Source organism: Lytechinus pictus, chromosome 5 (assembly GCF_037042905.1).
Source record: "Lytechinus pictus isolate F3 Inbred chromosome 5, Lp3.0, whole genome shotgun sequence".
Classification (NCBI taxonomy): Eukaryota; Metazoa; Echinodermata; class Echinoidea; order Temnopleuroida; family Toxopneustidae; genus Lytechinus; species Lytechinus pictus.
The window spans coordinates 47,710,501-47,782,589 of NC_087249.1; the positions used below are offsets into that span (position 1 = coordinate 47,710,501).

Below are 72,089 nucleotides of genomic sequence, written 5' to 3' on the forward strand. Positions count from 1 at the left end.
TTAGTTCAGCCTTTTAACTCATTTTCAATCCATCACAATGCACATTGATTCAAACAGATGGGTAGCCAGAATGCCCCCCCCCCCCCCATGACCAAAACATAAGAGAAAGCTTGAGAGCTAATGGGGTTTAGGTGAGAAAAAGAGTAAAACTTTTATTTGCTTTGATTCATACATAGCAAGAGGAAATGGGGGAGAATTAGAGTATCAAGAAGAAATAATAATTTGCTCTCTGAATTAGATGAAACATCAGGGGGTTATCCATAAAGACCAAATTCTCCTACACTGTAAAACTGTTGTTTAACATTTTAAAAACATTGTTTAAACATGTCGCTCTAATAAACTATTGTTTAAACTATTTATTTATAAACAACTTGTTTAAATGTTTAAAAGTTTAAACAAATTGTTTAAGATTTTAAAGAATAGTTGTTAGAGCACAGTTTAACATGCTTACAATTTTAAACAGCGTTCTTACAGTGAATTGAAAGTGCTCCAACTATGAAAACCCACTGACTTCTAGAACAAGGTGGATCATGTTCAATGCCTTTGGGTACCAGGTACATATACAGGCATGATAATCAAAGCCAAAGCCGTGTGTTTCACTCAAACAAAGCATGTTTTCACCACCAATCCTTAAAGGAGAATGAAACTCTTGGAGCAAGTTAGCTTTTGTGAAAGCAGAAAAATCCAAGAATAAGATCAACAAAAGTTTGAGTAAAATAGGACTAGCATTAGAAGAGTTATGAGCATTTGAATGTCGAGATCACTAATGCTATGTAGATCCTCCCATTGGCAATGCGACCAAGATCTATGATGTCACAGATGAACAACTCTCCCCTTTTGGACACTGAAAATATACCCCAAAACATCTCTTTTTGCTCATTCTAATCATATGACAAACGATTCATCAATGATACATTGTTCTGAAACCTCTGTACTTGTCCTCTCATAAAGAGAACACCTCACCTTGTGATAGACTCTATAAAAATGAGAATATAAGTGAAATAAGTACTAAAGTAATGAGGGAGTTGTACGTGTGTGACATCACAGATCTTGGTCGCATTGCCAATGGGAGGATCAACATGGCATTAGTGATCTCAATATTCAAATGCTCATAACTTTCTTATTATTCATTCAATCTTCCTCAAACTTTCAACAAGATGTTTCTTTGATTTTTCTCTTTGATATGGATTCAGCTGGTTTCAAGGGTTTCATTCTCCTTTAATATATAGATATATTGGAAATGTGGTATTAGCCACTTTGAAAGAATTATGGCACTTTTATCTCATAGCAGGATTCCTATTAACTTGTGTTGAACTGAATTTTGTTACGATCCTTGTTTTTTTTTTTTAAGTTCACCATACAAAACATGGCTATCTTTGAATCCAACTTGATAAATCATCAATATATTTTATAATTTTAAGGGATTGGTATGTGGGATGTAGTGGGGGTATGGCCCTCAGGCTACCCTGAGTATAGTGAGCACTTATGTTGGGCTGCCGTGGAATAATAATGATGCAATTTAAAACATACTTCACATTTTGTTTCTGTGTGTACCGTATTCAGACAATTTTGAAATACTATGAAATTGCTCATGCACTAAAGTATTTTTTATACATTCATTGTATCTGTTTTGATATTTATCAATTGTACACTTGCTGTGTTACATGTACATGTAGGTCTTCAGACTCTTTCTTGAATGTTTTAATAAAACCCGATTGAATTTCAATATTCTAACTGATGAATGCTGCACCTTTCAATATATCCTCCAGAAGAGAACAAACAGCAGTCAAGCCATCAATCCAAGCTCATGATAGAGCCCTTTAAAGAGAAAGTCCACCCCATATAGTGGATGTGTCGTGGTGTAGTGGTTCAGTTACTTGACTATTAAAGCAAGGGTCGAGGGTTCGAATCCCATCTGGCACTAATGTCCTTTGGCAAGCCACTTATCCACATTTGTCACTCTCCACCCATGTGTTGAATGGGTACTGGGTAGGATGTGAAAGTCAATGTGATTAAATTGGCATGTGTGAACCGATAAATGGTTGCCTGGCCGGGATACTTCCCAGGGAGTGGAGATGGTGCACTTTATGTGTGGAATAGTGATGGATCCTATGACTGGGGTGATACACACAAATTATTACAATGTAAAGCGCTAATAGAAACCAATGTATAAAGTGCTATATATTTCATTATTATTAGTAGTAGTATTAAAAAGTTGTTATGTGTATTAATAAATAGAGAAAATGAAACAAGCATTACATTCAAAATCTCATCAGTGTTTGATGTAAAATAAGAACGTTATGACATATTAAAGGTGCGCTATAATTTCACAAAACAATAATATATATGCACACCCTTTTCAGTTTGATAATGAGGGACTGATGACATCTCCCACTTACAATTTCTTTTGTATTTCATTACAATATACTCTTGTCTGCATATCACTTTGATATCCATAATTGTGTGCGAAAACACCACAGAATTCTAAGATATCACCATTTTTTTTATTTTACATCTGATTTCGATGAAATTTTCCAGAATTATGCTAATTTCATTATTTTTCTTTTTATTCAAAGCAACTTTTTGTAGAGTGGACTTGCCTTTAAAAAAAACGTAAAGCACAATTCATTCGTCCGTCAGGGAGATCGAGATTATCAAATCAAGTTGAAAAAGAGATGCTTGTCACAACATTAGCGTGGCACGTAGGAATGCACACAACCTTGAATTTTGGACTTAAATGAAGATCACTTTCTTGTTTGCATGTCAATTTCACCAAAAAGGAGCACCCAAGGTTTAATCATGGGGGCATCAGGGACATACCCCCCCCCCCCCCCCCCCGGAGAAAGTAATGATAGCCCCCAAAACATCCATGAGTATTACATTACAGCCAAAGCACAACCAGGATAAACGGGGAAAGGTACTTCAAAAGGCTAGGGGTCTGGGATAATCATTCCAAATTATATTTTCCAAGAAACTATGCAGGTAGGCAACAATTTTTTCCAGGGTATGTTGTAACTTTGCAATATGACAACTTCTATGGTGACATGTCTCAAGAGCCAATGACAATGCATGATTCCATAAGAGTTGTCATAATGGCAAAATGGTTTAAAAAAAAACTCTTTTTAAAATAGCCCTCCATGTGCCAAGAGACAGAGAATCAGGCCAGCTACATATCGCATCTTGAAGGAGGATTCTTTCCAAACTGAACTTTCAATTGAAAACATACAGTAGGCCTACATGTATATACATGTACATGTATGGGGGCTTTTATACAATTAGCAGTTTTTAAAACAAATTGGGGGCAATGCCCTTGTCCTCTGTTGCTTAAAAAACAACCCCCCACACCCTTTCCCTTCCTTTTCCCCACTCAATCCCTTCCTTTTCTCCCCCTCTACCCTCAAATGCAATCTTCAGGGTTATGTCTAGTGATATCCAAGAATACACAAATAAAAAAGTACAACAAGGACACGACACAAATTTTTCACTAACAATGCACAACCTGCAAGAATCCTTGCTATCAGTTAGTGTTTAACCTCTGAAAGCAAATTTAATTTCTGGGGGTGTTTCACAAAGACTTAAATATGACTTTAATAAATCGCACTTAATTGCCGACGCCCAACATGTATCTGAAATGCAACGCGAAATCTAATTGATCAATACGCAGTAGTGCGTGTCCTCTTTGCATGATCTGACCAATGCAGTAATACCTTTTATACCCAACGCAACTACAGCATTAATTGTGACTCTAAGTCGTACTTTAATCTTTGTGGAAACACTCCCGTAATCTACTATCCCAGGCACCTCCTCACCTCGTGTCTGAAAGTTGCCTTAAAGACAAACTAAACTAAACTTACAGAATTACATTATTTTTTTTATTATTTTTTTGTTTGGTCTGAGCTCATGAAGTGGCCTGATTTTGCCATATTTTGCCTGATTTTGCAATCAAATCAAGATGGCCTTTGACCACACATTCTCATGAATTACCCAAGGATCATTTATACCAAGGGTAAACACAATTGATGCAGAAATAAAGAAATGAAAGCAGTTAAAAAAAAAACCTTTATAACCCTAGATGACCTTTGTCCCCATGATCCTCAACAAAACACATGTGGCATTTTCCAAGGATCATTTGAAGCAAGTGAGATCAACATTAATACAGAAATGAAGAAATGAGAATGAGTTGCGCACAAAAAAAATAAAAAAAGGATGGACATGACCTCATATAATTTGATCTGTTGACCCCTACATGACCTTTGACCACATCATTCAAGTTAGGCCACATGGGGTATTACCCAAGGATCATATACCAAGTATGAACAACATTGGTGCAGAAATAAAGAAATGTGATTAAGGTTGAACAAAAACTTCAAAAAAGGATGAACATGACCTCATATCATTTGACCTTTTAACCCTTTAATAGTTGACCTTTTACCCCATCATTCTCAAGGGGTCACATGGGGTATTACCCAATGATCTGTACTTAGTATGAATATAATTGCTGAAAAAATAAAGAAATGAGAGCAAGTTGAACAAAAACTTTAACATTTTGGAACAGACTAACAGACCAACGGACTATTCAGGAAAGTGATTATGTAGGTTTCTGCCGAACTTTGTTCAGGCGAGACAAAATAAAACAAAAGGGAGTACTGAATTGAAAGAAAAGAAAGGGCAAGGATTTGTTACGGACCTGGGAGAAGTCATGTTGAGAAAAATCTAAAGCTGTCATAAATCATGGCCACCGTAAGTAACATGGTGGAATTAAAAAAAAATCGTTAAAAAAAGCATGAAAATTCACAGCTTTAATAATTCATGATCACATGCATATACATGTATACATGCCTTGAGAACAAAAGGAATTTGTTATAGTTCCATTCAATCCAATTCCAAATTTGTAGAGCACTAAAATACTAGTTGCCTACACAACTGAAGACAACTTTACTGAAAAAAAATCACTATTATATGTCTATTATTCTAACAAAGAAAGACTGTATTAAAAGCATGTCTGCAGTTCTTTAATGTTATTATGCTGCATGTGTTCTCATATTATGCATGCATGTTTTTTCTGGAATTTTTAGTTCAAGAATAACAGAACAGCCTTGTCCTTCCTGATACGAGTGGGTTTTCATCGTCCCTGTTTCATAAAGACTTATTTTAAAAATGCACAATTTTGTAACAAGTTTACTATCAGCCAATGAAAACAAATGACTTCATTAGTTTTATGAAACCAGCCTCAGAACTTCTTTAAAAAATCACGAGAAAATTTTGAGAGGGGACCCAAATGCATTAGAAAAAGATTAGATAATAAGACAGGATTTAAAGAACAAAGCAGCATTTTAATCAGTCCAAATACATGAAAGAATTGGTGGCCCATGAATAATAATGGTAATTTACCCAGGGTAGCCACTTCAGTTCCGAAAACTGGTCTCCCAGCGGGCCCTGCTATTATTACCCAGGCTTAGCTCTGCTACCTACAAATGTATGTACTTGAGCATTCAAGGAATTCCTACCGGATACCCATTCACCTCACCTTCATGAAATACTCCCCATCTACTACTTAAAATCTTAAGCTGATGAGAACAGGCTTCCATGAATGGGTAGCACAAATTTGGTGGGCAAACATAAGAGGGTCCCCACGGAAGTTGAAATACATGTACCATCAGGGCAGCCATAATTAGAAGTGCATTCATAGATCTGAAGAATGTTTAATGATTGTGAATTTCAAAGTCATTATTCTGCGGTGTGATTGCGGGTGGATTGAAGATGCTCCAAATCAGAAGAGGGTGTTATCAATACACTTCAGATTAAACTTATGAATTTCAAAATCTTAACAAGAATTGTGAAAGTGTTGGGGTGTTTTTTCTTCAAAATGTGAGCAGCCAATCAAAACCATCAATATGTCACCAGGGAAGATTCTCTGTAAATAGCAAAAAAATAGTAATTCTATAGTCTTCCAAAAAAAAAATCTGGAACTGACAAATCTGAAAGAGTAATTCTTCTGCTTACATGTAGTGTCAAAATTTGAATCAGTTAAGTTGAATAAATGAAAAGATACAAGAGTTGTTTTTTTTAGACACAAGTGTTTCAGGGACTGCTTGGAAGTTTCATTGAGATTGCACATGTTGTTCATCTCATGCTCGAGTGAACCCCAACTAAAGCCTTATTCTATGAAGCTCTTTCAGAGTTTCTTCTCAAAAGTACTTATGTGGGTTATCGTTGGTCAATTTTAACAAGTTACATATCATTTTAAACCTTAGGATTTGCTTTTCCTATTACACAATAAAAATCTCAAAATTCATTTTGAGTGACTTATTGTTGTGGGGTGGATGGTCACAAATAGTGTCATTAAAAGCGTGCCTAGAATACATGTACATGTAGGTGTGGCTTGTGCTTAAGTTTTGATTTATTGATTGTGGTTCTAGAATTAAAAACTGACTATTAAAACAGATCCCAGAAGGATTACTTGATTATTTACCTTTCTTGCCAATGGAATGGAGAGTTCTGTACACATGCTGTTGAGACTTTTCAAGATCCGTTTCTCCCAGGTAGACTGTAGGAAAGACAAAATGGAGATAATGATAATAGTAATACTACTACTACTACTACTACTACTAATAATAATAATAATAATAATGTAATAATACCAATAGTAATAAAAAGAAGAAGTACAAGGAGGAGAAGGGCGAGGAGGAGGAGGAAAAGAAAAAGAAGAAGTACAAGGAGGAGAAGGGCGAAGATGAGAAAAAGAAGAAGAAGAAGAAGGAGGAGGTGGAGGAGGAGGAGAAGATCATGTTGAGTGAAAAAAGTCGCTATAGGCACTTTCAAAGGGACTTTGCATACCGTTGCTTGCATTGCCTGGTGAGCCTTGTACAGTGCACAAGCTTTTTAAGGAATAAATTCCTGGTACATGTACATTAACCCTTTCACCTACATGTAATCTGGGTTGAGTGCAGCACAATGTGGATCAATTTCTTGCTGAATGAAATTAAGCCATGGCTGGGATTTGAACCCACGACCCTCTGTTTGGAAGTCAGAAAACTAATCCACTGGGCCACAACACTCAGAATAGTGACAATTGATAAACAAGCCTTTCAAACAATACAATGTAAATTCAAAGGAGAAGAAAACAGAGAGAGAGAAAGAATGAGAGGCAAGAGACAAAGACAAAAACAGATAAGTTTGAAAAGAGGAAGACAGATTCATGATTTTAATAGTACACTACATTTTCTTGCACGTGGTTAGAGTTCAATTTGCCTCGTGCACCGAAGAACTAAAAACCATGTTGAATAATAAATGGTGTAACCCCATACCTCACTCAAACTCATCCTAACCTGAAAAACCAGCAAAGGTTAATATTTTCAATCATACTGTACTTGGATGAGTTAGCTCCTATTTTATCACTTTGAATGAATTGATTATGTGGGAATGCCTAAATTAAATTGAACTTTGCCTGGGAGACTGGGAGTAAAACTCAAACCATTGATGCTTTCGATCATTTTACCAACAATAGACAACCGAATACTACTTTATACACTAATCAAATGTTTGCCAAATGAGTAAACTGATTTGAGACATTTGATTATCACAAGTACATGGCTATAATATTTGAAAACAAACTGCAAGATAACAAATGACATTTATGCTAGAATTAAATGATTAAATTTTAATAATTCAATTTCATTTCAAAATACAACAATGCGGCCGTGCCAGTGGTTGTGCATCATTTGGCTGTGTTGATGTGACGCTCGACTGAGTTTAAAGCTCGCTCATTATGTGAGACCACTTGTAGGTCATGTGTAAATAGGGAACTTTTTATAATTTCTAATAACCCAGGAATCTTGATTGTTTGAACTATCCAGTTTCTTTTGCCCTGGCGAACAATCAAAGGGCAAAAATAGATACTCGTCTTAAGCCTACATGTACAGAGTTGAAGATACAAAATCAAATGGTCCATTTTCCACACTGTCGATTTCACATTTACGAGTACAGTGTACCTCTACTCACCTGGGTCGAGAACAGGACAATGTAGGTTAATTTCTTGCTAAAGGAAAAAAGCCATGGTTGGGGCTCAAACCCATGACCCTATGATTGAATGTCTTGAGTCGAAACCACAAGACCATGATGCAGTCATTTTGTTTTTAAGCAGGGCTATTTTTCAAAAGCTAATAACTGTCTAAAATCTGCAACGTTGATAAGCTTTAAACGTTGTAGCGAATGGGAAGTTTGGGGGCTCTTTTGAGCATTACTGAGGCAAAATCACCCCCAAATAATCTTGTTCCTTGCTGTGACGTGTCCATGTATGTAGATTGATTGTGTTTGACCAGTCTCAAACCAAACTGAACAGACTGCTGGCTACCCATCTAACTATTGCAGAATTTCCACTGAAATTGCCTCGTAGCACTTCGCTTTCGCTTCCAGAGCCTGGCAAATGGTGTACGGTTTCCATCGACACATAATTGAGCTTAATTTGAATTCATTAGCACCTGAGAACCAAGTGGGCTCTGGGCAAACTTGTAAAGGGTACCTACAGAGTGGAGGAAGGGTTGTTGTGGTTTTGACCACTTGGCAGAAATTTCGCTGATTCACCGATTCTCATTAGCCCACTTGAGTAATGTTGAATGTTCATTGTCCTACATGAGATCACGTTACTATTCACAGCCAACTGACTCAGACCTATAGTCTTTCAGACAAGTGTTTTAACTTCTCTATAATAGGCAACCCCATTTATGTCTTAAATAAACTATTGAGAAGCCCCTAGTTGGTGCCATAGCTGTGGCTCTTTACTAGAAAGTTTTCTTCATGTGTTTATTTGGGAATGTACTTTTCAAAGCCACTTGACAAAGACAATAGTATCAATCTATATCAATCAATCTAAATACAGTGGGTTGCCCAATCAGTAATGGTTCCATACCTGTGCTCTTCGAATGTACGCCAAAGATTCCTTCATTTGTTCTTGGGGTGTGTCTGGGTGAGGCATGGGTTTGTAGTGTCTAAGGTGTCTGTAAACTGCATTGTGAAGTTTCTGTTCCCATCCTACAAAAAAAGCAACCAAAAAAAAAATGAAAAGTATGGAAAAGTAATCAATATTTTTGCAATACTGAGGTGCCGTGGCTTAGTGATTTTTTAAAGCCACCTGAGACACATGAAAGTCCAGGGTTCAATGCCTGACCTCAATACTTACAATACATGCCTGTGAGTAAGGCAATCAACAGTAGGCCTACTCTTTTATATTTGGCACAAATATTCACTGCTGAATGATATGCACCGTATAAAGCTTAACAACAACATTATCTCCATTCAAATTTATGGAAATGATATAGGAACTCTTTAGTGCTTTATAAATAATTTTGCATAGGGACAAAGCTACTGAAAAAGTGAAATATTTCCCAAATATTTTACAGATAATGGAACAATTACCAAAAGCATCTCTATTATTGAAGTTTGTCATGAGTTAATTGAAAACTGCTATTATGGTACTGTATACTGCTGTCATTGGCCCAAATTCACAAAGTTGGTTTTCAAAGCCATTAATTAGCTGAACCCATGGTTTATGCAGATTTCCTGATAGTACTTAACCATGGCAAGAGGCGTCAATTTAGGGCACTTTGACAAAAGCGTGCATCAGCATTGGACATTTTTTAATATACGCGGTAAATAAGCATAATTTATACAGGAAATATGCATAAACTATGGGATCAACCAATGGTTTTAATAACCACCTTTGTGAATTTGGGCCATAAAGTTCATTTACATACTATTAAACTCCAATCAGAAATAAAAACATTACCGATCCTTTAGACTTTGATATAAAATTTAAGATAAAGTTTCTACTCAGGTTTTACATGGAGGTAAATATACCTAAGTTGAATATCTTGAGGTTAAATAAATCTATTCAACATCTAGGCTCAATTCAACTTAGCTGTAGAAGAAAATTACTTTTAAATATGCTTTGTAAAATGTGGTCTAGGTAATTGACATGGCTTTTTTTTTTTGGGGGGGGAGCAATTCTTTTACTTATTAAAAAGAGGAGGTAATACTGTACCTGTAGGACTGTATATATATTTTTTTTCATTGTAATATTTTCTATAACTTCATGCAAATCACATACATATACTATCCACAAACTAATCTCATTCATGCCGATAAAAAACATCAACCGCTAAATACATGTATATGCTTTCTGAGTTAAAAATTCATGGAATAAAAATCCCTTGTCTTATCCCACTAGGTTTATCCATTTCAGAGCTGTACATGTACATGTAGGCATTGAAAGTTCTACAAAAGATAGGATGCACTACTACTTAGAAGTTTACAAAGAAGACATTTTGCTTTTCTTGAATGAGAAATAAAAAAAATACGGATTCAAATATCATCAAATTTGCAAAGTACATGATCAGGATTACTAATAAAGGTATTATCAAGATCACAGGATGAAAATGACTTTTCTTTGCATTGTTTGATGCCAATGTAAGGAATTATCAATTGTAATTCTTCATGAGATATCTGAATAAAACAGGAGTTGCTATGAAAAATTGTATTCAACATATGATACATGTACATGTAGGTGCTGGAGCTTGTTCATTACTTCTGTTGAAATCCCCTTTTCATTATATCATTTTCTGTTCACTTTTATTTTATTTTACTCTACATTTTAGCTGGTGGAAAGAATTTAGAGCTTGTCTTTATTAATTCGGCACCATGTTTACATTACTAGAAACTGAGCCTACATGTATGTAAATGCTGTTTTCTAGCGTCTGTAAACAACTTGTTCTTTCTTAGTTTATAATATACCAAATTTCAATTTTGTTCGCACTTTCCCTTTTATGCATATTTATCTGAGTTGTCTTCTTTCTATGGAATAATTTTGAATTTTGGATTATTCCATTTTAATATGACTTCAAAACACTATCATAATTATTCATCTTGTTTCTTTTACAATGGTTTTCATTTGAGTTGTATTGTCAGTGTATGTACAGGGTATGTATAGTCAAGCAATAAACATTATATTTTTTTTTGGGGGGGGGGGATGTATAAGTTTAAGGAAAAAATTGACATGTCACAAAATGAAAAACACGGTTTTATCTATTAATATTCGTTGGATTTTAAACTTATATTCCTGCTCGAAAAAATCTTGACTTCAGGATGAACTTATCCTTTAACAGGTAAACAAAAATCTCCAGGGTGAGCATGAAAATTATTTTCCAATCATTTACAAGTTAGATTTCGGTCATGAAGACAACAATAGTTGAAAGGTGTTTGTTTCACCCGTCTGCCTAAAGCATTATATGGCAGAGTACTGACACAGCTATTAACAAAAAAATTGAATTACACTAAGTAATTGCATTTCAAATTTCTAAAGAGCGTGTTTTACAAAATACGAATGGGAACTTACATAAATACACTGTTACAATATTCCAAATCGCTCAAAGCCAATTCAAGGAATTTGTTACATGTCAAAAGTTCAACTTCATGTGTTCTTTTTTTAATAAAAGAAATAGAACATCTTGTGTCTTCAGGCCCAGGGACAAACATGTAGCTCAATATTTTGAACTCAAAACTTTTAATACTGTATTTACTTTGGAGAGTCAAAAGTACGGTATACATGTACATGTATTACATAAATTATTTGAGAAGACTCTACACTTTCTTAAGTTTTAACGGAAATGGCAAACACATCAAGATTTTTATAGCAGAGTACACAGTATGGTGTTATCATCATACAAAGCAAATCAGGGAAAAGTTACCAATATGGTAACGTTGCCATTCATGTATCAGTAACTTGTATGGAATCCTGGATTTTGATTGGCTGTTAATCAGCATTACAAGGGTAGTCACCCTATGATGATAGAGTTACCATTAATAGAAAAATTTATGCATCAAGGCCACAACGCCTTCAATTAGGAGCGGACTATATTAAAGGGCAATTCCATCACAATGAAAAATTCTAATAAATAAAAAGAGAAAAATCCAACGAGCATAACACTGAAAACTTCATCAAAATCGGATGTAAAATAGAAAGTTATGACATTTTAAACTTTCGCTTAATTTCACAAAAAAGTTATATGCACATCCTGGTCAGTATGCAAATGAGAAGACTGATGACGTCATCTACTCACTATTTCTTTTGTATTTTATTATATGAAATATGAATATATTGTAATACATGTAATACTGTATAGTTCAGTCAAGTAGGCCCTTATTATAAAATCTATAAAAAATGAAATATTGTATAATTCAAACAATTGAAAACAAAAGAAAAAGTGAGTGATCAACATCATCGACTGTCATATTTTTGCATGTCACTGAGTTGTGCATACACATGTAACTGTTTCGTGAAAAATAAGCAAAACTTTAAAATGTCATAACTTTCTTATTTTACAACCAATTTTGGTCAAGATTTCAGCATTATGCTTGTTAGATTTTTCTCTATTTATTCAAATCAACATTTTTCTGGGGTGGACTTGACCTTTAAGGGTTGATTTTTTTTATTTTGCTTTATAATTTATACACATGCTTTGTGCAGACAGTGCCATGGTGATCATATGGATATTGAACTAAAATAACAATAAGAAAAAAAATCTCACACTGATACTTTCAATTTATTAAGTTGGACAATGCAAGATTGTGTTTTTACTTTCATGCCAATTATCCTACATGTACATGTATCACTAATGAAATTTATGCTGCAGTTACATTTCCCTTATGGGTCGTATACAGCAGTTTTATGGATTTCTGTACGAACCACATGTAAACCTTGTACAAAAATTATAAAAACGCCTGTTTTCGACTCACCGTACAGTCATCGTAGGCAAAATGTGAATCTGCCATAACCTTTGCAAATAAATATACATCCGAGAAGATCACACACATGGAAAATCTGATGAAAACAAAATTTCCTTTTTTGTTTTTTGGAATTACATGTAAGCTCTTCAATTACGTATGTGAGCAGATTAGCACCCACACGTGCAAAGACAAGTAATCCTAATGCATATTTCATGAAATTAATTACCATTTCTTTATGTTTGCCATCCATGATGATACAGTACTTAGCATTTTTAAGCACTGTGGCCTTTCCATATTACCAGAGCCCTTGTGATAGCAAACTACAGTACATAAGTATATTTCTTTATGAAAATACTTGGCTAGATGTATTAAAGCCAAGTAGGGATCAGATCTTTGTTTATTTTAACAGTCCTCAGGAAATCCAGCTAAGCACACGCCTCTTGCAGGCTTATGGTCTAGCTCAGCATCTCAGCTGATTTGCAATTTCGGAAAATGCATAGATCTTTTTTTTCTCTCGAAATGTAATATAAGGAGAGTGTTTTTTTTCCGAAACTACTTTCTATATGACCTCAATTTCCGATTGGAATCATTTCGCAATGCAGTGTTGAAGTTGTTTCTTTTTTTCTTTTATTCCTCTCTATCTGTTGATTCTACTCTTGCAACTTGAAATTCCAATCACACTCCTGACCCCTCTGCTAGTGCAGATATCTCAAACTCTTATTTATTGGAGCAAGACAACTTACATTCCATCTATACCCCAATCGTATTACAGGCAGCAATCGAGTCGCTTCCTTCCTGCCTGTACCTTGTCTGAGCAATTTCCCCGTGGAATCAAGCAGGGATATACTACCGTACTTCAAATGTTTCTATCTTCGGCAACTAGAACAGTTTTACTTTTTTTTTTGCTCAATGTTATTTTCCAAATATTGGATTTTTGTATATCGTTGATTTATAACAAGAGGATTTAGGTCAAATAAATACCTTTAAAATTCAAAATGGGAATAACAAATAGAAATCTGAATGATTTTCAGAACTCATCATTTCCTTTTGCCCTTATTTTTATTCATCCCTGGTGTCAATGAGTACTAGAAGGCTTTTGAGCCAACCGAATCATCCAAATTGTGCACGAGTACAAACTGCTCAACACATGCACAAATATGTGAGGAGAATATGATAATCAACATGATGTGATCATTTCAATTTGTTTTGGCTGTTATGTGTCAGTAATCACAACCAAATTTCAGATTTGAAAGTGTTCCAAATAATCCAAAATACATACAGGTACATTCTACATATTACATGTAATTGCAGCTTTAACAGAGAGTTTGATGTCTTGTACAACTAAAGTTCTGAATAAGTCTCATAACAAAAGTTTTCTTCACACTGTCTGTACCTAAGAAAGTATTCCGCTGCCACTGAACTACATTTCTTGTATGATGTATAGAGCCACTCACAGACAGTTGTGACAGACATCTTTGAAATATGACGATGATGATGGGTTCGTATAGAGCGCTGGTATCCGCTTCTGCTGGGTGCTCATATAACATGATGAATGTAGAAATTATCTCATCTTCTTGTGTGTAAAAGGAAAGCTGTCACATTTGTTAATAATCGTACATATAATGGAATTGAATCAATTGCTCATTCTGGATGCAGATGCTATTTCTTTAGTTATTGATGGACCAAATCCAATGCATTCAATTTTTAAGGGGCTGTCACGCTGGATGATTTATCCAATGTAGGACATGCATGTATGGCAAGCCATTTTATCATTTATCATGTGGAGCATTGTGGCCCAGTGGATTAGTCTCCGGACTTTGAAACAGAGGGTTGTGGGTTCAAATCCCAGCCATGGCGTAGTTTCCTTCAGCAAGAAATTAATCCACATTGTGCTACACTCAACCCAGGTGAGGTAAATGGGTACCTGGCAGGAATTTATTCCTTGAAATGCTGAGCGCTGGAAAGCTGCTTGAGCTACAGCCAGGGTAATAATATCCAAGTCCTTTGGAAGCACATACATGTAGAGACGTTACCGGTATTCATAATGTGTTATGCGGTATACAAGAACTTACTATTCTTATTATTATTTTTTTTTTATTATATGAAGAATTGCCATTTCTTAACATGACAAAACAAAATACTGTTATCGAGAAATTAATTGTACACATCAAGAATACTACTTCATTAAGACAAAAGCAAGGAAGGAATACCAAGAAATAAATGATGGAGCATTGTGGCCCAGTGGAGTAATTGCCAGCCTTTAAAAACACAAGAGCCTTTTGTTCGAATCAACACCATAGCATAGTTTCCTTCAGCAAGAAATTGATCCACATTGTGCTGCACTCAACCCAAGTGAAGGTACATGGACAGACCTGTGTAAATGGGTACCTGGCAGGAATTCATACCTTGAAACGCTTGAGCGTTTAACAGTAGCTCAGCTAAAGCCAGGGTAATGCTGCATTTTACATTGTAGAGCACTTTAGAGACTTCTGATAGAGAGGTATTGCGCAGCGCTACAAAAGCAAGTATAATTCTTGTTTTGCTCTAGCGTTTTTAGTCATTCATGCGATTTTACTCCGATGAGTGCATGTTAAAAAGCTTCAGTATGTCCGTTTTTAAGGCTATTTTCAAATTCAAAATACATGTAGCTTGCCATAGAGTGTATATACAGAGCTTGCCACAGCCATACTTTTATCAACATTGTAAAACCATGGCTGAATTATCCGGGTGTGGCAGATCCCTTTGATGTACTATTCCCAGTAATTAATCAATGTCTATGCAATCATTCCCCTATCTTCATACTGTGGACAAGTTGTTATGTGGGCATGAGCCATGGGGAATATAGGAATACCAGACTAGTAGACTTGCTACTTGTTTTTATTTTGCAAAATACTTTTAAAAACTCATTAAGTTGACATTTAAATGTACAATGCAGTCCCGAATATTGACCCTGGCCCAAGAAAAAACGTGTGCAAACCATATTAAAGTGCACATCTATTAATTTTTTTTTTATATCAAGAAATATAAAAAATATTTTTGAAAATGTATTAAATTATTAACCAGGAGCATAATATCTGAACAGTAATGCACCTTGAAAACCCCCAAAAGATATTGCTCATAATATACAATACTCAGATCTTTGCAGTAGGCCTATCTTTAACATTAGCAATACACAAAAAAGAATATTGATTTCTGAATTATCTTTAATATAGAGTACCTAACAAGGCGATGAAATTACAAATTCTTGCTTGCATTTCTGTGTTTTCTCTTGCTATCTTGTTTCTCGGCGAAGCATGCTGAATAACATCAACAGCCGATATTTGGTGGGGATTGGTCAATGGGGGTAAAGCTGTGACTGTACAAATACCTATTTTATATTAGCCCAACTGAAATAAAGTGGATATTTGCCGAGTTCCACAAAGTTATGAATCAGACTTTTGGATCAATTGTGTACTCATTTGGCCCTGGACCACCATCGTCCAATTCATGTAAAATTTGGTGTTAGTATAGACATTTGTAGGAACTTCTCAAATCATCGTGCTTGAACTTGAATCCGGGGGGGGGGGGCAGTCAAATTTATTGCTGTTCATATGCGTGACCAACAAATTATTTCCAAACACCCCCTCAACAAGTTTCTTTCTCTGTGTGCAAAATAACTCCCTAAACAAGTTTCGCTGGCTTTATTTACACAATTTGGCCCTAAATAAGTTGTTGCCAGAATATGACCTCAGGGAAAAAGCTTAGGGAAAAAACATAACCTAAACACGTTTGGCTAGTCTTTAAAAAAAAAGCTTTGGAAATAAAAAATCAAAATATGTTTGACCGTGCGACTGACCATTGACCAGTCTTTCAAAACCACCCTTTTCTTGAAAACCGTTGTTTTTTATACCCTTAACGAGTGCACGCGCGGCCCGCGTCCAAAACTGAAAAACACCCCTTTAAACGTGTTGTTTGGTCACGCATGTGTACAGCAATATATATGACGCCACGCCCCCCCCCCCCCCCCCCGGGACTTGAATTAGGATTCTCTGTATAAACACACACAGGAAATAGCTCATACTTGCTGACTAGATAGGTTCCTATATATGCTCATAGGCCTGTTACATATATACGTCGGGTTCAAAGCCGGCCCCGACACCAGCTTTGGAGCCACCTTCACGCCAGCAATTTTGAATCGCCTCATAGTCATTATACCCCTGTTACACTTGGTCGAGGGCCTGCAGTTGTATGTCTACACTTGGGCTGGCTGGCAATATATCACCTACTAACGTGACAGACGTCACCTCAAGGATATTAAATGTAAACATTGTGAATTGTTTTTTTATGTTTATACGTAGCAATAAATTTCGGTCGCTATTTTGTCACTTCCGCCTTTAAGCCGGCCCGAGTCCACTTTGGTGAATTACATAATTGTGGGACTGAGGCCGGACTCATGCCGGCTTCAAAGCACATCCAGAGGTGGACTCAGTCTGAGCCGGCGTCAGTCCAGGACGTTACACCTACATGTACAGTGAGCCACCTCAGGGGAAGTCCTCAGTCCACTTTTGAAGCATGCGTTACAGAGGCCATCTAGATAATATGACCCATTAATACGTATTACAACCTGGGCCCTGTCTTACAAAGAGTTGCAATTGATCCAATCAATCCAAACTATGGAAAACCAGCAAAGTCAACATATAAAATGCGTGTTTGTTTAAAACCTTTTCTAGATATGAATATATATCCATAAATTCATTGATTTCTTGACAATTTGGTGTGTTTTCCTTTGTTTACAAAGGACAGTTAGCAAATTTCCTGTAGAAAAAATTATGACACTAAAGGATTTCCATAGTTAAGATTGATTGGAACAATCGTAACTCTTTGTAAGATGGGGCCCTGATGTGTGCCTCCTTTCTCACATCAATGGCTGTTAATGAAAGTAATAACCTGTTGAATTATGAATTCTCTAATTGGACTTTAGTTACTTGGCCAGGGCACATGGCTAATCTGAAATTAAATAAATCTCATAAAAATAGGCAGTCGTACAAATGCAAGGTTTCAAGCGATTCGCTATACCAGGAGATTTTTACTCTTTCCAATGACTGTATCACAGAATAGTGATAACTACTTTGGATGTGTGTGCATAAGACTTGCATGCGTAAGTAATGGAAATGGCCTCCTGTTTGGAACACGGGCACTTATTCTGAAATACAATGAACATAGCATTCTTCTAATATTTGAGTGAACAAACATGTATCAAACAAAAATAATACATAATTTGGATTTGTTTTTGCTTACCTGTATCTGTAAGTTTTTCAGGCACTGTGAATTCTAAGTCAGAAATATTTATATCGGGCATTGCAGCAATCACCTGAAAAAACAACAAAAAACATACACATTCCATACTGATAGTGATACATGTACATGAAAAATATGGCACCCAAATGTCAACTGTATTATACAAAGATATAAAATGTGTGATTTCTAACCATAGAAATAGGATATTTCAGCAAAATTGGCATGATAAAGCCAAAACTAACTTTGAAACAAAATATTTTCTTAAAAACATGTAATAGGTTGTTTGATTCATATCCCATGGCATTTTATCTTTATCAATTAGCGACGTATACATGTATGCCCCTAGAGAAAAGCGGTCAAAGATCAACAAAGTCTTAAACTATAAAACCTCTCTGCATATTACCTGTGCTGCCTGTTTGAGTTGCGAATGCAAAGTTGTTTTCTGGAGTTCCCTGACGATCTGAGGGAGGATCGCACCTACATCCCCAGCAGAATAATTGATGTCTGCCATCTCAATACAGTATCTGCCAAATCTGCATTATCAGTAGAAATAGAGAAAAAGAAAAGGCATATTCACTTTATAGAAATGATAAGTCTATTATTTTGTGGTGTCTCAGCTACAGCGTAATAATATCATATCAATAATCATATGCAATAGCCGTATTGTGAAGTCCGATTAACGTAGACCAGTCTAAATCTGTGCTAAAATTATGGGAAGCAAAAAAAATCTTTATCTGTTAATAATGTGTATTTCTTATGTTTCTACGTATTTTGTTTCCCCTTGCTTTCATGAAAAGAAAAAAATATTTCAATTATCACCCACAGACAGTCATGAATGCTCTAAGTGTCAAATGAGTTGATAATTGAACATTTACTAACAGAGATTTGTGCCACAATCGGTAAGCCATAATTAGACCACAACTTTAAACCAGAATGTAAATTAAATCTGAGTTCTATACTAGCTATTACTTATAAGGATGTGGAAAAAGATCAAAATGAACAATAACAATTTCTCATGCATGGATCACAGCCTATCCTCATGCTACACAATGCCTGTGATCAAATGCGAAGTCACAGTATAGCATACTAACCTCGTACCTGTGTGAGTCACTCCTAGTACCAACGAGGTCCTAACATTAACATGTAGGCTATGGACCTCATAGGCGACAATACCACAAAAACCGGTTTGTGTTTCCTTCACCAAAGTATTAAGTGATATTACTCCCTAAATACAAGTTGTATGCTGGTCTGTTCCTTTTCCTTTCATGATTGAGTGAAAATTTAAATATTGCCCATGTTATCCTACTTTAAATGTATTATTTAATACAAAATATAAAATAGAATAAGATATTTTATACATCTCTACAATTAAAAATAGTCCTACTCCGTGATATCGATCTAATACTTGAGGTAAAAGACGATATTGAACAAAATCTGTATAAAAAATAAAAAATAAAACAGAAAAAACGCCTAGAGCACTGTGCAAAAAACCTAACGATTTGGCCGTGTTGTTAACAACTATCGTAAGGGGCGCTCTATTTATAAATAAAAAAGAATGTGCAGCTGTCTACTGCAACAAGGCTTGTCGCAAGAGTCGGGACAAACCGTGGGAATTTGGCAGAAAATACAACAAAAGAACCGGTGAGTACCGATTAACCATTATTAATTTATTCATTATAGTTACCGGTAGTTCTAAGCACTTGTTCACTGCAACCATCCTGCCTGTGGGGGAATTTACAGGTAGGACTATGATATGCAAATGCTGTACACAGCACACACTTTAAAAAATCATCAAAATGTCACTTTTGTGACCAAAATTACTAATTTCCATACAGTTGAAATTTATTTTTCATTAGTAACCAGGGAATAATTTTTGTATTCACCAGAGTGCTCAAAAATTTAAATTTTAGGCATATTTTTGTGTACGCCCTCTAATATGGTAAGAAAATGTTCATTTTTCAATCTCTATTTTTAATTAAGAAAAAATAATTTAAAGAATCAAATTTACTTAAGAGTCAAGTTATATGATGAATAGCTGTATTGGAAACAGACAGTGTACAAAATCAAGCATTTGTCTCAAAGAAAAAGAGAAAATAAGCAAAATATTGCTACCCTTATTTTGCAACACATGGAGATGTATTAAACTGAGAACAAGGTTATATCATAACTTGTTCATTGAATGAGTGGTTCTAAGCTAGGCCGGCCCAAATGCGCGTGAGTGGAGTCCCATTTTCTCAACACAGGTAAGTATGGGGGTGTCGCCTAGAGTGGTGTGTGCAGTTGCAGTGCAGTGAGCAAGTGCATAGCTAACCCAGGGAGCTGTCAAAATTGAAAACAAAACGGCCGATCAATACAGAGGCGAGAACGAACGCGACAGAGGACTCTAAGTCTCTAAGTTGTAACTTTTTTTTCCTTTTTTTGAGGGTCCAGTTTGTGCCTCGCCCTCGATGTCAGGATTCTGTATCTCACGATAGACATTCATCCATATAATCGAGGTAAGTGCATAATTCATATTTCCCCTTTTATTTGGAGCGCTATTGCGACCCCATTCTACCCATTATGGAGAGCATATGTCCGACTACACGGACGAGTCCTGGGGCCGATTGCACGAAAGGGTCTTTCCAAGGACCGTCTTTCGTGTCGCCCATTTATTATGATGCGCCATGTAAAACACATTTTAAATAAATTACCTGCAAACACATTTTATTCATCTGTTGAAGTAAACAAAATCTTTGTTTATATAAAATTAAAATGATGTGATATATCAGGAAATTGTATACAAATCGATTAAAAAGCTAGCTAACAAATTTCATTTGTTTATGATATATTTTAGAAAAATCCCGCATACAGCGCATCATAAAAGATGGGCGACACGAAAGATGGTCCTTGGAAGGACCCTTTCGTGCAATCGGCCCCTGGGCTCGCGGGCCGAAGCTCCGAGACCATTAACCCAGAGAGCTCCCGCCCGCGCAGCGGGCGGGAGCCCAGAAGCTTACCGTGTATTTTACCATTGTCACCGGACTAGGGTGATTTATGGTCTAAATATTTCTCCAAATGAATTGTGAAAACAGAAAGTATACAATTACCACGATTATATGGATGAAGGTCTAACGAGTGGCAGATTCCTGACATCTGGGCACAGTCTGGAACCTCAAAAAAACAAAAAGTTCTCTCCTTCTACCCCGTCTCGATCGGCCATTTTTGTTAAAAATCGTAACAAAATGGCCGATCGAGACTGGGTAGAAGGAGAGAACTTTTCGTTTTTTTGAGGTTCCAGACTGTGCCCAGATGTCAGGAATCTGCCACTCGTTAGACCTTCATCCATATAATCGTGGTAATTGTATACTTTCCGTTTTCACAATTCATTTGGAGAAATATTTAGACCATAAATCACCCTAGTCCGGTGACAATGGTAAAATACACGGTAAGCTTCTGGGCTCCCGCCCGCTGCGCGGGCGGGAGCTCTCTGGGTTACGAGACCATGGCCTGGGTTAGTGCATAGCATACGTACACCAATGTCAGTATGTGGGGCTCAACGAATTGACAGACACTGAATTGACGAACAAACTAATATTAGTACACTGTTCTGTGGATCTTCCTTCATTTACTTCGTTAGCAGTTGTCGTGTAATTATTTCCCTTAAAATATGAGTTCTATTACTCACCAAATATTCTTGGACTAATGCTAGGGATAAATATCTGGTCGGCCGTCGGTCGACAAAAACACTGCCACTGGTTATAGTTTACAGTCTGCTATGGCAATTGACAGCGCATGCGCAACTAAACCAACATGCAATTTTTACACCTGTCAAAATTCTTTATAATAAATTTTTGATTCTTTTGAACACAAAAACAACAAATAATCAACAAGTTTACAAAGGTATCATTTCTTAGATAGATGAATTCAATGCACACACAAGGATTTACGGGAGGCGCGATATCTCAGTCGGTAGAGCGGGGTTTCGGATTCCGGTGACCCGGGTTCGATTCCCAAGTGGTGCGCTAGTGCCCTTTGATAAGGCATTACCCTCATTAGTCATTACCAGGTCCCTCAATCGGAGAGGACCCAAATGCCATTGCGCACAGGCATTCGTGCTTTCTTTGCAGTCAGGTAAAAAAACCTCGGTATAACAATAATATTTCATTACAAACAATATAAAGTGAAATGTAAATATATATGGATTTGTAATTTGTCAAGTATTCCCGTGTTGATTAATAGATTAACATGAACCTTCTTCATTTCTTGCATGAATAAATGATTTATTTTTAGAGCACTTTACAATATTGATATTATTTATAATTAATATTATCTTTTTCATCACTTTGATTATTAGAATTATCAATGTTATTATGTTTATTATATTATTATTATCATCATTATTATCATCATTAATAATACTATATAGGCTCCCTGTAATTATTCAATCGATCATAAACTACATTTTGCTGACAGCTGCATCACCCCCCCCCCAAAAAAAAAAAAAAAAAAAATAGGCCTAATAATAATAATGAAAATAACAACAAAATGAAATAAATAGATTGAAAAGTTTTTAAATTGAATAAAAATGAAATAAAAATAAGTCAATAAAAAAATAGAAAATGAACAAATAAAACAAAACGAATGGTGGGATTAGATTAATTGTTTTTGTGTCAGTTTCTCACCTAAAAAATTTGCACCATAAAACATCTGATATTAACCCCCCCCCCCCCCCCGACAAAAAAGGAGAGAAAAAATGTGGAAAATTACATATTAATTCAGAACTTTCTCCTCCTTTCCAGATAGCCCCCCCCCCCGAAAAAAAAAAAAAAAAAAAAAAAAAAACATTACAATCAAACCCTTTCCTATCTCCAAGTGCTATATCATCCCTCGATGGACAGTGGGATAAACTTGTTATCATTTTCAAAAAAGGGATAGTTATTAAAAAGTGCAATGAACCGAAGTGCACTGTTTACACCTAAGAAAGGGCGTTTACTGCAATTAAGATTTGTTTAAAAAGTCATATCAATACATCATATAGAATTGCATCAATAATTAAATAAACACCTTACCCAGAGAAAATTTGATATCACATCGAAAATTAATGGAATAATTCTGAAATTTATTGTATACTGGAAGAGGGTTGATGTCAGAAATCAGATGACCATGGCCGGGCCAATTATTATATTTCCTCAGTGGTAATGACATTTCGATGAGTTTACACAGTATAGTGTGACTTTCTGCTCTATAGTTCGATATGGACAAGCCTGATGGATATAGGCCTGATATTGGGTATGTCAGACTCAATTTTATGGTCGCCTCCTAGGGTCTGCTGTATAGGCCTACTATTTTTTCTCTTCAATGGCAGTGACATAATATGGCAAGGACAAGGCCACGGTATCGGGGGTGCGGGGGTGTTTTGATCATTAGAGAAAATAACCAGAGGGAACTTAAATTTGTGACAATTTCACTTTTGAACCCGAGTGAGCGAAACAAATAAGCACTCACTCGGCATAATTTAATCAACTATTAATTCTCTTTGTATGAAAAGAAGAAGCTACAAGTAGAAACATAATAATGTTTTGAGGACAGATGCGCCAGATATTCAAACAAATTCTATGTTTAACAAAAAATCAATGATTGTACGCCCATGCCCCGTCAGAGAAACCTGGGCCACGTGTTACAAAGAGTTACGATTGATCCAATCAATCGTAACTCTATGGAAATCCATCAGTGTCATAATTTTTTCTACAGGAAATTTACAAAATGTCCTTTATAAACAAAAGAAAACACACCAAATTGTCAAGAAATCAATTACTTTTTGGTTATACATTCATATCTAGAATTTTTTTTGAACAAACATGCATTTCATATGTTGACTTTGCTGGCTTTCCATATTTGCGGATCGGATCAATCGCAACTCTTTGTAAGACGGGCCCCTGGTGTCACCGTATGTTGTTCACGGTATACCCCCCCCCCCACACACACACACACACACAACAATAATAAACTATTTGAACCTTGCGCTCTGCATAATAACAGCTAATCAGTGAATGGGAAACTCATCCTGACGTCGAGTCTTAATTTGTTTTGAGAAAAAAACAGAAAATTTTGACGAAACATAGGCGGTTTATAATTCGTGAAGAGAGAGAGAGGGCAGGGGGAGGAGGAGGGGTATGAGATAGAGTGCGACTGATGAGAGAGTGAGAGAGAGAGGGGGCAGACAGGCTAACTTAAAGCAGTAAGACAAAAGATTGAGAGATTGAATAAATAGGGTCAGAGAAAAAAACAGAAAGAAAGGGAAAGTGAGAATGCGATTTATGAATCACCACACCTCGAGTCATGTTCCAAATAAATATCAAATGAATATATTTGTCGATTATGTCATTAGAATATCTACCACTATTCATGACTGTTTTCACGCCCTCAGTTTTTTTTATTGAATTTCTTTACATTTGGCATCCGGCTTGTTTTCTTTCATTGTATGATATTTTGTGAGAATTATATTTTATTTTTTTCTCAACACTGATCATTAATAGTTCCCTCTAGCACCTCTTATTCGTGCAAAATGATGTAGGCCTACTTTTTTTTATCACGATGCCTTTATAAGCGATTTTATCACTGAAGTATTGCCCGAAGCTAGAATAATAACTAATGGGACTTGCACAGCCTGTAGATTATTTAATAACGGGCCCTATATACGAAAAATGAATCACGTCTCCGTAATTGCCGAGACATGGTAGATGGCATATAAGTGTACTATATATCCCCATATCACTGGCGTACACAATAAGGGGTGGGTTCGGGGGCCATAGACCCCAAAAGTTGTACGATCAAGAAATAGAGAGAAAAAGAAAGAAAGGGAAGTAAACAAAAAGATCAATGTGTTATATTTGTATAACTTTTTTTAAAGATTATGTCGAAATTTATGACAAAAATAGATTTTTGATTAAAGGTCAACAATTTTTGCTCGCTCGCTTGGCTCGCTTCGGGCTTTTATGAATGTTTTGGGTTCATTATACGCCACTGCCCCATATAGCATGCTGGGAGGGAGGTGGGGGTATTGTTGCCACGGGTAGCCTACTCAAAATATCACACGGCCGGGTAGTGGGAGGAGGGGAGGGAGCAGGGGTGACGACCCCTATTATTATTATTATTTTTTTTGCAGGAGTTTCTGCATTTTATTCATAAATCAACAAATGAAAATAGAATGATACAATAACACTGACATAAATGAGTACATTTTTGTGTGACAATCGAAAATATAAATAATGAATAAGGCTGAAAAATACATAAATGAAGCACGTAAAATAGTCAAGTGGGTAAAAATGCAGGGGCCAGCTATAATAAGCAGGTAACTGCTTGAAACAATAGCAGCCATGAGGGAGGGCTACATGGGAACCGTAATAATAGGTTATAAATAGAATTCGATAAAATGATGTCACAAAAGAGAAAGTATAAAAGTTAAGATTTTTAATGGGGAGAGACAAGATAAAGTGGTTTTTTTTTAAGTGCGAGTGAGTGCTAGTGGGTGAGTGCAGGTGATACATTTAAGAATACTTAGAAATAAGAAACTTTTTCAATGAAGCTTTAAAAGAAAAAAGAGACGCGGACTGTTTGATGTTATGTGGCAAGGCATTCCAAATATCTGGACCATGGTGGCGAATTGTTTTATGAGTGAGTAAGATTCTGGGGTTGGTTAAGTGGATATCTGTTGAATGACGCGTTGGATAAGTATGTATGTCTTTGTTATAGATAAAAAAAATTGCGTAATGGAATTGGAATGGTATTTGTGGAAAATTTAAACATAAATATGGCTATTTGGTATGTGTTAATATCCTCAATTTTCAATGTCTTTAAGTTGTGAAATATTGGATTAGTGTGTGCAATGTAATGTGAAAGTGTACAGATGCGAAGTGCCTTTTTTTGAAGACGGAATATCGTTTCTATTCTTGACTTACTACTATACCCCCAAACAATGTTGCAGTAAGATAAGTGGGATAAGATGAATGAATTGTAAAGCATAAATAATGACTTTTTTGAGATATAATATTTCAATCTATATAAGATTCCTATCCCTCTGGATGTCAACATACAAATATTGCGAATGTGACTGTTCCAAGTCAAATTTGAATCAATCAAAACACCTAAAAATGTGGTTTCTTGTTTTTCCGTGATGGGAATATCATCTATAAAAATGTTGTTGAGAAACTTGTGTTTACTTTGAATGTGTTGAAAATACATAAAATTTGTTTTTTTATATTTAAAGAGAGCTTATTAGCTCTAAACCACATTGATAATTTCTTCAATTCTAAATTAAGTGTTGGAGCAAGTATATTTAAGTCTTTGTGTGAATAGAATACATTTGTGTCATCTGCAAATAAAACAAACGTTAATATTCTAGATGCATTCACAATGTCATTCATATAAATCAAAAATAACAAGGGACCCAAAATAGATCCTTGTGGTACTCCACATTTTAAAGTACAAATATTAGATGATTTAGATTTAAAACAAACATAATGGCGTCGATTGCTTAAGTAATCTTTAAACCAAGCGAGAACCACCCCCCTAACTCCATATTTCATTAATTTACAAAGTAAAATGCGATGATCCATGGTTTCGAATGCTTTCGACAAATCCATAAAAACACCAACAGTGTGTTCCTTTTTAGATAAAGAATCATAAATTTTGTCACATAATTGCAAAAGTGCAAGGTCCGTTGAATGATTATCTCTGAAACCATATTGATTAGGAATCAGTAAATTATTGCTGTTCAAAAAAGAATATAAACGCTTGTAAACTATTCTCTCAAGTATTTTAGAGATACCCGGTAATAAAGAAATTGGACGATAGTTTGGGATAAGACATGGATCATCTTTTTTGTATATTGGAATTATTTTTGCAATTTTCAGTAGATCGGGGAAAATACCACAAGAAAGAGAACGATTGAAAATATGCGAAAGCGGGGAGGCTATAGAATAAATTATTTTTTTCAAAAGATAGACACTTATACCATCATGCCCACAGGATTTAGTCGGTTTCATGGACCTAACAATTTCTAAAATCTCGTTAGTATTTGTTGGATTGAAAAATAAAGAATGTTCTGGAACATCGTTTAAATATACAGAAAAGTCATCATCATTAGATGTTATTTTTTAAGCTAGTTTTGGGCCAATATTATTGAAGAAGGAGTCTTGCATTTGTTGACCATTGTCTACGAAATTAACGTTATCACATGTTTCCTTTTTCTTACCTAAAATTTCTTTTATAGATTTCCATTATGTATAATTATTATCTTTATTATTTTCAATTTTATCAGAAAAGTAGGATTTTCGAGCTTGGCGTATAACTGATGTTAATTTATTGCGGTATTTTTTGTATTTATTTATATTTTCAGTTGTAGGCGATTTAATTGATATTTTATATAATCTATTTCTAGTAAATATGGATTTGATTATAGTTTGGGTAATCCAAGGTTGTTTGCTCTTCTTTTTATTCGATTTAAATTTTATTAATGGCATATTTTTTTCGTAATAATAAAGAAGTTTGTCCAAAAATCTTTCATAAGAGTCATTAACATTGTGTTCAAGATAAATATCTTGCCAAGATTCTTCAGCCAAATCTGCCTTCAATGACTCAATATTACGATGGGTTTCTTTCCTTCGCATTATAGTGTATGATTTGTCAGTAGCCTTGAGTTGGCGTTTATCGTTTGGATACATTGCAAAAATAGGCAGATGGTCTGAAATGTCATAGTAAATTATTCCATTATTGTTATTATCAAGTGCGTTAGAAAAAATATTATCAAGTATTGTATTGGATATGTTTGTAATTCTAGTTGGTTTATTTATAAGATGTTGAAGTCCAAAAGATGATAATAGATTTGTAAAATGTTGACCGATTGTATTGTAGGGAAATGATAGATCAATGTTAAAGTCACCCATGATATAAATATCTTTGTTTTCACGCGAAATTGAATCAAGACTGGCTTCCAATTCATTTAAAAATGTTTCAGCTAAACTGATTGGGGGTCTATAAATAACACCGATTATTTTATTTTTATTTTTAGCATTAGTAATTTCTATGAATAAGGATTCTATATTTTTCAGCTCAATATCATGTCTTAATTTGAAATTCAAATCATTATGAATAGAGAAAGCGACACCGCCCCCCTTACCAATTTTACGATCAATGTGGAGAAATTTGTAGTTATCGATATTGAGAATGGGAGGTGACGTTGAATGCAACCAAGTCTCTGTGAGACCAATGATAGAAAATGGAAATGTATCAAGAATGGATAAAAGTTCGCAAAGCGTATCAAAATTTTTCTGTAAGCTTCTTATATTTACGTGCATTAAACTAAAGTAATCTGGAATAGAATTTGGAACTGTTTTGTTGAAAGCATTATTGAATTCGTTAGCTGTATAGTATTTACTTTGGGGTGAAAAGATTTCAGCATTCAGTAAATTTGTTGAGTCAAACATGAAAGAACAATGTATGGCATATGGCGGGTTAAATAAGTAAGCGAAATGGTGCTCGGTGTGTGCAAGTGCAAGAGGTGTAGGCTAAAAGCAATGAATAAAGAGTCCGTATACATGTTCACATTTGCGTGACGATCTGACAGACTCGGGGCCGGTGCATAAATTAATCATTGTCATAAAAAAGTTTTTAAAAGTCTATGAATCTATTGATATAATTTTAATTTCCTAATTTTCGTGTAAAACTATGAGGTTGAAAAGATAACTAAAAATATCTTTGAATTTTATGCAAGTAGACCTAATACAAAAATAACGATAAAGAGATGACAATGGAATAAGGCATCAAAAATCAAAGAATTATGAAGAGCATTAAATAATGCTTATATGCGTTAAAGAACTTCATGATAACCATCTTGAAAGAACAATTACGTCTCAATGTGGAGACTTGCCTCCTCCATAATGTCAAAGTATAGGCGCTGGCGCCACTGTTGTACACACTCCACTAGTGTCCCTGTATTAACACTACACTCCACGCCCCATATTCAGTGGGTGGCATTCGGATAATTAGCCCTCGTCTATTATTAGACTAAAGTAGAATATTAAACCACACTTCTATGGAACGCTGGCTTCATAATGTTTATTCCATACTTCGGGCAATTGTAATGTACCAATTAAAATTAACTATATTTTTGTATTTTCCTATTCCCTTTTCACGACTCATTTAATTTTTTGACAACTTTTTGCAGCAGAATAATATACATATATATTTAATGATGAATACGTTGACAACAGGCACTCCATAAAAGTGTGGTCTTAGTTAACCCATGTTAAACTAAACCGTGGTTATCACAATACCACTCATTGCCACTGAAGCGCAATACTGGTACTTTCTGGAGGGATATGGTCAATGGGAAGAGGGAGATTCTCTTCAGTACTCCATTTTAGCTTTATGAACGAATCTGAAAGTCAAATTAGAAATAAAAAATGATATGCATAGTGACCCTAAACACTAAGAAATAGGGGTTCAAATCCAACCCTAACTGTTGGTACACGAGCAACCAAGGGGTAATGATGAATGCAATTATGCTGATTTGTGCACATTTAAGGGTGCAGTTAGTTACATTCAGCAACATATCTGATGCAGAGCTGAACCATGTCATAAAGGTTCAAATAAAACAAAAAATATAATATCAAATATTATATGCAACTTATAGGTACAAAGTTGCACCTTTAACAAACGAGCATTTCTTGGTGCATAATAATGAAAATGTGTATCTTTGCACCTTTTTTCCACTTAGGGTGCAACAGTACACCCCCAAAATGTTGGATCAAGCGTTTCATTTAGGGTTCAAAAAATTCTTAGTGTGTATAATGCAACCCCATCCCCCCCCCCCACACACACCCACATACAACAAATGTATGAAACGCATTTTATATTAGTTTCTGCTTTAAAAATCAAAGTTGTTTCAAAAGTTTGTTAAAGCATGGTGTCGGGTCCATGGTTTAAGTTACTAGTATACGATCGTGCTTCAAATTAAAGTCTTCTTCGGCTCTCACAATTCCACAATGCAATCGCTTAATATGCACAAGGGGATAATTTGGTAAAACAACCCGCCTTCATCATCATGCTCATAGGAACTTCTTTGAAAGACAAAGTCATGAGGGTTGTCTCAGTTCGTGGAGATATACGGTATCGCCGCATCATGCTCCGATGAAACACGAGCTCGGGAATTTCCCAATGATCTGCAATTTCAGAGGGGTTGGGATTAGTCATTTGAAATGGGGGTCGAGATGTCAATGCAGTGATGGTTAAGATGTTTTGTGGTGCAGTGTCGAATGGATTTTTTTTCCGCTACCAAGAGAATCAGCATTCTTTTTAAAACAAACTCGTCAAACAATGACTAAATGAAGGGTCTTTTATGTTTGAATAATATTCTAGTTGCACTTGACTATAGCACATAATTATTTCCAAATTATTAGATTGTAGTAAAATTATTTGAGTTTCTTGCACCCAACTGACTAGTAATCTATAACACCCCTTTCCGGCGCCATCTCCAGCTGTAGCTGGCAGAAGTAGGGAAGGTTAAAAACTGCCCCAGATCTCTTTCCTGTTTCATATAATACCTTGGTCACATTTGCTCTACGGCGGCCGTACGGCGGCCGTAGATACCTGAATTCGAGAAATCTCTGCGGCGGCCGCAGAAAATCTGCGGTGGCCGCAGGGTCGACGTACGGCGGATTCCTACTTTTTACAGGCCGTAGGGGTGGCCGCAGAATTTTAACGCGGAGTTATAACATTTTTTCTTTTCTACGCTCGCCGTAGAAATTAGACTAGCCGTAGGCATGGCGTAGAACGGTCTACGGCGGCCGTACGTCGAGCGTACGGTGGCCGTGCGGCTGCCCTCGTGTTTTTCTTCCCTCCTTTCCCCTTCTCCTTTTGTGTTATCTGCTCGGGAGCCACCAGGCGCGTATTTAGAATTTTGCACCTCGGGGGCCCTACCTATAATTTTGGCCCATATGCATGTGTACTTTTCAGAAAAAATGGCGACCCCTCCTCGTCAGGCAAACAGGTGCCTTAAATGCATGTTGAATTATCTTATTTCATAATCACATGAAAAAGGGCAACTGCAGACCACTTTTTTTAATGATGACTTGATAAAAAGTAATCTATCCATGGATATGATGTAATACCACTTTTTTTATAGAACAAATGTGACCAGGAAGCACAGATATTGCCCTTTCACCAGCGGCTAACTTGGGTAAAATATGACGTTATTATCATTATCATTATTATTAGTATTATCATGGGGAGTTAAATGCTGATTTTTGTTGTTTCCTAGGGCGTAGTCCTTACTTAAGACTAAAGCGTTTATTAACATCTTAACTTTATTCATACAAACAAGTTAACATGGTTAAGGGAGATTTATTTCATAAGTCCAAATAAATAATGCGAACGCGATTTTTGATAGCTTGTGTATAGACCTGAAAATAGAATATTCTGAGAAGTTTTGTAAGCATGAGCAGGATGGGTATCTCTCTATCTGTCAGGGCGAGCTGAAAATTGTCTTTATTCCAAAATGACCCAAAGTTTGGAAATTCTAAGCATTATTGGTAATCATGAACAGGACATGGATGGGCACTTAAAAATTATTCGATCCGAGCGCGAAGCGCGAGCTGAACCTTTTTTTATATTTCGTTCCAAAACTAGACATTCTACGCAATTTAGGTAATCATTAACAGGATGTCCATCTAACTAATCATTCGATGCGAGCGCGAAGCGCGAATCACCCCAAAGGTCGATTTGCCCCCCCCCCCCTCCCTTCCTAGGTCGAACATTACTGATCGTATAATATTCAGATCAGTGTCAAAAATTAATTTGGCGACCCCCCCCCCCCTTCCTAGGTCGAACATCAATTTCCCCCCCCCCACTTTTATTACTCCCCCTTTCCCCCTTTTCTCTTCTCTCCTTTTCTCTTCTTCTTGTTTCCTTCTCTCTTTCTTTTCTCCCTTTTCTCTTTCTCTTCTTTCCCCCTCCTTCTTTATCTCCCTTTTCTTTCCCTTTCTTTCCTCCCTCTTTTTGCATGGCGCCCCCTTTTCGCCTACCCGGGGCCCCGGGCCCCGAACCCCCCCTCCCTCCCACCCAGAATACGCGCATGGGCATGGTGCGACACTTTGAAAACTTTCTGAGATGAAATGTCTAATGTAAAATATCATGAGTGTGACAAGCAATTCATGGTATACTCACTGTATAGTTCCCCTGCGGCCGCCGTGACGGCGCCTTGCGGCCACCTCGCGTCTGCCGTAGTATTTGTCAAAAACCTACGGCCAGCGCAGGGTCGCCCTAGGGCGACCGAATGTCATGATTTCAAGGACATACGTCAGCCGCAGATTTTTTTTTCTCCATAAATTAAAAAATACGCCGTGCGGCGACCGTAACATATGTGACCGCTAGAGTAAGTGGCCGTAGAAATTCTGAGGCGACCGTAGAATTGCTACTCGCCGTAGAAATTTTAGAATCTACGGCGGCCGTAGGAAATGTGACCAATGTATAACACACAAGCACATAATGTACACCAATTGAATAGTTCAGTCGCTTTGCTTTCTTGCTCCTTCATGAACATCTGAAAGCCCAGCGCACACTATGCGATCCGACGCGATTTTTAAAAATAATTTGCATATTGCAATAAATGTGAAAGTTCCAAGAAGTAAAATTATTTCTTTTGAAGTTCGTCATAATGTTAGTAATAACAAAAAACAATAACTTTGCTTTTCAGTCAGTCCTGTGGTCAGAGTAAATTCCAAATCGGTTTCAAGTTACAGCCAATGATGACGTCATTACGATTTGGATTTGAAGTTGTTTTTATATAGGCTCGAACTAGATTGAGTTTAGATTTCAGTTATTACACTCTAAAAAAATATTTGGTAAAAGTGTTCCGTGTGGGTAATTATGTGTCCAACCGATATTGGGCTTTACTTTGGGGCATTTTTATTTATCCAGTGTGATGAAAATTTTGCCCATTCTAAAGTAATTACTGCTTATTTTTTTTAACCTTACTGGACAATATGCTTCCCGCATTGGGTAGAATACTGCCCCAAATTGGTTGGACACATAATTACCCTCGGGCTGGTTAAAATTTTACCCAATATTTTTTTGTACAGTGTACTATTCTCAACTCTGATCGCTAAGATTTTATTGGGTGAAATGTTCATATCAATGTTACAAAAAATTATTTGAAGTTCGGATCGCAACGAATCGCATACACTGTTAGAAAATGTATCCTTAAAATATAAGAAGTTCCTGCAGCAGAGTCTTGAGAACACCTGTAATCTTACCAGATTGCGTAATCTTACATTATATCATGTAAAATTTCAGGAAATTGGTATTTGGTGTATGGAATCTTAACAATTTCCTTAGATAAAAGACCCTTTTCCCTTTTTTTAAAGAGACATGTTCTCTTAAATTGCAGAAAAATTCCTGTTTTATGAATTTACAGAATGATTCTGTTATTGCTTTCTGCAAAATATTTTTTTTCTGAAAAATAAGGTTTTTTTTTTAATGTAGTGTGTGCCTGGCTTAATAATTGATCTATAAAATAGCTACATAATCGACATGACCAAGGTCCCGTAATACCCCCATCTCACTAGGAAGGCGATCGTGGCGACCATGGCGATCTGTGTAAATCCCGCAAATCGTAGCAGAATCTTCCTCGAATTCTATTTTTAGCCTGCGAGACGATTGCACTGCAACTTCTATGCGACCGACCTGCGCTGAAGGCGATGGTAATACGCTGAAAGTACGACGATGCCACTTTCTTGCGACGATTCGAGGCAGATGTGATGCGCTGCTTCTGCGATCAAAGCGATCGTACAACGAGGCTCATACGCTTATTAGGACCTCGGTACGGTGGTGCTACGAATGAAGCGATTATGTTACGTTCATGATGGGCTCTTGAAACGATTTCAAGCAATCGGCATACTAATCGCGGCACATGACACATTTTTCAGTCGATTGCCAACCTCCGACCAACATGGATGTCCAGAATTTGGTTGGACTTATACATCTTGGCATTCTAAAAGAACATCAGTTAAAAGTTGAATGCGAGGACAGGAGAAGGAGGAGGCCAAAAAGATACAGGGTCCGATCCTGGCTGTCACCTAAGTCATAATATACAATATTTTTAAAATTTCATTGAAAAGATGTCGATGAGCCTAATAGTTAATATGAGGGATGCATCCAGAATTTCATAAAAGGGCATAAAAATCTTTGATATTCTGTTTATTTTTCCACAAAGTTTGTCACTCAAAAATATTTGGTAAATTCTTTTCAAATTTGCTGACAAGAAGTAGTCTACTGATGTGAGAGCACTCATAAAAAGGGAGGGGGAGGGGGCACAATGCCAGAATCTCCCTAAAGACTGCCAATCAATACATTAGTGATCGAATCATTAACAAAATTTGATGTTGTCTACTGTCACTGTGGTTAGAATTCAATTTATTTTCAAAACATAATCAATTTATTTATTTCTGCAGAGGTAACCCATTTCGTCATCAAGACATGTGAGCGTCTTTTTTCTCTTTCCAGCTGGCTCAGCAGTAAGATTATCATCCTCCTCCTGTACCCCCTCCTCTTCCTCCTCTACCTCCTCCTCCTCTACCACCACCATAACCCCTCGATCTTCCTCTTCGACCGCCGGCCTAAGAGGGGTAGCTTGGGCAGCTTTCCCTTTTCTGGTCCTTTTTCTGGGAGGTATGTTTGAAAACGCCGTGGTATCGCCTCGTAATCTGTTGCAAATATGATAATCCGCCACCATCGGCACGGCGTTTTATAGCAGCGCGGACGGTTGTTGCGCAATCGCTGCCCAGTCATCAGCGGCGCAGCAAAAGCGCAACGCGAACGCCTGTAGCGGGCTGAGAACGTGTGCCACATGCCACCCAAAGAAGGAAGCGTCGTGGTGGAAGCTGTGTGAAGCGTGTCGAGCGCCTTGTAAACGGAAGCAGCGTAGCAGAATTGTCTTGGGAACGGGCCTGAAAACCACGGGCGATCGGTGCCGCTTTTAATGCGCTTATACTACGCTTTATGCGTTGGGGCTCCGTTACAGCTACGAATATGTCGTTTGTAATACGCTCATGACTCGATCGTGATGCGCTTTAGCACCTCCGCGATCTCGCTACGTAAGTTTTGAACATGTTCAAAATTATGTGGCGACCATAAAGATGGTGGCGATCCTTGCCGCTTCAGAAAAGATCAAGGTACGACGGAGAAGATTGAAAAGATCAAGCTACGTTATACCACGCTTTGTCGATTTTTGACGATCGCAATGGAATCGCCATCTAGTGAGATGGGGGTATAACACAAAGGTTTGCGATTAATCGTACGCTTGATTCTTACGATTGATTGTACATTGTAGCCAATGGAATCAATCGTAGTAAAATGTTCTACGATCATTGGTCAGGTTTGTGTTACGGCATGGACCTATTTGTAATAGGTCCATGGTAACGGGTCACTGGTTATCTAAACTTAGATTCCACCATTCTTCGACTCCATAATAGGAAAAAAAATCAAATAAACATTAAAGTAAACAAATGAAACAAATTTGTTTGTAAATTTCTAAAAAAACCTCGGTAAATTTCGTTGACCCAGCCCGTAACTACGATTCTATAACACTGCTCACCCGGAGGCAACATAATAGGAGAAGAGTTTTGAAGTTAGGAGTGTCTCGATTAAAGCCACGGGAAATCGGTATTCCCCGAGGGTGAGATGACTTCACATGGTATAGAGGAAGTTGGCTGCATCGGATGGCATGAGAGACATTTCCGCACATCTCTTGATTTCTCTTTCTCTATCCCTCTCTCATCATCTCTTTCTATCTCTCTTTCTCTCGTTCTTCTCCTTCTGCTTCTTCTTCTCATTCCCTTCTTCTATCCATCTATCTATATATCTATCTATCTATCTATCTATCTATCTATCTATCTATCTATCTATCTATCTATCTATCTATCTATCTATCTATCTATCTATCTACAAAGATGCCTTATCATGTCTACCTCTAATCCCCACCCTCTCGTCTTAACACTGAATTGATTTTCTTTTTTTGTCCTTTTTTCTCACAATATACCATTATTTTGTAACGTCCTCAGTTGGTCCAAAATCTCTTCCCTCTCAAGCCCCCCCCCCCCCTCTTTCTATTTTATATATTCTATCGAAATGTGACCTGCGGCTGCCCCATTACATACCCTTGCTTTTTTTCCATTGAAACTGTAAACAGCCGGAACTACAGACTGTCATTATTTGAAAGGGTGAAATCATTGGCCCGTATTCTGATAGCAGGTTTAACTTAAACTCAGATTTAAAGTTGTGGTTTAAGTATGGATAGCCAATTTTTACATAAATCACCAACAGTATAGAGATACCATATTTCAGCTCATTTGGCTCTCAAATCATTCATAATTGTCTAGGAACTATAAATAGATTATTGTCTTCACCATCGATGAATCAGGAAAGAGCACAGTAAACATAAGAAACGTTCAACTTAATAAAAATGTTGATACTTTTGGCTTCCCATACTTAAACCACAACTTTAAACCAGAGTTTAAGTTAAACCCGACTTCAGAATACGGGCCAATGAGTTTATGGGGAATTAGACAAATTGCTTTTTCACCATGGGAATTGAAATATACTCGCTACCATTCCCTATCCTTCACACAAAACGATTCCATGAACTTTTTACGACTTATTTGAAAAGAAAATTGCATTTGCGAAAAGCAATGATTAATGGAAATCGATACATATTATTTCACGTCAAGCGCCAAGGAATCGTCCTTGGCAATAATTTACGTCATTCAATAGCAATACCCAATATTACTCATGATATTAAATATTGTGTTATTACTTCATATACGCATGTTTCTTACATTTAGGGACGAATTTAAGATATTATATACTTTTTCATCTATGAAGATGGATTTCAAATTCCGTCAAACTGCATTAAGGTATTCATCCTTGTTAAGAATTCGTCCCATTTAACAACTCCTTGCTCAGAGTACATATATTGTTGAATAGGTTCCATCTTTTTAATATAGTTTGCATTTCATATATATAATATGAAATGCAAAGTATATTATGCTCAACGTGACAACATGGACGGAGATCTCGGGGGGGGGGGGTGTCCCCCTGGAAATTCAAATTGTGTACAGCAGTCTAGAGGAAAGGATCATCTCGCCCCACCCCCCCTCCAACATGTCCACCGACGAGGGCCAACAGTCTCACGAAATCGCCGCACATGATACCCTCACTACCGTTTTAGTGAACAGGCAAAGAGATGGGTAAATTGAATTCTGAAAAAATAATATGGAAATGAAGCAAATGGGAGGTGGGGGCGAAGAGGGGGCGAGGCAATGGAGAAAATGAGGCCTTTACGACAAAAGCAAGGAGAGTATAACGGAAACGTTTGTGAGAGTGTTTTTTTTTTAATATATATAGAAGCATGGTCAATAATATTCATTCATTCATTTCATTTCCTACAAAACACAAATCAGAAAAACACAGTTTGATCAAAAGAATTATGTCAGTTCAATAACAAAATATGTATCATCGTTATACTTGAAATAACTAAATAGCGTTATATCAATTACAATCAATAACTGAAAAATGACAATAAAATATAGATTTATATTTCTTAAAAATGGAGGGATCCACTGCAAAGCAATAGCTTGTATTTTGTGGACCCCTCAAAGTAATTCAACATAAATTATAATGACATTTATAGACACAAGGCAAAAGAACATGACAAAGAGAATAAAGACGAATAGAAGTCGTCTGATAATTTGGAGTAAAGAATCTTCACTCCTAAGAAATGTCTGGTCCGGAAACCTCAATGAGGCATATTTCACCTTTTTTTAAGGAAAGCCCATGTGAATATTCGAAAGGACAAATTGTCATGCAATCATTGATTGATGTTGATTATGGTCATGGGCCATCATTCCATCTACCCATTCTTATTCGTACGTGTGTATTTGTGCGCGAGGGTGTATGTGTCTGCTTGCTTTTTTTCTATGCTGCTCTTCTTGTTCCACAACTTCAATCGTTAATAATATTTATACGCCGGAGGAAAGAGCTTCGCCCCACCAGCCTTTGCAATGATCTCGCTTTTCACCTTAATGCATTCCTTTTTTTTCTATTCCACTCTTTTCTGTCGCTTTCCCTTTTTTTTTTTAAATCTCAGGTAAGCCAACACCTTTCTGTAAACCCCTTTCCCCATCACAGAGGGGGTTATTGGATACGAGGGGTATCCATTGTTCCAACCCGCCGGGAATCTGTTCTGGTGTAAACATGTTACAGGTGGAATACGACTGGTGTGCCTGCCCGGACTACGACGACAAACAAACGAAAGCTCGCACGTGTTCTCATACTGGGTAAACAATAGTCAAAACAGCTTTATTGAATCTAGTCTCTTCATTATGGTCAAAGCTGACTCTTTGGCTTGCTGATTCACTTTGTTCCTTAGATTCCCGTAAAAACTATAAACAAACAAACAAATGAACAAAATCCAACATAAGTATATCATCATATCAAAGCATGTTACAGTGCAACTGCATTATAACGAGGCACTTGGGACGAGAGAAGATACATTGTTATAGGTAAAGTCTGCCACATCAGTGCCTTTAATAATAAGGTTCCACTGTATTATGAGTCTAAACATTATACTAAGGTGAATAACAATTAACTTCAATTTAAAGTAATTGGACTTAAATTATCATAATAGCAATACTGTCCAGTATTTAATACACTAAGTGTTGTGAAAATTAGAAATAAACTCTAAACTGATATCCTACAAATAAGGAATATTTGTAAATGTATTTAACTGTATACAATGGGTGTCGAAAACAGCTTAAATAGACAATGTAATTGCAAAAATGTTATGTGAGCAATAAATGTAATGTCAACCATCTTATATCAAGTTTTGGCGTATTTGAGTGCTTATTTCCTCAGGACTGAGGTTTGAGTTTAATCTAGTTGAGTTATCATTACACAATAAATTCGATACTGATTAAGAGTTTCTGTATATTTCCATACAAACAAATATTCATAATTATAGTACTACACAAAGACCTGCACACTATGCGTACAATGCATCAATCTGATACACGAGCTATTGAAGTTCTACAGTAGGATAACACTGATTGCTGTATGCATACTGAGCGAGTTCTCTTGAAATTAAACCTAAAAGTTCTATTTATGCTTACCACTGTGCCACTTGTTACCAAAGTCTCAGGCAGGCATAAATAATATGCCGATTAACGATGCAATTCCTTTTCCATCGCCATAACGTGCCCCAGTTTTGGGCCAAAAATTACAATCTTCGCAGACGATAAAATTATGGAATGCCAAATAGACAATTACAACCGCACGGTGTATGAAGTGCCTTTACACTCCCACCAAATTTGCCTTCACTGGTAACATAATCACATGCATGAGTACACTTACATATATATGAAAATGCATTTACTAGTATTACATAAGTGGTGCATGTGAAATAATGTGACCATAATATGGAAATTTTTAAGCAAGCACTCCATACACCTCTTGCATGTAAATTGGTACATTTGCAATCTACAACACGAATAACATGGCAATTGAATAGCTTGATCAAACCAGAATGACATAAGTGATGATGCGGAACTCAAACAATGCACGTTTATAACATGTGCTGTAAAAGATTATAACACACACTGCAAAGGTTGTAAGGCAAGCTTAAAGGTTGCGACAATATTTAAGCGCTGTGTATCTAAAATTCGCAGCAAACAAGATCAGAATTCGAGTCCTAAATTTTTAAACTGTACCAGAAAACGAAGTACATGTGCAAATGCAAGGTCAAACATTCGTACCCGCTCCAAACAATCTCAAGTGTACATACATACCTGCTCTATGGAGGTACCTTTTCCAGAAGCAGTACGAGCTTCTGAACCGGCCTCCAGTATTCGGCAAGCTTCTTGTTTGGACGACCTTTGTTGTCAAGGTCTTTCGTTCCAACGCGCACCTGTACCCGTCTGACCAGACCATCTTCATCAGGAGTGGCTTCTGCGACCATCGCAATTGGCCATTTCATACGCGGAGCTTCATCGTCAGTGAGCAATACAATGTCTCCCACTTGTAAATTCCGTCTGGGCATCGTCCATTTCTGTCGTCTTTGAAGTCCCAACAAGTACTCTTTCCGCCATCTTGACCAGAACTGTTCCAGTAAGAACTGAACCCTTCTCCAGGCTTTACGCGTGTACACATCCTCCTTCACAAATTGCCCAGGAGGGGGCAACGGAACCGTCCTCTTCAGAGTAAGGAGGTGGTTTGGCGTGAGAGGTGCATCCGCACTTGGGTCATTCATATTGGTCACTGTTAACGGTCGGCTATTGACGATTGCCATGGCTTCGTAAAACAAGGTACGAAGAGCGGAGTCTGTGAGTCTTCCTGGACACAGGTCTATGGTAGCCCTTAAGACACTTCTGACGGTTCGAATCTGTCTTTCCCACACGCCACCTGCGTGACTTGAGTGAGGGGCGTTGAAGACAAATTCACATTGCTGGTCTGCAAGGTACGTATTCACTTGGTCTGAAGTCATCTCTCTCAATGCAGATTGGAGCTCGTTTCTTGCTCCTACGAAGTTACTGCCTTGGTCGCACCTAATCTGTCTGACAGCTCCCCTAATTGCTATGAAACAGCGGAGAGCATTGATGAATGCGTCGGTAGTCATGTCGTCGAGCATCTCAATGTGGATACCTCTTGAACAGAGACATGTGAATATAAGCCCATATCGCTTAATATCAGAACGACCTCTCCTTACAAAGAAAGGACCGAAACAATCCATACCCACATTCGTGAAAGGAGCCGAAGGTTCTACTCGATCTCTTGGCAAGTTTGCCATTTTCTGCTCTTCTTGAGGCCTACGAAGACGTCTGCATGACACACACTTTCGCAATACCTCTGCAACGACTTTAGATCCGTTTACAATCCAGAATCCATTGGCTCTCAGGTGATTCTGCGTCATTCCTCGACCCTGATGTTTGATGTCCTCATGGAAGTGGCGGATAATCGCCCGAGTGATAGGGCTACGCTTGGGCAGGATAACAGGGTGAGCCACTTCTGTCGATAGTTCGCCAAGTCTGCCCTTCACTCGCGTGATCCCATCAAGGATTATTGGGTCAAGGTCATGGATGGTACTTGTCGTTTTAACGGTCTTGTCCGACGTCAGAGCCTTGATTTCTTCAGGGTAAGCTTCCTGTTGAACTAACCGCAGAACGAACAGCTCTGCGTCCTTTCTCTCACGAACTAAGGAACCTTGTCTTGCTCCCTTCACTACCATCCGTAGACGAGCCAATACCTTGATCATCATCTTCCAACTAGAGATCCTGGTAAGGCGCGAGAGGAGGTTCAACGGTTCCGAATGAGTAGTTGTCGATAGGTTGGTTGCTCTCACTTCCGGATCCCCAACGGCGAGTGTCGGAGAGATACTTCCTACTGCAAAGTCTTTCTCCCAGAGGAAGCTTGGTCCTTGGAACCAATTTGTGCTACCCAGCTGACTTACGCTCAATCCTCTGGAAGCATGGTCAGCAGGGTTCTGATCAGTCGAGACATAATGCCATTGGTCGGGAGAAGTCCTATCTCTAATTAGCTGGACTCGATTAGCAACAAACGTGTGGAACCTCCGCGCATCATTGTGGATGTATCCCAGGACTACTTGGGAATCTGTCCAGAAGAAATCTTCGGCATCATGATACTCTAGCTCTTCTTTCAACATAGAGTGCACCTTAGCTGACACAACTGCCGCTGTCAACTCTAACCTGGGAATTGTAACCACCTTGGTTGGCGCAACCCTTGATTTGCCGAAGATCAGACAACAGTGAACTTCTCCTTTCTGGTTAACAAGACGCAAATAAGAGCATTGGCCATAACCAGACTTGCTGGCATCCGAGAAATGGTGTAGCTGCACTGTTACAGGATCACCAAACTCAGCAGGATGATAACACCGAGGTATTCTTAGCTCCTCTAGCTGCGGGATTTCCTTACACCATTGCTCCCACCTTGATTGCAGGTTCTCGGATACTGGATCATCCCACCCAAGCCCGCTACGACACATTTCTTGAAGGATTCTCTTGCCATCGAGAACGACCGGAGCCACAAATCCGAGAGGGTCATAAAGGGATGCGACTATGGACAGAATTCCCCGCCGTGTCATTGGTTTCTCTTTCAGGGAAATTCTTAAACAAAAGGCATCCGTGGCCACATTCCAAACTATCCCCAGAGCACGCTCTACTTGATCCTCAAAATCCAAGTTTGAGTCAGTGACATCACTGGCACGCTCAGACTTTGGCAGACTCTCCAGAACTGCCTTAGAATTCGAAACAAACTTGTGGAGACGTAAGCCACCCTTGCTGCAAAGTTGTCTGGCTTCATTGGCCAACTGAATGGCTTCCTCTTCACTGGATACACTCACCAGCCCATCATCCACATAGAAGCTGCGCTCGACGAAACGAGATGCCAATGGAAATTCATTGCTGCAATGTCTAGCCAGATACTTTAAGCCATAATTGGCGCAACCTGGCGAAGAAGCGGCACCAAAAAGATGGACGTTCATGCGATAATCCACTGGCTCCTTGTTGATGTCGTTATCTTGGAACCACAGGAAGCGCAGGAGGTCTCGGTCATCCTCAGCGACCCTAAACTGAAAGAACATCTTCTCAACATCACATAGCACTGCTACATTGTGCTTCCTGAACCGACAAAGGACTCCCACCAATGAGTTTATCATGTCCGGTCCCTTGAGCAGATGATCGTTAAGGCAGGTGCCGCCGTACTTCGCGGAACAATCAAACACTATTCTCATCTTCTTCTTTATTGGATGGTACACACCATGATGTGGTATGTAATTTGTTTCTCCAGGCGGCGCCTTGGTCTCTACTTGTTCTGCAAAGCCACCATTAATGATATCTGTCATGAAGCTTGTATAGTTGTCTCTATATGCTTCGTCCTTCTTAAGCTTTCGATGGAGGTGTTCGAATCGAACGGTTGCCAACCTTTTATTGCTTGGAAGGTTTGGCCGGGTCTTGAAGGGCAGCGGCATCTGCAAATGACCATCCTCGCATTGTACAATGTTGGTCTCAAGGTGTTTCAAGAATTGTAGGTCATTCTGAGAGCATGCTTTGTCCGGCGATTTGTCCTCTGCGAAATCTGCCTCAAGCAACCCTATGATCTCCTTTGGCTTCGGAAATGGTATCTCGCGAGTAGAAACCCTCCCACACTGGCTACTGAAGTCCATGGCATTCTCTTCTTCGGCAAAGCCAACAATACTCCAGCCGAGGTCAGTTCGAACAGCAAATGGTTCTACATCGCTACCAGTAACTACTTGTCTTGGTGTCAGAGCTCTTGGGCAATTATAGCCTATCAGTAGGCCGACTTCGCATCTCTGAAGTGCTGGCATCTCTCTTGCAACATCTTGGAGATGAGTCCACTTTTCAGCAGTACTTCTGCTTGGGATGTGTTCTCTATCAGTCGGTATGAAGTCACGCGTATAGCATTTTCCTATCTTGAGCTGGGAGGGCGACATCATACCTCTAACTAAGATACTTGAGGTCACGCTGCAATCAATGTTCGATGACGAAGTCATAGTAGATAACTTTAAGCGTATGGGTTGCTGCTTAGCATTCAGGGCTTGCGCTACTTCATCTAGAATGAACGATGAATCACTCTGGGTATCCAGGAGGGCGTAAGTCAGAATCTCTGACGATGGTGCTTGTTCTGCCGCGACCCACACTGGTACAATCATCGAAGTGCTAGCTTGTTTTCCAGAACGGACTTGGCAAGACGTAGCCCTGTCCTTAGAAGCTCCTTCACTCTTGTGCGCATTGTCCTCTCTTATCGTAGGGTTTTCCTCATGAAGAGCCGTGGGATGGCGCTTACCACATGTACTACACTTCAGCCTTTGTTTACATGCCTTAGAAAAATGCCCCTTCTGTAAGCAACCAAAGCATACATGATTTTCTTGAACAAACTTCCTGCGTTCAGAAAGTGGCTTGGCCAAAAACTTGTCACAGTCCTCGGACTTGTGTCCAGTTTCACTACACAGGCAGCAAGGTTTTGGAGCCTTCTTGACTTGGTTTGGGATGTTCTTGCCTTTGGCACTTTCCTTGGTGTTGACAGCCAAAGCAGATCCTTTATTTCTTGCTTCTCGCTTGATCTTGAAGGTCTTGGGACTTGATTCTCTTTGAGAGTCATCAGATTTCAGGGCACCTAGAGAAGAAATGGGATTGTTGGCTATCCTTGCCTCCTTAGCAACAAATTTCACAAACTTAGAAAATGAAGGATAGCTGCCGCCTTCCAACTCATTTGATACCACCCTATTCCAGCTACTAATCAGCCAGTCTGGAAGTTTGGCTATCATCTTTTGATTCTCATAGCAGTCGTTTAGCACCTGGAGGCCAGTGACATATGGCATAGCATCATCACAAGACTTTAAGTAGTCCGCAAACTTCTGAAGACCTATGGCATCTTTGGAGGCTATCTTCGGCCAAGCACTTAGCTTCTTCCGGAACGCTTGTTGGATATTAAAAGGATGACCATACCTCTGTCGAAGGCACCTCCATGCCCCATCATATGCCTCTTTGGAGTCCCCGAAAAAGAAACCTTCCACGGCCTCCCTTGCCGGACCAGTCAGGTACTGCTTCAGATAATACAGCATCTCTGTTGGTGGTATGCCACGGTTTTCGATCAAAGTCTTGAAACCTTTGTCGAACTCTACAAACTCGAGCGGATCCCCACTAAAGGTGCGTGGCACTGGCATCGGAAGTCTTGTGTGGTACATGTTGTCTGCTAAAGCCTTACATAAGCCCTGGACGTCAACCGACGTTGTCTGAGGCGGCTGTAGTGGTGTCTTGTCACGAGGTTCCACATGCGAATCAGGTAGACTATCATGTAGCTGGCCTACTCTAAACTCTGGGCCCATCTCATCTTGAAAGGAAGGAGATGACGTCTTGGCAGGAAATTCTGCTGACTGCCCTTGAATACCTTCAGGTGGTTGGTTTACTCCAACTCCTGGGTACATTTTGTCTTGAGGAAGAAGTGATGGTGTGTTACGAGATTCTACAGGCTGTCCAGGATTGCTATCAATGTCAATTACTGGTGTGGCTCCACGCAGTTGGCTGGTTTCAACCCCTTGGTCCATTTCGCTTAAAATTGAGCTGAAGACCGATGAAGCATATTCTTGTTTCAAGAATTCTTTCGCTATCTGCTTCCGATCCTCGGCGTCAAAAGGACCTTCTAGGGATCCCAGAACTTCTTCCAAGGCGTTGAGGCTATCTCTGACCATTGCGTTGGCACGGTCCATCCTCGTGGTGGCCTCTCTTATGGGGACCTTGTGTCTCCTCAAAATCTCGTAGGTTTCCATCAATTCCCTCTCTCCAGCTTCCAGTATGGATATCTGTTGTTTGATGGGACCTTCTTCTGTCTCTGTCTTAATGATTGTTCTAGCTGCCTTTACTGTGGCCTTAAGGGAGCCATACATCTTGAAAAACTTCCGCTCTGTCTTTGATTCTTCAGAGGCCTGAAGAGCGGCCATTTTTTCCGTGGGCTGCCTCTCCCTTGATGACTTTCTTGAATCTGCCATGTTTAATTGGCTTTGACACAACAGAAGTGTAATAAGGAGCTGGCCTCTTATGCTAAACCATGCACTTGCACCTTGTACAGCAAATTGACCAAATTAAATTGTCATGCAACTAGAGTGAAATCAAACATCAATTTAAGCAAAGCTACAGCGCTAAGCCTACCAACCTCATCAATGTAAAACCGCTTAAAATGCTTCTTGCTAATGCAATTACAAATACTCCATAGTAATTTGATTTTACATCTCCCAATAAAGCCTTTACGCACGCCTCAAAATTCGCTTATCAAAAGGGCTTGAATGCAGACCACGCGATCATGCGATAAAGTTCAACATCGCCACATATTCCTTCCTTGCTTGACTCTGAACTGCAATGTCAATATCACTTTGTAATGAAATTACACCTTTAACTTTCTTGTCACTTGAGCACAAAACTAATGCTGGCTACCTGCAAACAAAACATGCAGTATTTGCAGAATCATATTGGAAACACTTTTCAATAGACTACTATACATGAAATAGTTATTAAAATTCAACTTTTACTTGACCTCTGTTAATTTGTTATCAAGAGTCTTGAAGTTTCACAGAGCCTATTATAGCTCTGGTTCTAACTACTTTTATTTCATCAAGTTCAGATCCAATGTTTCATTTATAAATTCAATGTTGTTGGCTTGATTTATGCTTCAAGTTCAAACCTGGCTGGACCTGGACTGTACAAGACTAAACCACGCTGGCTCCCGGGCTGTATGGCTTGACCGGGCCGATTCCCGGGCTGTTGTTCAAGCTGGACTTCAGCTGGATTAGGCTAGTTCATAAATTATGCTAGGGCTGCTACGAGAGGCTGACACAGAATAGTCTTGAACTTGGGCTTGGCTGATCCGCTAACATGGGCTTTAGTCCTGTTACATTATGGCTGCATGCCAACTGCTGGTGCAAATTATGGTAAAGCCACGTATTTTATAACAGTGTATAATAACGATTGTGGCCGATTCCAGCTTAGCGTCCATAATACACCTCAATAATAAATCGATGACACTGCTGCATTGCAACCATAATTCATTGTAACTGTAACATTAGTGTAGATCAAACTGCATAGCGTCCATACACAGCTCTACATACCTCGAACTATTGAGACATATGAGAAATGACTGGATCACAACATCGTTTCACAATCCAAATCAAAATCCATCAACATCCACTCAGATTCTGAGATTCATGCGTTATGGTGCAATTCTAGCTGATCTCTAGCGTATATCCTGTGCTCGTCGCCAAACGTAGTTACATATGTATGTTCGTAGGTTCATCCAGCTGAAATGTCATGTTGAACTCAACTCAAATGTCTAGCGTCTATTTATTGGCTCCATCTTGATAATCAGGCTTGTTGATGATGATGAGGCCATTTTGACGCTACGTTGGAAGTGTTTTTACTGTGCCTGCCCGGACTACGACGACAAACAAACGAAAGCTCGCACGTGTTCTCATACTGGGTAAACAATAGTCAAAACAGCTTTATTGAATCTAGTCTCTTCATTATGGTCAAAGCTGACTCTTTGGCTTGCTGATTCACTTTGTTCCTTAGATTCCCGTAAAAACTATAAACAAACAAACAAATGAACAAAATCCAACATAAGTATATCATCATATCAAAGCATGTTACAGTGCAACTGCATTATAACGAGGCACTTGGGACGAGAGAAGATACATTGTTATAGGTAAAGTCTGCCACATCAGTGCCTTTAATAATAAGGTTCCACTGTATTATGAGTCTAAACATTATACTAAGGTGAATAACAATTAACTTCAATTTAAAGTAATTGGACTTAAATTATCATAATAGCAATACTGTCCAGTATTTAATACACTAAGTGTTGTGAAAATTAGAAATAAACTCTAAACTGATATCCTACAAATAAGGAATATTTGTAAATGTATTTAACTGTATACAATGGGTGTCGAAAACAGCTTAAATAGACAATGTAATTGCAAAAATGTTATGTGAGCAATAAATGTAATGTCAACCATCTTATATCAAGTTTTGGCGTATTTGAGTGCTTATTTCCTCAGGACTGAGGTTTGAGTTTAATCTAGTTGAGTTATCATTACACAATAAATTCGATACTGATTAAGAGTTTCTGTATATTTCCATACAAACAAATATTCATAATTATAGTACTACACAAAGACCTGCACACTATGCGTACAATGCATCAATCTGATACACGAGCTATTGAAGTTCTACAGTAGGATAACACTGATTGCTGTATGCATACTGAGCGAGTTCTCTTGAAATTAAACCTAAAAGTTCTATTTATGCTTACCACTGTGCCACTTGTTACCAAAGTCTCAGGCAGGCATAAATAATATGCCGATTAACGATGCAATTCCTTTTCCATCGCCATAACGTGCCCCAGTTTTGGGCCAAAAATTACAATCTTCGCAGACGATAAAATTATGGAATGCCAAATAGACAATTACAACCGCACGGTGTATGAAGTGCCTTTACAACTGGCGTATGTACAAAGTGTTACCCCCTCGAATGCATGATGAGACATCATGCAAAATATTGTTTAAAAAAAGGGCAGTTACTGTCAGGATCATACACGCCACGCGCTGGCGTAAGATCTTACCTTTTGATCTCTTTACACTATGATCACACGACACATTTTTTTAAATTCAGTCACAGTGATATAAGAATATAGGGCCTACCGAATCACTCAATCACAATATTCCAAAATGATTAGCCTTTGAACATCTCCGCCCCTCCTAAATAAAAAAGTTCACAACTTCATCTTGACAATGAGGTGATTCGGGGGAGGATGTCTGTTATTGATTATGTTGAATGCCATGTTTGATTTTTCTCTATCTATTCAAATCAACATTTTTTTCCGAGTGAACTTGACCTTTAACCCAGTGTTGGGAGGGCACGTTGCGCCAGATAGAGCACAACACTTCGGTTTATTGCTTTATCGGTCAGTGGTTGTCAAAGTGCATAAACTGTCTACGGTAGATGATGAGCTATCGCCCGCCCGCGCACCGAGCATGAACAAAAAAAAAAACAACGACAAAACGCATATGGACGCGTGCACGGTCGGCGTCGCACAATAAGTCATCCAGGCTTGAATTTCGCTGCACCCTCAAAGATTGCCAGCGATCTTGAACGGACACCTCCGCTTAATCTCTTCTTTAAAAAAAAGAAAGAAAATCAAATCAAAATAAGAGCTTAGCTGCTGATCTCCCCCTTACCGTCTCTCTATCCCTCTGCAATTCTAGCCCCCACCTTTCATGCTCGTCTGCTCCGATATTTTTTTCCGAGGTGGTATTTTGGAAAGCGAGGCACGCGCCTTGTGATCACAGGATTTTTGAGATCTTGTCGGCCAGGCATCGATCTGTTTTTTGGTGTCCAGCTCATGCCCCTGTCTTCGGTGATGGATGGATGACTCGACAGACTAGGGACGTGCCAGCAAATAAAATTCATTTTGCGCCACTAATAATTGAAGACAGTTCATTTGCCAAGGTATTGGTCGCATCAAACACGAGCTGCTTACTAAAGTCATATCACGTGGTTACAATCACCGTCAGAATTGTTCAATAAGCACTTTTATTACTCCGATTGGATTATTGAAAGACTTTTGCTATATGCTCGCCTAGCATACCAATGAAGTAACTCTTTAGGCATGCCTTCAAGTTTTTAGCATTCATATCTGTCCTTTACGGTATTTGCAGAATTCGTTGGACGCCATCATTAGGGTGCTAATGTGGCTCGTAAGTTTTACCACCGGTTGGAATTGTATCGTCGTTATTTCGGAGTTGCCAACTTTTTGAAGGTGACAGCGCTCATTAGCCGTGAAGTAAATCGAATCGACTGGGCTCAAGCGACAAGGTAAGGAAATTGACAAAATTACTCCACGTTCATGATATTCTTTTTTTATTCAGCACGGTTCCACTACAGAATTATTTGTTCAGTTAAGTTCAGATAAATATTATGTAAACTTTTCTTGAATCTTTTATGCCACAAATTGAAATGTGGTAAGCGTGTCTGGCGTACAGGTACGTTTAATGGATTATTGATAACGACGTATTTTCTTAAGATTTTTATGACCGTATGACGTATATAATTAAGTGTCTGTCGAGGGTCCAAGGTACAACGTGTTTTCTGCAGCAATAATTTGGACCTTTTTTTACGTTTAAGATTATTATTAATTCACATACAATAGTAACAAAAAGAGTAGGAAGTGAACATTAGAAATTGTATATTTAGAACGAATGAATTAAAAAATTAAAACATCAATAAATACCGACGAAAGTAATAATCAAAGTACTGTTAGCATATAGAACAAGTTGAAAGATAAATGAATGGGAAACGGGAATGTACTCAAAAGCCACAAGAAGACTTGTTAAAACGCATACATCCAAATACTATATGACATCTCGAAATGTTAGTGTATGTGTTGACGGAAAGATATAACCGTTCACATGTTATATTAAATTTGCAATTGCATGATTTTCTATACACTCTTTTCATTTATTTCATTTCAACACAACATGACCTATTCAGCAACGTCTTTTTTTCTATAGGTCACTGTATAGTATTATTACTAACATTAAACATAACATCTCGTAGAGAAATAAGAACTATACACTAGCATAACTCTATATGATAGGAAGACGGCAGAACATTTACATTATGTTGGAAGTGCATTATAACCTCATATGTGAAAAAGAAAATTGGATGAACTCCGGGATAGTTTGACAGCGTCCACGGGCGTTGCATTTGAATTTCTTACCCCACAATGTATCCCCTCTATACAGTGCGTATAAAAAAAACGGGACAGATGTAAAAAGTCTATAAACTTTTTGTTTCGAATTATGATCTCTTTATTTTGGTGTCAATAGGTGCTCTGAAGTCTTATCCTTCAAATGCCGTTAAAATAATTTAGTTTTGTTCATGCTTGAGCGAACACGGAATGTTTTTGTCTGGGTTTAAAAAGGAGGCTTGCGCCAAAATGGCATAAAATGATAAATATGATGGTCGGACTTGGTCGGACTTCTTGCTAATCGGCAGACTTCCTCTTAACCTTTTCATAATCTTTGCCATAATTGTTGAATTATGTGGTTGATATTCATTTCCAAATCTACTTATTTGCTTAAATTGTTCTCTTGTTCCTTTTTAATATGTTCTCTTTTAGCTTTGAATATTCCTTCTTAAGGCAAGAACAAATTTTATTTAAACCGAAGTATGGGAGAGCGTGTTTTTTTCTTCAAATCCTTTCATTGTGTGCTACAGAGGTTATGGTGCCTTTGAACAGTGGCATACTGATGGGAGGGGGCTCGGAGGGTCCCCCCCAAAAAAAAAAAAACAAAAAAAAAAAAACATAGAAAGTGCAATATGATATCATTTTCTAAATAAAAGAAAATGGATATTTTGATTTAAAAAATTTCCATTTTTTAATAAATACATTTACCATATCTGCCATATTTTGCTCCTTCAAAATTGACTCAATACACCATTGCCATTGAAAGACATGAATCCTTTCCTGTTTGTCCTGTCAAGCACATAATTAAGCTTGGTGAAGGATCCAATAACCCCTTGAAAATAGGATTCATGTCTTTTATAGGTACCATAACATAATTTGTTTCACATAATAAAAAGATTTGAATGATTACAAATTCTCCCAATTAATAATGCAAATCTTCGTACTTCGGTTGACAAAAAGTCTTCTTTTCTTACTTATGAAGGAATTAAATTCAAAGGTAAAAGAAGTTTAAATGAAAAACAAAATAATTCAGGTAAATAATTAAATTTGTAAATGAAATTTGACAGCATAATTCAAACATTACGGCAAACATAATGAAAAGATTAAGAGGAAGTCTGCTGATTAGCCAAAAGTCTAATCATCAAATTTCTCATTTCTGCCATTTTGGCGCAAGCCTCTTTTTGAAACCCCGACAAAAACACCCCGTGTTCGCTCAAGCATGAACAGAATTTATTTTTTAAAATGGCATTTCAAAGATAAGATCTCAGAGCATCTATTAATATCAAAATATAGATATAATGATTTGAAACAAATTGTTTATAGACTTTTCAAAACTGTCCCGTTTTTTTATACGCACTGTATAGGAAACACTTGCCAAGATTTGTATTTAATTTTTTGAGACAATAACATTTGATACAATTTCTGTTAATTTTTTTAAATCTATAAAGAGCATTTAAAGTCACTCTTAATATAACTTATGAACAGCTATATATGAAACACCCACTAGGGTCCGTTAATTTTCATAATTATTGTCCATTGAATTTGTTTTTATTAACAAACTTCATTCATTTGGCACGAACATTTTGTTGTATGAAATATACAATGATAACATAAACAAAAATATTTATAACTGTATGTCGTGTAAATCAGTAATACATCAATACATAGATTTCCAATTATTATGCAGATATATACATCTATATACAAAGAGATATGACGAATTGAAATTGAACATAAAGAAGGTGTATCATAATGCAATATACATCTATTTATCGAATACAGATCAGGAAGTAAATAAATGTATAATGTTATGATATATCTTTCGTGTACATTGATTGCTGAGCTTTATGTTACGGGCTCCAGTTCTGTAATAACATCAATCAAACTTTATTAAAAAACAAAACAAAAACAAATAGGCCTTCAAAGGCTTCTTGACCTGAGGCCGTTTCATAAAGTTGTTCGTAAGTCACGCGTGACTTTACTGGTGACCCTTTCTTAGGCTGTATTATATGCCCTATGTAGCTCCTAAGAACATGTCCCAGTCGTGTGTTAAGACGAACAGCTTTATGAAATACCACCCAACTCTAATACAGTATGGACATTAGGTGAAGGCTACGTCAGGGGCGGATCCAGGATTTTCCAAAGGGGGGGGGGGCACATTTCCATAAAAAACAAGCAAAAAAAGTGACTTCACATTCAAACTTCTATTTAATGGCATTTTTACATTATAAATTTTAATTTTGCTTCTCAAAGGGGGGGGGGGGGGGGGACACGGGCCGGCTGTGCCCCCCCCCCCCTGGATCCGCCAGTGGGCCATGTGTTATGCTTTCGGGTCAGACCAACAAAAAAATCATGGCTGTTTACGACATTTCTCTGCATATTAACAGTCTAAAAGCTGGAGAGGACTTGAATGTGTTTTCCGCCAGACTAATGTGCTGTCATAGGACGGTCCTGAGTACAATAGATCAAAGGAAAACTCGTAATTATAACTCCATTCTGTTTGTTGTTCTAATCTTGTGCATGATGGTATAATAATTAGCGCATATGGAGGCATTATCAGTATATTTGGGCAGGTTCATTTATCATGTCTCCTGTAACATTAGCTGCATGCTCGTATAAGTAATTAAGAGAAAGGGAACAAAAGGAAGGTTCGTAATGAAAAGAAACCGATACATCCCTATCAAAACTAGAGAACAACTTTCAAAATTTAAAGCTAAAATCCACCCTTTTAAATTAGAGTACATTTTGATGACCTTAACAACGCACTGTCTGGTAATAAAAAGGGACAAATAAATAGGTCGGACGCTTTGCATATTTTTTCTTATCCTCTCCCATCTAAAGATACAACATACATATATGTACTTTGACGATTATTTTTATTATTAATATCATTACTATTATTATTATCGTCATCATCATTATCGTAATTACTATCACTATCCTTTTTATTACAATTATTAATATCATTGTTCTTTTAATTTTTATCGTTATTATCATTATTAATATTATCATTATTATTACTATCATCACCGTCATCAACATTATCGTCATTATTATCATAATCGCCATCATCATCATCATAATTATCACCTTTATATTGCTCTTTTCCCCAAATTACCTAAAAAAGAACTGATAACAAAGAGAAGAAAATAAACTAAGGAAATATACATTATAGGAATTGAAAACACTGTCAACTTTTGTTTTTAGGTAGAATTATTAACTTCTGTCAAAAACTCTCATCTTATATTTCATTCTCAACAGAACTGCGTAACATTAATGTGTACGTCATCCCAGACCCTTCTTCACCAACGTCAAATCATGTTATTTGCCTCGTCGCCTTTAAGAGCGTGGCTGACGCAATGAGCCCCTTATGACGTACATCCTAATGATGCAATAATTCATTTGTAAAATTAAATGATAATAAAAAATCACTGGATAAGAACACGAACTCATTTAATGACATTAATGATGAATACTCCTCAAACTTTTGAAACGTTCCAGAGAATCGTAGGACTTGGCTGTAACGTGCACCCGGAAATTAATTATGAATCATATTATAATTTCAATTTTTAAAAGTAATCATATTTGAAATACAAATTTAACTCTACTGTCTAAAATTTTTCTTTTTTGGGGGGAAATTCGTTTTCTTTGAAGGTCAGCGAAAATTCCAGGTTAAATCAAACAAGGTTAAAAGTGAACAGAAAATGGTTTCAAATGACATTATCTTATGATACATGAAGCGATATTTTATGTGGTCTTCTCGAAATATTCATTTAAAAATAAATTATTTAATTTGGCATCTTAATAGCTCTGGAAATACTCATACTCATGTCTTAGATTATGATAATTCTTTAAAGAACACTATTTCTTAGATTGTAATCTACAGTCATAATTCATTGTTCCCCTCTTTTATCAGTTTGGTGTGCAGAATTCCATAAGGATGGAAAATTATATTATAAACGTTTTACAACGTGTTAGGTATTAGGTATTACCAACCGTGCCAATGTGACGTTCTCCAAGTATATGCCAGTTTATATTACGTCCCATCCGGCAATCCGTAGGTTTCATGTCAGAAAATGCAACTCACACGAGAAATGAAAAAGGAGAACTAAATCTCATGCTCCTTTCAATGATTATCATATATACTTGATACTTATGAACAAGTCAGGTTCTTTTGTGTTGAAGTAATATATTCCGTGTTGTTTCCACGCGATCGGGAGTGCATGCTAATGAATAATTTTCGCGCCCCTATGTACAAAAATGTGTAAAATATGAATGGCTTGAGCATGGTTTTAGGGCTGTTATTTTAGTCATGAATATGGAGCAAAATTAGAAAGAGTAGGAGAAAGGGTGTCTATGTGATTGCGTTTTTGAGAGAGGGGGGGGGGGAAAGAAAGAAAGAGAGAGAGTGAGAAAGAGGGGGGGGGGGGCATGAGAAAGACAGGGTGGAGAGAGAAGGAATGAATGGTTTCGTGATACTCATGCAGAGGGGAAGAATGGCGGGACCAAAAGATGGGGGCTGTGAGCTTGTCAATTATGGGAAGACCAAAATAGGAGCACTAAAAGAAGGGTTATCAAGAGAGACAGACAGGATAGATAGCAGTGCTGATAGGGGTGGGGACGGGAAAGAGAGATGTTAAGGGGGTAGACAGACAGAAGGAAACACTTTAAGGGGCAGTTTAAATGGCGCTAGTGAAGCGAACGAGGGAAACCCACTTTGATTCTGTATTTAGGGAGCGTTAGCTTGAAATGGTTGGTAACACTCGCAGCGCCAGCGACCACCCCTGTAATTTTTCAAACCAGCGATCGCCCCTTATTTTTTATTCTTCAAAAAGTAAAGAAGGTTAGAGAATGATTTTGAGGCTTGCACTGAAAATAAAAGACACTTTTTTATCAAAAGAGATGGGCAAGAAAAAAAAAGAAAATGTTAAAGACAGGAGAAACACGGATGAGAAAGGGTGGGTCGAGAAAAAAATGGGTTCGGACAGCTTGGAGCATTTTTACTTTGCTTAAGTGCAATCGACACGTTTTGTTTTCAAACTGTAAAACATAAACAGTATACCCTCTCCTCCATCGCAATACACCTTTTCTTACTTGTGGCAAAGCTACCCTTTTGCCAATCAATTTAGTAAATTGCACATATTGCGAGTCTCTGGAACCTTGAAAATCTCTCTTGGAGTCACCGTGCTTCTGCCCGGCTCTTCTGAGTATTTTTTTGTATTGAAAATGGCCGTCGAAATATGACAAAGAACAACTGGGAAGCCTTTGTCAAAAATTGGCGATCCGGAACGGAAGTTTTGTCTTAAGTTTCGGAGCTGACGAAGAATTGAAAAAATTTGGTTATTCCAAAGTCAAATAAACTGTTGTTTTAAATCACAAATCTTCGACAAAGACAAAAGTTGTTCTTTGTCTTGAATAGAATGACATTTGGCAATACATTTTCTCTGCTATTGAATCCTTCGCTGTGCGAGAATTCTCCATTTGCATGAACCTATATCTTCGTACATATGTTAGGATCATTTACATGATGCAGTCATACCATAGCAATCGGAGTAGATTTAAACTCATGTCATTGCAACTTGGTAATTATAACTGTTCCAAAACTACCTCGTGCATGCAATTTATTCCCTTTATGATGCTTATAACTTGTATACAACATCAAATGATGATTTACACCATCCAAAACACAAACACACGCGCAAAACACCTCATTATTACTATAAGTTCGCATTGTATGTCACGTGACATTTACACGATACTGTCGTCTGTTTAACTTTTTGATCGAATTATATATACACAATGCTTTCCAGGTAACGTGCAAGCATGTGAATGATAGTCCCACTCTCTAAAGTGATTTTATTTGCCTTTAATTTTCTCCCATTCAGTATTCTTCACAAAGCACTGTGCATATTTGCGAAGCAAAACGTTTCCTAGGCAATTCGCTATATAGTTCTCAACATCGATGTATGAATTTGACATGGCGTGGTATAAATATTCCTTTATCGATCCATTAAAAAACAAAAACATTTTGCATGAATCAAGCCTGAATAGTCAGTTGAATGAAGAATATTCTAAAGAGGCTCATTCAAAGATTTCCGTTGGCGTTTAATCAATCATTTTATTTGTAATAAAAGAGAGCTAAAAGGGCTGTCCTCGGTCCCGTTCATAAAAAACTTTTAATGCACAATTTGTATAACAAATGTATTATCAGCCAATCAGATTGAAGGATTTCAGTAGATTTTGACTACTATTGCAAATTTGTGGTTATAACAAGTAATATGAAACAGACACCTGGACGTTGTCGACAGTGTATGCCGACGAACGTATGAAAAGCCGTTTTCTTATTTAAACATTTTTCTTGATAATATTAAGCAATCCGTTGTTATAAAGAATTGTTTTTTTGTTAACAATGCAACTTAATTCAGAATTCAAATTATGCATATCAATAAATAAATTTGGTTTATTTAACAGAACAGAAAGCAGTGCTTGATATCAAGAAAAAAATTTTTTAAACAGGAAATCGGATTGTCGGCATGCGCTGGTAAAAAACAAACATCCAGGTGTTATAGACATAAGTTCAAAGTTGACATTAACAAGAACAATCAGTTTGTTATAGGTGCTAAAATACATGATTCTGAGATGTATACCATGATGTACACAGTGTATACTTAAGTCCGAGGATATGTCTTTAGAATTATGTTTTATTTTAATCCGATCTGAACGCTACACAGTATTGATTTAATTTAGTATTTCCCTATGTGTTTTATCTCGTCTCGAAATTCTTGCTCGATAGTTCATTCGATAAAATACCCCTCCGTTACTGGCGACACGTAAGAATAAAAAAAATTATTTATTCCCTTCCACATTTCTCCTATAGTCTCTCTCAGGTTAAGTGACCGCCCACTAATGAATGTTTCCCTTTGCTTATCTCTCCCAGTTGCATCCCGACTTTTCACACTTTATCTGTATTAATGGTATTTGCATCTTTGTCCCATCTCTGTTTTTTCAAAAACATCTTAATTTCTCAACTGTCTTGTGAGCTTCAACACTTGGAAACACTATGCCGAGGAGACAAATAAAAATAACCCGTCAACAAAGGTCCTGCGTAAAAAAAATCCGTGACATTTGCTCTTCGCGTGATTCGCAATAACATGTCCATCGTATCACGGGCATTACTTTCCGAACAACCTCAAAAACTCGTTCACATCGCTTCGGATATCGTCATCGTGCGTCGAAGAGCTGTGCGCAATGCGTGGAAATAACATCACTCCTGTGCGGCGCCGTATCGAGTTGAAACAAAAGCTGAACAGTGTATACAGGCCCTTAATGGTTCTCAAATAGACGAGTTCGATTTTTATTTTACCCCCATTCGAGCCATTGTGGAGATGAGCGATATATCTCGTTTTCATCTTCAAATTTCACGCGTATCTCGCTCTGAAAGATGAAGTCGATTGGACCAGGGACATCCCTGATTGGACGAGCAATATTTGGTGGATGGCTCGAAAGCAGTATCAGTTTCGTCGGACGGTGCGTGGGTATTAAAGTATGATGAGTAAAAAAACGGTGGAGAGGCTGAATGGATAAAAAATGCATTCCGTTTGGCTTTTACTATTATACCCACTAATACTGGTAGCAAAAGGTCTGATACCATAGATATCCGTAATAAGCAGATAAGGACGGAGTTGCATCCCATACCTGACCTTTATAAATTGTTATGCGCCCTTGCCGTTCGAACGCCATATCGAGCCATTTCGTCAACCAAGCTACTTTGTGAGGGGCATTGAAGAGTCTAGCACCTTAAGATAGGCCTACCTTACGTAACTACCTTTGTGGTTCACCATAATTGTTGTTATTGCCGTCGTCATCATCATACCGAACATATCCACCCCCCTCGTCACAACCACCATCATCGGTGTCATAATTAACCATCTGATTAGGGGGGCACAATGTGGCGTTTCGATGTAAAAGAAAAGACATGAGGGAGCAAAGCAAGCGATAATTTTGACCTTTTCAATCAGGAAATCTAATATTGTGATATATTTTGACATAATAGTCAGGAAATGATATCATATTCGATCTCTTTCTTTCATTTTCATTCTCTGATCTTCTTTGTCTTTTTGGTCATGGTTTGGTTATTTTCATCTTGTTTTCTAGGAAGGGCGTCCAGTGCCCTGACGCCCCCATCTATGCGACAGTGATCATCGGCATCATCATCACCACCATCGTAACCCCCACCACAACCACTAATCCCATAATTACCATCAAGCACCAAGAAACTTAATAATTGATCATCCTTGATATCTTAAGATCTTAGTGAAGTTTTTCTCTCTCTCTTTACTATTATTATACATTCAAATTTCTCCATATTCTAAGAAACTCAGGTTTGCACACAGCGAGATCAGCTTCAACCTATTTTTGGATTGTGGTCGCATTAATAATTTACACATGCTGTCGGTAAAGATCTCTACGGGGTTTGAAATCATACGTATTTTGTACAGTCGACCCGGAGACCCACGATAGGGGTCCAGGGGCACCTTCTGATATAAACCCCCTTGTCAATTCCCCACGGTCGAGCCTTTGACATGATATCGTCTAGGAGCCATGCATGAATGATGCATGATAAACATTAGCGTACATTTTCTTGACGGACAGCTAGGCAATTTCTGTGATTTGTGATTCTCTGTCTCCACCACTCGTCTATCATGTCTGGATCCTTCTTAAGTGGTAAATGGAACGGGACTCTATTTTGGAATATGTTGTTTAAAGGGGACTTAGCCAGAAATTGGTGTGTTGGAAAGAAGAAAAATAAATAAAAACAAAACGGTGAAAGTTTGAAAGATATCGGATAAGAAATCAGAAAGTTCTGGCTGCGTAAATATCTAGATCCCTGAGACTATATAGATTTTGAATTGGCAACTGGGTAAGTAAATTGTGAAATTGAGCAAGGACAAATTTTCCATAGGCCATGTAATTAATTATCAGGGCTTTTCAGCTCATTTAAACAACCATAATTTGGGGACAAAGAGGTTCATAATTTAAAAAGAGGAAGGTATAAAATTCGCATCGTATTATATAAAAAAAAAGTTAAATATTTTTTTTATCAAATTCTTTTAAACTTCATGTCATTTCCCTGCACATTCACCTCCTGTCCTGTTTTGCGCCCTCAGTTTGAAATTTTGAATGACTACGTTTCTTTATCATTCAAAATGAAGTGCTTCGGGATAAGTCAAAGATACGTCATCCTTTTTTATATAATTTCAATAAATCACAGAAGTTTCACATTTTGGCGCACTATTTTCCTTGTAATGAAGTTCAATAATCTTAGAATATCAATTGAATGTTAATTCAATTAGAGCCGATGTGGTATTAGAGATATCTGCATTTGATGAAACGTCCGCCCTTTGAAATTTCAGAGTTTCATTGCTCTGCGCGGGGAGGAATATCTTCCTCCCGGCATATACAGATATATTCTTCTTCTCCTCTGTTTTGCGAGTTAAAGATATGCACTGTCGTTGTTTGTAATCAAATCTGATCTTTCCAAGGGGAGCATTCAATATAACTTAGAGAATACCCTTTTCTCGGGACCCTTTTCTTTGCAAAAAAAAACTGATAAAAACGCTTTAGCTTTCGCGTTTCTCGCGGGGTAATTATTATCTTAATTTCCTCCCTTTTATCCCTTTTTGTGGGTTCACACAATCACTTTTGGAAACAAGGTTCAAAATCACAATATAGTCAACTGAATCGGAGCTGATATAGGTACTAGAGACAATTAGAGAGACGGCTCCTTTCGCTTTAAATTTATGAAACACCAAAAGCTTCGCTCTTCGCGCGGGAGGGGGACACTCCCCCTCCCTGTACCCACCCCTATATGGAGCGCGCTTCGTGTGCTCTGTAAGTGTTGGCATGGTTGGCACGCTTCGCGTGCATTTACCGCCCCCTCCAAAATGGTATCCTGGCTACGCGGTTGTCCTTGCCTTACATCACTATGACATCACATATGCGGTCAATTTGAAGTCTCCATGGGTATAGTGATTACCAACATTTACAAATTTCAAAAAATTAATAACTTCCTTATTGTTTGTCCGAAGTTGTTCAAACGTTCATCTATCAACTTGTCAAATTTTCCCTTTCCTCTATTCCCCTTTAATCTGCTGCAGTAACGATATCAACTCGTTTACTATCATTTGGTCTACCATTAGTTCGTCCACTATCCACATGGTTTAGTTGCTATTTCGTCCACTCACCATTTTGTCTAATAACCAGTTGGTCCAATAGCCATTTAGTCCATATACACAGTAAAACCCCGTTTAAGATTTTATACAACGCTGTTTACTACATGAAACTTACAGTATTTGTTTAACCGTTTAAACAATCATGTTTAATTTATTGATGATTAGATATTGAAAAGTAAACTTTGTTGCTTAAGATTTAAACACTTGTTTAAACTGTTTAAACAATTACTGTAAGGTTCATATTGTAAACAGCGTTGTATAATTTTTTTTACTGTGTACTATTTGGTCTAATTGGACTAAGTATTAATTGGGCGAAATGAATGAATATTTAAAAAATGTCATATTAGACCAACTGGTTATGAGACGAAATGGTCATAGACGAACTGGTGATTATACAAAGTGACGATTGGACCAAATGGTTGTTAGACGAAATGTTGACGGACTGAATGGCATTAGACTAAATGGTGTTAGACCGTATGGTGAGTGGACGAGTTGGCAGTAGACGAATTGGTAATTTACCGTAACGATATTGAACGATCGAGTAATATTGCTAGTGCAAATATAGGAATTGAATGCGAAGATACTCTATGCCGGGGCAGCGGAAATGGGGAGGCAGGGGGGGGGGGGACGAAGCCTAGCCCCAAATTTTGTCATTAACCACAAACAAAACACTATATGACCATCGAATTGTGATTTTATGCACGCTTAGCCCTCCCACAACCCCCTCACAATCTCGGCTCAGCCGGCCAGTCCAACATCGATCGGAGACTAAGTGCGACGTGTCATGTATTTTCTGTTATTCTTGAATCGTGATTAAACCGGTGGATAAGCCTGAGTAGAGTAACATTTCAATCTCATATTCATTGAGGTGTAACTAATCATGTCTGCAAACAAACACCCCATCTCACATGAAATGAATTCATGTTATTCGGTTATTTTTTAATCGTGATTAAACCGGTGGATTACCATGATAAGAGTAACATTTCATATCTCATATCCATTGAGGTGTAACTGATCATGTCTGTAAACATACACCCCATCTCACATGAAATGAATTCATGTTTAACGTAAGATGAAAGAACATTATAGATGGTGATTGGTATATTTGTCCGAGCGTGAACATAATCAGAGGAAAGTATTTTTGAGAAAATTATTTTGTAATCGTGAGTTGACTCTAACTCAGGGCCGGTACGACAGGCGGAACAGGCGGTAACGTCTCTTTGATTTTTAAACTAATCGAAAGATTAAGTTAACAGTGGATTAGATAAAAGGGAATAAGTATAGAGAATGGGGTAAAAAGAAGATTAAGCAGGGTTAATTTGCTTGGTCGTGTGTAACTACACATTTAGGCGAAAGGCAAATAATATTCCCTTGGTGGTCACATTTCCCCAACCCCCAATCCAATACCCTGGCACAGCCCCGGAATGAAGCACAGTACCTAAAAAAAAACATTTCCAATAACAATTTCGTAATGCTGAAATGCAATTTTATAATCATAATTAAGAAATCGCTTTTCGCAAACCAATGGTTTAGATAATGATGGTGATTACGGATACTGCTTTTAACCTTGCATTGATGGTGTAATTAATTTAACTTGGATGCGATCAGCTAAACACGGGTGATTAAATTAGGTCCAGTGTGTAACAATCCCATTGTAATTAGTGTAATTTTTTTTTCTTCGCGTTAACAGAACAAAAAAATATGAATAGTCGCTAAGCACAGTTAAAACATACTCGAATGCTTTGGACTTATGCCCATATCTAACTGGTTCATTTTGTCCAGTGTGGGTTTTTATTTTTAAGACAGTAATGTAGTTTGCATCGCGAATTTATCATGGGTATAAATACAAGGTTAGGAAGATGGATGTGTTTGTCGTTTTGAAAAAAGAGGCCAACCAATAATATCCATCTCGTTTTTGGTCCACCGATTACATTTCTTGTGCCTATTGCGGTATTATCACTGATGGTAATGTGATTGCGATGGTGATGGTGATCAGGAGGAGACGGATGGGGATGGTGGTGATGTTGCTGGTATGATGATGGTGATGATGGTGATGATGATGATGAAGGCAATGCTGGTGGCGGTGATAATGATGATGACGGTGATGATGGTGATGATGATGATGAAGGCAATGCTGGTGGCGGTGATAATGATGATGACGGTGATGGTGATGATGGTGATGATGATGATGGTGATGATAATGATGAAGGCAATGCTGGTGGCGGTGATAATGATGATGGTTAAGGAAATGAGATTAGTGACAATGCGGAGGAGGGGAATGTGTGGAGCTGGGACAGATAAAGGTGATGGATGAAAGAGGGAAGAGGAAGAGGAGGAGAAAGAGGAGCAAGATGAGAAATACAGGCTGTGGAGTGATTGGGAGAAGAGAAAGAGGGAGAGGGGTGGGTAAAAATAATAGCAGGTGTTTGAGAGGGGAAAGAGGTGATGACTATCTCATGCTCTCCGATAGAGAAAGGGAGAGATATAGGGGAGACGAAAAGATAGGGGAGAGAAGGGAAAGGGATTAGAGGGAGAGAGAGAGGGGGAGGGGAAGTCATATAGAGACCAGGGTTGGTGCAAAAAGAAAAAAAAATGATCCGGGAAAGACAGGCATTCAGATAATTACAAGGTGTAATATTGGAGGAAGGAATAGATAAAAGATGCGACGGTGTTCTTAAAGAGATGGCGATTCTGACAGAGAGAGAAGTGTGTGTGTGCGTGTGTGTGAGAGGGGGAGTGGAAGGGGAGGGAGTTTGCTATTTTGAGATTGAAATTGAAAACAATTGCATCTCCTTTCAATTCAATTTCCTTCGCCAATTATGTAAATTGTTCGGCCATTATCTCGCTAATTTGAGTGCAACAACCAATTTTCAGAAGCAGACTCGTTCTGTCAGAAATTACCCAAGTGGACACTTGTTTTGTTTTGTTTTCACCCAACCCATGCAGTGTCTGATTTTATTTCCCAAACTGCCATTATTTTGCAAGCATTGCTCAACGTATCTGTCTAGACCTTTTTATTGAATTCATAATTGAATTGGATCCTCGCTTGGGTTCTACGACTTTTTATCATGATCTTAACTGTGGTCTTGTGAGTTACAGCATGGACCTATTAGGTCCATGGTTACAGATAGGGTATTTCAGTGTTCTGAGACACTTTCAATCATTTCTTTATAAATATAGATTTCTTTCTACTTTCCATGATAAAATACAGTTTCAATTGAGCAAAAATAAATAACGTTTTAATTATTTTAACAAAATAATGTTGCTGTAATTAAACGAAATTTTATAAACCGAAACTAAAGAACTCATTAACTTTTGTTAACACATAACTAGATCTTAACTACGATTATCATTAATTATCAATGCCTAGATTTTAAAACTATTTTACATCGAGGCATGTTTAACTCGGGTTACATCTCAATCTTCCCCTCGACCGAGTTCAGATAGTGTCTGTTGCACCTGTATAAAGTGTTCTTGTCTTCATACCGAGCTTCCCTTTCTGGGTTAAAAAGCTTACTCATCTTAAGTAGTGAGAAGGGAAAAAATGGAAACATAGGGAAGAATGCGGCGATAGATAGATAGAGAGAGACACACACACACCCACATACAAAGAGCGAAAAACGAGAGAAGGGAAGAAAGAGAGGGGGGTGGGAGGGATTGATTGAGATGGGTAAAGTGGGAGGGAGAGAGGGATGAATAATATAACAAAAGGGGAAAGGAATAATGAGAGGACTTGAAATATACAAAATACAAAATCATAAAAATTCCTGGAAATGAAAGGAGGTAAGATTCAAAGCGCTTCTTGGGTAAAACTGAGTGAAATTAGAAAAATATAGTGGAAAAACATGACTAAGAATTCGTATTTAAATGTATATCAGTCTCGATGGAACACTCATATAATAAGTGAAAACATAATAAGTATTAATAATAATAAGTATAAATAATAATATAATAAGTAAAAATAATGAGTATTGAATATCGTCATAAAAATATTCAGAAAGTGCTTCATGGATCGCGTTAGGGTTTCTTACGGGTTGATTTGATCCGTCTTTGTGGATATGGCGCCGTTTATACAACTCATAGAACGTACAAAAAAATGAAAACAAACGGATTTATGATAATAATGATAATAGTATAATGCCCTTTCCACAAGAAGCAAAGCGCCTCAGGGGCCCATTTTAAAAAGAGTTGCGATTGATCCGATCAATCGCAACTATCGAAAGCCAGCAACGTCAACATATAAAATGCATGTTTGTTCAAAAAAATTATAGATATGAATGTATATCCATAAATTCAATGATTTCTTGACAATTTGGTGTGTTCTCTTTTGTTTACAAAGAACATTTTGCAAATTTCCTGTTGAAAAAATTATGACACTGATGGATTTCCAAAGAGTTAAGATTGATTGGATCAATCGTCAATCTTTGTAAGATGGGGCCCAGTATTGTATTTGCCAACACCCATGGTAGATCATACCCTCACTCTGTCATGCCAAGATTCTTCATCTTAATGCCGCAGTCAGACCAATGAAAACGACGCCATGCCCATAGTAGCTATTACATTTTTTCCGATGACATTGCAATCGATCGATTTGAAATCGGTTTCGTAGTGTGCCTGCGACGTGACCGCTAATCAAGCAATATCCCGATGCCAGGTTGCAGAGAGAGTTGCGTTTAAAACGCGAGTCAAAATATCAAGCGCAAGTCGCAAAACGCACGCTGTTGATTGGCTGGAAATCAAGTTGTGTTCGATTTTGTAGAGTTGTGTTCGATTGTAGCTCTGTATGTAACGACCCCTGGGGTACGTAGCTATCTGCTATTGATCCCTGGTCCCCGGTGATGTGATTTGCGATGTTAATGGTGTCGTGTACACCAACCATGAACTTCTGCTCTTCTGGAGGAGATGGTGGGTAGCGGGGTTAATGACCATCGTATATATAGTCAATGGAAGTCGTGTGGAACGGGCAAACGGGGTAAGTGTGGGTGGGAGGATGTGAGGAAGAAGGGGAAGAATATATTTTTTAGGAAAGCCTTCGTTTAGAACTACGCTTTTCAGGAGGTTATTTCATTTCATTATGTTACATCGTATTTTGCATTACTTTGTAATTTTATTGGTAAAGTTGAAATGAAATAAATCCTTCTCAATCATAAGTCAATCGGATAGGGTAAAAGAAATAATTATACATACGAAATGAGATATATTGGCGGGGTAATTTACAGAGGGAGGGGATCGCTCCAGGCGAGAAAAATTGTTTGTGTGCTCATTTTTTCTGGGGGGATAGTAGCGAGGTAGGATAATTCTACTCTTCTAGAATTTTTTGCGTATTCTTAAATGCCTTTATTAGTAAGTTTTTTGCAAGTGCAACCGGGATATATTCAAGAACACAATAAATGTATAAAAAATGACCGTCAAATGACAAAGACCAGCTGGGAGGTCCTTATCGAAAATATGTGAACCGGAACAGCATATTCGTCCTAGAAGTTTCGGAGCTGAAGAAAAATTGCAAATATGTTGTTTGTCCAGAGTCCAGGACGAAACGTTTGTTTTCATTCACCAATGTTCGACAAAGGATTCTTGTCTTGGTTGTGCTTTTGTCCTGTAGGGCATTTGAAAATACATTTTCTATGTTCTTGAATCTGTCGTACGTCGATAAAGGTCAAGTCCACCACAGGAAAATGTTGATCTGAATAAATAGATAAAAATCAAACTAGAACAACACTGAAAATTTCATCAAAATCAGATGTAAAATAAGAAAGTTATGACTTTTTAAATTTAAAGATTTGCTTATTTTTCACAAAACAGTGATATGCACAACTCAGTGACATGCAAATGAGACATCAATTATGTCCCTCACTGACTATTTCTTTTGTTTTTTATTGTTTGAATTATACATTATTTCATATTTTACAGTTTTGCCAATAAGGACCAACTTGACTGAACCATATAGTATTAAACAATGCTAATCACATGTTCAGGGAGGAATCTATCATTGTTTCATTTGACAATGAGGAGAAAATTATAATATTTCATGTTTCATATGATAAAATACAAAATAGTGAGTGCATGGATGATGTCATCAGTCTCCTCATTTGCATACCGTCCAGGATGTGCATATAACTGTTTTGTGTTAAGTTAAGCGAAACTTTAAAATGTCATAACTTTCTTATTTTACATCCGATTTTGATGAAATTTTCAGTGTTATGCTTATTGGATTTTTCTCTTTTTATTCAAATCAACCTTTTGTTGGGGTGGACTTGTCCTTTAAAGAGAATTTCCCCTATTTTTTGTTTTGGGACGGTGTAACCTAATACAACTCACCTGGTTTTTAAAACGGAAAACACCCTGTCCAGCTGGTGCAACCAAGTAGCCGATCTCTAAAGAAGGCCGATCCCACGATACACCAATTTATTACTTTCATAGCGCTCATATTTCGAAAACTGATAATATAGATTTGTCCTGATTCCCCGATTGGCCTGGTTTAACCTTGGCAGAGAAGGAAATCAATACAACCAATAAATCAATAGAGGTGATTATGAAACACTGGAATAATGAAAGAGAATCTATAGGATACGGTACTATCCTTTCTTTCATTGTTTTAATATACTATACAGCCATCGGACATGTCGGAAGTGACCCAATAACTATAGAAAGAATTAGTGGATTAGATTTATTTCGAAACTCAGGAAACTGAGCATTTTAATAAATCTTAGGATCGTTTTGGGAATTTAATAACACAATATTCTCCTTTCGAATCTCTTGTTCGATTAATTTAAGTGATTTTTTTCTTCAATACTTTCTCTGCACTCTGTTTCTTGTTGATTCAATTCTAAAACATATCTATATCATAGTATAATTATTTATTAGAAAATCAAACCTAAAGAAAACATGCTAATAGGACGTTACTTCCTTTTAATATCACTTTTATCCACTGAGACCAGTTTTGTGCTCAAAAGATTCCTATGAACTTTGTAATTCCTTTGTTACTGTAAACAAAAAATGCACGACTCGTAGGAATTTATAGAATTACTGATCAAATTTACAGTGTAGTCGGGAATTTCCCTTCTCTTTATCACCCTTTTTTGTCATTGCTGAATCTGATAAAAAGTACAATCCTTGTATCGCTCATTTATTGATTCCATCATGAACAGATGGATATTGTGGAGACCATGGAGGCCCCGAACCTGATATCACCTCCACATTTTACGAATTTAAGTAAAATACCTCCCCTGTTAGCCTGCTATTTGCATAGTCTGCGTGACACTTGCCTGAGCGCTCCTCTCCGCCGCATTCATTTTCTGAAGTAAATTCATAATTCGAGTTAATTTGCTTAGAAAATGAACTCGGCAACGATTCTCTCACTTCATGTAAAATCACGTATTTCGAAAGTATTGTAATATTTGAGGAGAGGTGAAGAGTATTCCGAGAGAAGTGAAACTTTCTCAGTGCGTACGCACTAAGAAATTTGGGTTCAATTTTACACCCCTAGGGGTGCACAGGCTTGTCCCTATACGAGTACCCCTAGCGGTGCACACGTACACCCCGAATAGGGGTGTACAGTGTGCACCGCTATTTTGGGTGTCCATCTGCACCTTAGAGGGTGTACACGTCTACCCCTTAGGCTGGGTTCACATAGAAGTATACGGTATTCGCTATTCGCTATACGCTATACGGGCATGGCGGGTCACATAAAGGTAGCACGCGTGTCCTACTTTTTTTTGGCCACAGAAAAACTCTGGCGAAATAAAATACAGAGTTTCTAATTGAGTCCAAAATAATTCCCTGATTTTTGCTATAAAAAAATCTGGCAAAAGTTTTATGCAACGGGGCCCAGGACTTGTAAGTATGACAAAACACATTTTCTCCTAACTGAAGTTAATTTCTGAAAAAAAAGAAAAGAAATCATATTTTTTCTACATAACTTACTAAGATTCGAAAATAAGCTTGTTTTGGACTAACTTCAAGCAGAGAAGTCACCTCTGCAAATTATTAAACTTCTATTTGATACAACTTTTAATGATTTTTTTTAAATGGGGATAGTTCAGCCAGTCCGTCGAGATGGGCTTATTTGAGCCATATGATTTTACACACTAAAAACTAAAATTTTATTTTTGGGGGAGGGGGGGGGGGGGTTGAGGAATGTTATTGGAAATACTGTAGTTATGTTTCCAAATTTATATTTTAAGATTTCAAACCTGTATCAGCCTAATTGATTTTATCAATCATTCCTATTTTTGCTTTGATGACGTCATTTCTAGGGGGGGGGGGGGAGCTTGATTCTACTCCCCCATCCCAGCTCTGTAAAATCATAGCAAAAGTGAAATAATAAATAAATCATTTTATAAACAATATTTTCTTGAATGAAATCTATTTCCACATTATCATCAACTTATTATAAGAATAATTAAGTAATTAATTAAACATGACTCAGCGATACACAACAATATAGCTCAAGTAGCCTTCGCTGCGGACCTTTTTGACCTTGTATCTTCAGTCATTTCAAGGTAAAAAAAGACAGAACGAAAAATGCAGAGCCCACATAAATCATACAGCATGTGCATGAGATAAACTCTGAAGTGCTGGATAACTTAAATATGACGGCATGTCCTAAGAAATTCCAATAAAATGAGTACCAAGAAATCATTTCATTTGAACTTACCTCATTTAACCAACGCACACAGTAAATATAGGGAAATTCAGAACACCACCTGCCACGTCTGTATACGCTGCACGAAAATCGAACAAGTACGATTCCCACTATACTATACTATACGCAGCTATACGGCATTTTCGTATAGTGCCCTCTCATGTGACCCGGTATTAGGAATTCCTATTGTTCGATCCAAGCTATTCGCGTGCCCTCGAAAACGTGCACCGTATACCCGAATAGTATACTTCTATGTGAACCCAGCCTACGGGTGCATAATGTACCCCCACCTAAAATAACAAAAAGATTGTCGAGACTTCCGGTCCATTCACTTTCTGTATCGATTTTTTAGTTACCTTAGTTGGGACTCGAACTCACCTCGTTTTATCTGCAGTCAAGATTTTTACCGCTATGCCAGCGAGAAGCGCTGAGACAGGATGTGGTCCACAGCGACATGATCCGATTATTTATTTACGTGTGCTGATGGTTGTGATTCAAGTAGCTCTATTTACTGTTTCTCCAAATGTATACGTAATCAAATGTGTTCTTGAAACAATAATCATCACATAAATATTTAACAAATCATTTCACTTACGTAAAGTGTGGCGTCAGTTCATTGTTATTTCGGGTAATCTTCGATCACAAATCAATTTATTTATACCATATATACAGCGAGACTGGTGGGGTGCACGCAAAGAGTACCAGAGTGTACAACAGACATGGACTCTCGCATAAGAGCTAACTTGCACCTCGATGGTATTGCAAGGTGTACGCACGTATCGTACACCCCATTTGCACCGGGATTTCTTGGTGTGTAACGCGACATTAGTACCAAATTATTGCTCCTCTTCCAGTCTCTAAATGCAAAAGAGCGAATTTGGTCTCTAATCACACTCTCAGAGTGAGATTAGTGATCAGTCCTGATGAAATGAGATTTCAATCTTTCAAGAGTGAATGTTTACCCTTTTTGGGGGGGAGTGAAAGTGTCACTTTTTTCATTTTCACTCCCAATAGGGTGAAAATTCACTCTTGAAAGATTGAAATCTTATTCCTTCAGGACTGATCCCTCATTTTCACTCTGAGAGGAGTCTGATTAGGGACCAGTTTGTACGGCTCATCTGCATTTAGAGAGTGTAATACGGATTTTGGTGTTCATAACCATGTGAAGATTAGGATTATGGATTAACAACGCCTGGGAATGATTTTGGAAGGGGAGTTGCTGGTTTGAAAAAAAAATACAAGGAATAAAAAGGGTGGGTTCACTGCAGAATGAGGATGATTTCAGTTCAAATATTTACACTCTAGCATACAGACCTGATTTACAGGGGGTGCTGCCTAATGGTATATGTCACATACGCAGCACCCCAGGCAAACAATGGGGCTTGCTAATCAGCACCCTCTCTTCCCAGGGCCAAGAATTAGGGTGAAGGTATATTGTTAAGCTCGAATTTATGTTTGGCTTAATGGGTGCATTTCCAGTAGGAGTAATATTTGCAAATGTCACTGATCCTCAAAGTGAGCTCCTGAATAATCTTACGACTAATATAAAGAGCAGGGGCCGCGGAACGGATTTCAAAGTGGGTGGGGCTGACCATGCAAAAAATCACAATCATATGGTAATTTTTACGTTTTTGTACACGGTTTTGGAAAAAAAGTGGGGGGAAGGGGGGGGGGGCTAAAGCCCCCCCCCCCAGCCCCCCCAGCCCCCCCCGCTTCCGCGGCCCCTGAAGAGTAATGTGTTAATACCGTTTAACGTAAAATAATTCACCTGACATGATCTTTTAACAGGATTTAATTTGTTACGTATCTTAACAAGGATTGATTTATTCACAACCAATATGCATTAACTTGTCCATCAATTTACCTCTCAGCGCTGTTCTTTTTCGCACAGTGTTTACATATATCTGGTTGTCAAAACATGTTTGTTATATTCGCCCCCACTAAAATGCTTTCAATTTACAAGATTTGAATATTTCATTTAGAAAGCCATAAATAATAAGAAAATGATGTTAAATTATACACCCTCAAATATTCAAGAGTAACGTTCGCAATAGTTTGGAGCTCCTTTGTGGATAAAACTTTGCACCTAACCAATTTTTTCGGCACATTATTCATCCTGAAGGCAAAGAGTTAATGATGGTGCAATTTAGTACCTTTTTAACACACATTTATTCATAAAGAATCGGAAAATAATGTCAGGGGACACTCTCTACCCTCTTCTTTTAGGCTATGTGCATGGTAAACGGAAATTTGTAACTTAAATATAAACTTTAATGATAATGAAATAATAGTTTAAAAGTACACAACAAAGGATACAAATACATAGATAATGGAATAGAACAAATACTATCAACAATGCCCAAAGCAGAGTAGTACACAGTGATGTGTATATAAGAGATCAGGGAACGGAGAGAATAAGGATTTTAAAAATACCAACATGACGGATGACATCGTACAGTGCAGAAAAAAAATACATGATCTGTATAATATCTATCAATAATGGATGTTACACTGCCCTTAATGTGAGCCTCCGGTATTTGTGGCTAGCATCAACCATTCTGCGCGGAACTCTCCATTCTGGCAGCAACCATTTCTCTCCATGATGTTATTCATAACGATTGTATGATGATGAAATAGAGCCTTCATCAATTCTGTTGGAAGCGTGCGAAATCCGACACAGTTCGGACGGCTGTGACTGACCGCCCGCAACTGACCGGAAACTTGCATTAAATATTTACGTCCGGGATAAATACTAAAATGAATGCATTTTCCAGAGGCTGTTATGTTTCTGGGAGATTTTT

The 72,089-nt window shown here is 37.7% G+C and overlaps 2 protein-coding genes and 1 long non-coding RNA gene across 3 annotated transcripts; all 3 read right to left on the reverse strand.

Annotated features, from left to right (window-relative positions):
- Positions 1-3,889: 3,889 nt before the first annotated feature.
- LOC129261333 (TBC1 domain family member 19-like) lies at positions 3,890-22,066 on the reverse strand. The gene is made up of 5 exons (XM_054899400.2): positions 21,722-22,066; positions 18,461-18,590; positions 18,058-18,130; positions 8,909-9,030; positions 3,890-6,547 (listed from the first exon to the last, which is right to left on the reverse strand). Exons 2-5 carry the CDS (start codon positions 18,566-18,568, stop codon positions 6,422-6,424), a joined length of 429 nt encoding a protein of 142 aa, XP_054755375.2. The 5' UTR covers positions 18,569-18,590; positions 21,722-22,066; the 3' UTR covers positions 3,890-6,421.
- A 16,354-nt stretch (positions 22,067-38,420) lies between these two features.
- On the reverse strand, positions 38,421-39,670 carry LOC135154148 (uncharacterized). Its single transcript, XR_010293564.1, has 2 exons — positions 39,258-39,670; positions 38,421-38,531 (listed from the first exon to the last, which is right to left on the reverse strand). It is a non-coding gene; the product is annotated as an uncharacterized LOC135154148 (long non-coding RNA).
- A 267-nt stretch (positions 39,671-39,937) lies between these two features.
- On the reverse strand, positions 39,938-48,162 carry LOC135154201 (uncharacterized). Its single transcript, XM_064099532.1, has 2 exons — positions 47,977-48,162; positions 39,938-47,250 (listed from the first exon to the last, which is right to left on the reverse strand). The coding sequence occupies exon 2, from the start codon at positions 45,662-45,664 to the stop codon at positions 39,938-39,940; it is 5,727 nt and encodes a 1,908-aa protein (XP_063955602.1). The 5' UTR covers positions 45,665-47,250; positions 47,977-48,162.
- Positions 48,163-72,089: the final 23,927 nt, after the last annotated feature.

Excerpts from the sequence above, each read along its gene's own strand:
- LOC129261333 (XM_054899400.2), bottom strand. The coding sequence starts at position 18,568 with ATGGCAGACATCAATTATTCTGCTGGGGATGTAGGTGCGATCCTCCCT. Across the intron at positions 9,031-18,057 it reads TGAAAAACTTACAGATACAG|GATGGGAACAGAAACTTCAC; the intron begins GTAAGCAAAAAC and ends CTTTTTTTGTAG. Across the intron at positions 6,548-8,908 it reads CGTACATTCGAAGAGCACAG|TCTACCTGGGAGAAACGGAT; the intron begins GTATGGAACCAT and ends TCTTTCCTACAG.
- LOC135154201 (XM_064099532.1), bottom strand. The coding sequence starts at position 45,664 with ATGGCAGATTCAAGAAAGTCATCAAGGGAGAGGCAGCCCACGGAAAAA.